The following is a 70,492-nucleotide window of genomic DNA, read 5'->3' as shown; positions in this document are numbered from 1 at the left end:
AAGGATAAGCTTCTGATCAACCTAATGGGTCTCTCAACCATTTATAATACTAGGGATATCCACTTATCCAAAGCACCTACTAATTGAATTGATTAAAAGCTGTTTAACCAATTATAAAATAAAAATGAATTACTACTTTCACAATTTAAATATATAATCTCTCGGTTTTGTCTCTGTTACACTATTTAATCCTTCTGTTAGTTTTTTTTTTTTTTCCCCTCCAAATTCATCTTCCAATTGTATTTAAGTACGCCAGGGACTAAATGGTAATCCACGAGAACCAGTATATTGTATTCATTAGGGGCAATAAAGACATTTTAATAGCAATTAACAGCAAAAGTAATCAAATAATTGGTGTTGCTTTATATGAGAGACCAATACTGTGGATCTCCTCCAAATTATTGATTTCTTTCTTGTCTAGCTTGAAATGTCTATTTCATATTTATTGTTTTTCTTGTCTAACTTGACATTTCACATGTCTATTTCATGTGTTATCACTTCTAAATTGTTCTTATCCATTCTCGGAGGGATTTTTTTTTTTTTTTTTTTTTTTTTTTGTTCTTGTTTTTGTTTTTGTTTTATCAGAGGGACAGAAACTTTTCTGTATACTTGGTAGAGCATATGTGACTAGGAATTTGATGATGAAGCATAATAAATCACTGTTCTCTACCCAATTTGTATATCAATTATCAACATGATTGAAAGTATTGAAGGCTCAGATAGACCTAAAACTTATATACCCTATTTGTGTACGTTCTTGAATCAAATTTTTTTAAATTAGGGCAATGATGTTTTGATTTTTTTTTTTTTTTCACAATTTGTAAATCATTTTGATAAATTATAAAGATATGGTTCGAGAAATTAGCCACCAACCACCATCAGTCTCTTATATCACCTTAACATTGAGTTGTGGCATATCAATTCATTGCCAATCGGAACATAAGAAAAAATGTATGGCAGCAAAAAAATCTTTTTGCAGCTCTTTCATGAATTAATGACAAATTTCAACAAGAAATTGATTCTGTAAATCATTTGCTGACAGAAGAAAAAAAAAATATATATATATTCATCTACAACCTCCATCCAGGAAATAGAGGATAAATACCACTCACTTGTTGCTATCCTGCACTTGTCGCTGATACAATGGAAACCAATATCCAGGTTCTATATAAAAAGAAAAAAAAAAAAAAAAAAAAGCAAAGAAATAGAAATAATGTGAATATCAATCTTTGATGCTTTCAAAGATATCACATCGCTTGCCCTGTGAGAAGAAATGATCAAATTCTCTAAATATGCCCGCGCCCACACATTACAATCTTGATGTAGGTATCATCCCTGGCAAGAGCCAATACACTACAAACCACATTAACTGTTGCGGGGAGTAAAATATAAACGGCTATATAGAAGGTGGTTCGTAGGATTCAGCTGCTCTCTAGAAAGAAAAGACAATTTCCCGGCAGAGGTCCAGCTTTTTCATTTCTCCTGTAATGTATTGAAGTCACAAGGCGGATAGTACTCCCACAAGTGTGCATCAAATGAGAATGATAGGACCCATCTAACTATACCAATCAAGAAATAGGACTGAGAAGGTAAGTACAAACAAAAAAAGCAAGAGAAAGGTCCTGCTACTGCTATTTCGCTGTATAGCTTGAGACAACTCTTTGTTACCAAGCTCAACGTTCTTAGTAGCTTCAACTGCCTGTGGGTATGGAACAAACCGAAATGGAGATATTATAATCAAACGATGAGGCAACATCAATTGTTTAACAACTAGATGCATACTATTGGCTTAGCAATTTGCAAGTTATTGTATGAAATATGTTCAGAGGTTTGGATAATTAGGGACTTCAAACATCAAAAGAATCAGATCTAGAAACCCGATTCATCAAGGAAGTCTGTTAATATTGAAAATCTAGCTATGCTGAAATAAACTGACAAAGTCAACTATAATCTCTGGACAGCAGTAGAATTCAAAAATGTGAAAGTAAACTCAATTTTTAAAGCACTCAGAAACCAGAAAAAAATATGCCAAACCTCCATTGTGTTTTATTTCATTCTACCAAATATGCTCAAAGAGTAAGGCAAGAATTTTCATTTTCAAATTTTTTAGCAGTGAATGAAAAAAAGAAAGAAAGAAAGACAGGCAGAACCTAACTCTCCTTGCACTATATGTGATTATATCATAACAGATAGGTGGGGGATGATCTTGGGGCCATATGTAGCAAGATATGCACACCCTTTTAATCTTTTGGGAAACAGAGTAAATATCAGAGCCAGCCTGATCTGATTCCAATATCTCGCAAAGCACTTTAAGTGGGACTGGGAAAGGGACCCCAATCGGAAACAAAAGTGTTGCCAGATTTGGTGGACGAGAGTCTGACAGTCCCGCATCTGATAGATGTAGGATGATCTTAGGCCATATATACCAGGGGGCTCCACACCATAATGGTTAGCCTTTTGGAAAGAGGGTAATGGCACTGTGATGTATGGATGCTGTAGAAATTGATGAAATCAAACAACAGGCTCCCTCTAGTAATTGAGCCCATAAAAGGGGTTGTAGCAAATTGGTTGACCGTATCCAAACAGCTGGGGGACAATAAGAAGCGAAACAAAAACTAAAACAGCATTGACATTTGAGATCCTTTTGCTTTCCTTTTTGGTCCAAAGTTCACAAGGGAAATGGTTTTATGCACACAAATCAAAATTAATAGATCATAGGAGCTTAATAGCATTGTAAAAATGATAGGACAGATGGCAACAATGTAACCATGACAGAAGAATTCCTAACCTGTTCATACAGATGCTCTATTTGCTGTGCTTGTTGTAGGACGTGAGTGGACATTAGATGATTCAGCGCAGACATTTCAACCATCTTAGTTTCAGTTTGTTGAGCTGCATCAAGAAGACTAGCCAACTCTACCTGCATAAAAATGCAGCAGCAGCACTAAGATTTAGTTTACAAGGGCCTCAAAGGTCAAATCTGAACTATGAAGGGCGAGATGACAGAAAAGTTGAACAAATTTCATCAAACAAGAAGCAGGCATATTACCTGAAGTGCGCGAGTTTCATCATCCAATAATTGCTGCTGAACTCTCAGAGGATCTGTTTGAATTTCATCAGGCTCCCTGGGCTCTGAATTATTCATTTTAGATGAATCTGTGGAACTTGGATTTGCAACCCGATTAGGTTTTCTTCTCGGCATCCTTTTATTAATAGCATCTTGGAAGCGTACGGCTCTTAGTTGATCAAATTGTGCTGATACTGAATGGAGTTTCTCGCTTAGAATCAAAACCTGCAGATACATAAGTAGCATAACAGGTAATTAAATCAGCTAACTAATTCCCATCATTTCATTCCAAAAATGGGCATCATTATGCAGTAATTTTGGAGACATACGGTGAATTGAGTAGCCAGTACTGAATTAGCCATAATAAACTTCACCTTCAGACTGAAACGTAGACAAGATACTAGAATGACAAAGAAGATTGTTCACATCAGACAATTCGAAGGAGTACATGATATTCCATTAGATTACTGGGTAGACAGTGGACCATATGGACAATGATACCAAGGTAACAACCACAGTTGAACCTGGATAAATTAGATACTTGCATATGCCAATTATATTTATGGCAAACCAAGTCCTGATATTTAAGAGTAAATATTCAGTTGAGATTTGAGATATTTGTTTGCAATGTTATCCATGCATGAATGCCCTTCAGGTAGCACAAAGATTACAGGTAATGAATTCTGTTCCACACCCACACCTACCCCTCTATAGATATAAGTTGAAATCTAAATATAGCTTTCATTCAAGTATAATAGCCAACATTATGAAAGTTCACATTTGAAGAACAGTAATCAAGAGTCAAACTATATCATTTCTTATCTCCTAAAGCCCTTACTACTGAAGTCAACATTAAAGATCGTATGTTAATAGCATATATTTATAAATAAACCTTATGATAACACTACTTCCAAGCAATGATTTCATCAATTTATTATGCTATTTACCATCAGAACTCAACAGTGAATAATTGTGTTACTATTCTTAATACAGTTGAGTTATAGAAGCATCATCCAGACAAAATTAACTATCTTCTGTCATGCTTAGTTATAATAATAAATGGAAGAAAAAACAGGTCGGTTTCTTAAGGGCTTAAGGCAGGGAAAATGTTCCAACCCTATGCTCCTTTGACCAATATATTTTCATACATAACCAAAAAGCTTAACTTATATTAAGAAGAGCATGATCATACCACTCCATGTTTGTGAGCTACAGTATCAGTATTGGAGCTGCCCCTAATGCTAAGCCAGCCCTTAGCGCTTGCTTCTTCATTGTTTATGCTATTCTTAAGAACATCAATTTGTTCTTTACATGTTTTGATAAATGCCATAACCTGCAAAAAATTAACATATCAGAAAATGCATAAGAAAAACAGTCTTATTTACTAGAATATTAACAAAAAGGTAAAAAGGCCAAGTCAAAAATCTAAGCTTTGTTTTTACAAACAAAAAGTAAATACAAGATAGCAGTTTGCTAGAAAATTGAGGTGTGATCAATCCCATTCAAGAGAAAGTAGTTAGAAAATGCATCAAATAAACTTTTAAAGGCATGTAGCATGAAAAAGAAGCGGTTAACAAGGGTTTTTTTCTATATTCTGGGAAAAGATTGCACAAAGCAATATGAGTTCATCAAAATGAGACCAAGGGATGTGAAACCCCAATTCCACCTAAGCTTGACCCAATTGCAGGTTAATGTGACAATTGCATGAAATAAATGCTAATAAAAGCTGAAAAACATGTCAAAGAAAAAAATTGTAATGTAACTAAGTTCATTTGCATCCCTTATCAAACTCTGTTGACCATCAAAGATCACTTATTCCCCAGTGTTTCTATAATATCCAGAAACACAAAGGCCCCACAATGGAACATGCTCAAGATCTTACCTCATGTTCAATACTATCCCTCTCCTGTTCAGTTGTTCGATGAAGATCCACATAATCCTTTCGATGCTTTATTATAAACTGTTCCAAAGTGCTGATGCTTTCGAGCTAATAAACCAGATGAAAGAAAAAGATATTCACAACTTATTGATATATAATTTCTTTCCAAAAAAGTATGAAAAAGGTAAAAAATTGCAAAGAAATAAAGTTGACCATGATTTCCACTGATATTTCTGTTAATCAGAATGGTGTTGTACCAACAGCAAACATACCGTTGTTAGTGCAGCCTTGGTAAAAGGTAAGCGCTGTCGAGGCTTATGAATAATGAAAGATGCCAAAATGGCTGCCAATTTGGACTGTTTAAGGAAATAACACCACATAGAGAAACAGAAATCAGAAACAACAGTAAGAAATCACAAAAGATGAAAAGAACTTACAAACATCTGTTTTCACAGGCAAAATTACCAAATAAGAATTCCATAAGAAAATTTATCAAGATATGCAAACAAAAGGATATGTTTCCAATATTCAAACTAAATATTACTAGAATATCATGAACAGAAATATTCAATTATCACTTGAAGAGCAAACATTCATGTTCAAGCCTGAATACAAATTTCCTATCTGAAAAAATAAGTAGATTAGAATCTGCAATTTAACACACAACTAAGTTTTGACACTTGAAAAACTCAAATTCGAGATTAGAGTGAATTAATAGACAAAAAGATTACCTCATCGTACCCCGACGAAACAGCAGTGTGCCTAACTGCATCTTTAAAATCTTCTGTTCTATCCCTAACTCTTGCCATGAATTCTGCATCCAACACTAAATCTCATCACAACTGCTTGTCCACTACAAAAAATTAAACTGAGAAGAAAAAGTAACACCTTAAATAGCCCTCATTCTTAGTATAATAAAGATAAAAATTACAGACGAAAAGCATGGTTTAAAGTATCGGCCGATTTGGTGTATCGATACGAATACGATTCTTCCGACACGGTCGATTCAAGCCGACAATACCCAAAGTAATGGCGTAACCCCCGTCAGGTAAGGGAGATTATCTGGACTTTTGTCTAATCAAACATGAAAAAAGAGAAATTGCAGCAAAAGAAAATCAATTTAGCGAACAAAAATTAAAGACGTCGGGATAAAATAATGAACCTGAATACACAGCATATAATGTAATTGCCTGCTTCTCTCCTCTGAGAACTTTCTTTTGTATTCTAACTCTTCAAAATTTCAGCTCTTTTCATTCTGCATCTTCCATTTTTCTTGTTTTTTCCTTCCAAAACTTCAAACTTTAATTGAATTGAGATTTTATTTCATAAAAAAATGTGATTATATCGAACAGAAATTGGAATTGGGGTTTAGGAAATAACAAGCGTTGAATTGAGATTGTCACTGAAAAGAGAAGAGAAGGCTAGAACGTGGAGACGAGGGAGCTGGGTAATGCGATGTCGTATAGAAAAGAGCAAATTAATACCCGTTACTTTTTTAATAAATTAACAAGCTCTATCCTTTACCGTTTGCCTCGATCTCCAATTTAACCAGTTCAAGGCTGATCTCAGACCCACCCAAGGCCCAATGACCTATCCCTTCGGTTAGATTTTTCCTACCCTCTGTCTTCCTTTAATTTAAGAACCGAATTGATCCAAAATCACTGGTTCAATTAGTGGTTTCAAGCTGATTTCGGTCCCAAAATCTCAAAGGAGTGATTGGAACAAAACTCTCTCTCTTAGTTCTAGTCCAGTTAAGTTTGAACTTTTCCTGGTTTGATTCTATAGAATTTTAATTTGAACCAACCCGATGGTAACGTCTAAAGTGACTTTCTAACTCTTTTCCTCTTGCATGTGTTTATCATGAACCAACCAAACTGTCCAAATTGAATTGAAGCAAATCAAATCGAATAGTAAATAGTGATTTTAATAAATGATGATTGATTCAATTTTAAATGAATAGTTGGTTTGATTTATAATGTTACTTTCAAATTCACTTAAATCAAACCAAATTTGAATCTAACTATTATCATTACATGTAATATTTTGCAAGTATAGGTGACTTTTACATTAAAATTTATAAAAAAAAAAAAAGAAAATTAAAAGACAAAATCCTTAAATTAATCATACTATATGATGATATGATGAAGCTGAGGCTCCACTGATGGCGTCTGAAACAAAAGAGATTAGAAAAGTGTCGAGCCCATTTCAAAAATTAGGTCCATGGGCCTGAGTTTAGTGTTCTAAATGGACTTTATTTGTTGGATGCCCATAAAATTGGAGCTTCATGGAAGTTTCTAATGTAAGCATTGATAAAGAAGGAAGTGAAGGAAAATCAATAAGGAGATACACAAAGTAGAATATGAGGTAGTTATTTCAAAGTTTCACAACACTCCCTGAAATATACCGCTCAATCAATTTTATTTACATAGTTTGACAAAAATATATATATTAAAAATTCAGGTAATTCTAGTAGATGTCATATTTTTTAACCTATGTTTAGATATTGTCAGTTTGACTTTTCAGTTTAAATTATTGTCAGTTTCGGTTTGTTTTTAGTTTTATGTCCTTTTTTATTTTGTTAGGCATTAGTGTTTTAATTCCTTAGTGTTTTTTTTTTTATTAATTTTCCATTTTAATTATCAGTGTTTTAATTGCTTAGTGTTTCATTTTTTATTAATTTCCTATTTTCTTTTTTTGCTACCATCTTTTTGCAGTCTCCATTATTTTCGGTGTCGTTCTTTCTCATTTTGTCGCCGACTATTATTTTCTTATCATTATTTCTCCTTTTACTTTTGTTATTTTCAACCATCAGTTGTTCTTTTCATTATTGGCGTCATTACATGATTCTATTTTTCTTCTGCGATTTCATTTTCGTATGAGCATATCAGTGACTTAATTTTTGCTGGAAAACTGTCACACTGTCACCGCCATGGATGTTATTTATGCTTTGTAGAGACAAAGTAGGACTCTTGATTCTGTTTGGATTGATACTGTACAATATATATATAATTGATTTTACTATATGTACTGATACAGTATATATATACACACCGTTTTTACTTGGTTTAACCTAATGTGTTAATTGGTATATATATATATATATATATATATATATATATATATATATATATATATATATATATATATTATCAATACAGCATATACACCATATATATTGTATATATATATGTAATTGATTTTACTATATCTACTGATACAGTATATATATACACACCGTTTTTACTTGGTTTAACCTAATTTGTTAATTGGTATATATATATATATATATATATATATATATATATATATATATATATATTATCAATACAGCATATACACCATATATATTGTATATATATATGTAATTGATTTTACTATATCTACTGATACAGTATATATATACACACCGTTTTTACTTGGTTTAATATATATATATATATATATATATATATATATATATATTACAATACAGTATATACACCATATATATTGTATATATAGTGTTTTAATTGCTTAGTGTTTCATTTTTTATTAATTTCCTATTTTCTTTTTTTGCTGCCATCTTTTTGCAGTCTCCATTATTTTCGGTGTCGTTCTTTCTCATTTTGTCGCCGACTATTATTTTCTTATCATTATTTCTCCTTTTACTTTTGTTATTTTCAACCATCAGTTGTTCTTTTCATTATTGGCGTCATTACATGATTCTATTTTTCTTCTGCGATTTCATTTTCGTATGAGCATATCAGTGACTTAATTTTTGCTGGAAAACTGTCACACTGTCACCGCCATGGATGTTATTTATGCTTTGTAGAGACAAAGTAGGACTCTTGATTCTGTTTGGATTGATACTGTACAATATATATATAATTGATTTTACTATATGTACTGATACAGTATATATATACACACCGTTTTTACTTGGTTTAACCTAATGTGTTAATTGGTATATATATATATATATATATATATATATATATATATATATATATATATATATATATATATATATATTATCAATACAGCATATACACCATATATATTGTATATATATATGTAATTGATTTTACTATATCTACTGATACAGTATATATATACACACCGTTTTTACTTGGTTTAATATATATATATATATATATATATATATATATATATATATATATATATATATATATATATATTACAATACAGTATATACACCATATATATTGTATATATCGTATTTACCGTTGTTATGGTCGTCGTTACCGGTCGTCATCCTTGTTGTTGAATCATATAAGTTGTATAGGGATTTGCTCTTATAAATTTCGTGTTTTCTTTTTTTTAACGTTTCCTTTTTTTTTCAGCGTTTCATTTTTTTTCAGCGTTTCCTTTTGACAAAATCTGTTAGTTTCACATCGTTTGAGGTTACTTCAAGTATTTTTGTTTTATTTTTGACCAAATGTGTTAGTTTCTTAATATTTGATATTTTATGACATTCATTAAAAAACTGAAACCTTGAATATGACATTTGCCTCATTGCCACTAAAAATTCAGTCTACAAAAATTATTTTATTCCCTTTTGCCCAAAATATAAATCGTTTAAAGTTTTTATACAAAAATTAAGGAAGTAAATAACTCTCCTAGCATATAATATAACTAAGAGAAATTTGATCAAATTATCTTTTATCTCAAAACTAATAGTTATAATTTATTATATCTAATGTAAATAATGGTAATATTGAAAAACATTATTTATTACTCCTTAAAATACTCAAAACGACTTATATGTGACAAAATAATCATCAAAAAATGACTTATATTTTGGAATAAAGGGAGTACTTTTTTTTTTTACCCTTAACTCATTAAGATATTAATAAAATACCTTCATTTAATGGACAAACATAAAAGTTATTACAAAAAAAATAATTATTTAAATATATAAATTTACAAATCTTGTAAACATTTCGGCACATACAAAAGGAATAACAAGCAAACAAAATGGGATAGAAGGCGTATTAAACATTAGTATAAATGTTACAACATTCGACATAAGTAACAGAGATAATATCTTAATTAAATCAAAACATTCGAAAATAGTTGAAAAGTTGTCACCGAATAGTTCCTAAATCAGCAAAGATCTGAGAAAAGAGAGTAAAGCTCTAAGAAAACATCGGTAATCTAAGATACGAGATATCCATATTATTATGCAAAATCCATGATAACAATCCTGATGGAGGGTTGAAGAGGATATAGGTACCCAAAGAATAGTCTCTAGCAATTTTAGAGAGAGTCTGCGTAGAAATTGACCTCCCTATACACATGAATAACCTCACATACAGTGAATTGAAGAAACAAGTATTGAATGGCAATGACTAGTTGTTAAAGAGCGCCAGAAGACTGAACTGTTTCCTTCAAGAACTGGACCCCAACTAGGCTATCACATTCCACCTGAATATCCAAATCCTTGGCCATTTCCAGCCCTTCCATAACAGCCCAAAGCTCAGTATTAGGAACCGAGCAAGTACCAATTTTAGAGACGAAGCCCTTAATCGAAAAACCATTATTAGCTATTTTTGTGACCAATAGGAAGAAATTTTGCAATTTATAGCTTTATATATTTTCACAAGAAGTAACATGTTAGGTTCACATGACACATTGCTACACATACAAAGCCTTCACATTATTAAGAATTATATATAGAAATCTATTTACATACCACATGCCAGGATAATTATATATAAGTCACCTTAGTCATATCACCTGCATTAATTTCATGCATCACCCATGTTACTCCATTAGCCTCACATGACCTATATATACGTATATACTATTAGCTACACTTTGTATATTAGCTGGCTTTGGAAGTTTACAAATTACTAATTTTATTTTTTATTTTTTATTTTTTATTTTTTTGCTATTCAGATGTAGTTTGATCGATCTTTTCACTTATTTGAAGAGTGAAAGGTCTCGAATTCTGTTCACTACAAGTATTTTTACCAATTTAATGAGTCCAGAGAAAGGCTATTCCTATTGTGTAACCCATTGTTTTAAAACTGTATAAAGTATTTTTTTTCAAATTAAAACATTGTAATATTTTTAATTAATTTTTAATATTACAATATAATAAAATAAATAGAATAGGACCTTCTATATAATCAGCAATTGTCTAAATGTGAACGGTGCAACGGATCTCCTGCCTCCAAATATGAAATATATGTGATGTATTTACTAAATCGTGGTGTTGTCCTTTAACCGGTCTTTATCCAAATTAGTTACAAAGAAAAAATAAAAAAAAAAAAACCCTAAATTCAAAATGATGTTGGCTTCATATGTCACTGTGATGCTATGTACCATAAATAATATAGTTTTTTTTTTTAGAAATAAATAATATAATTATTAGAAAATGAAAATACAAGGGAAAGGAGAAAGAGAATTTAATTTTTGTCTACTAAGGAAATGTAATGGGTGTAGGACCAAATAGAGAAAAAGCCACAGCTAAGCAATGGTACACTAAAAACTTCAAAGTCAATTTCAAAAAATAAGGTGGAGCCAACTTCTATTTCAGTGCTCTTAACATAACTGACCATAACAGCAGTTGGAGCCTGAGCTTCCATCTTCCTCCATTCAAAAATAAAAACAAAATCTTACATATCGTTCAATGTTTCCCATCTTCTTTTATTGGATCTGCTTCCAACGATAATTTTGTTTCTTTCACCAAAAAAAAAAAAAAATATATATATATATATCATATATATTTTTCGCAAAAGATATGTACTCACCTAACAAACAGGCTTTTAGTTTAAACGAAAATATTTTTTATCATACATTAAAAAACAGATAAATTAATAATATGTTTTAAAAAATATTTTTTTAATTAGCTTGGTGTATAGAATTTAATTTAGTATTTTACATGATTAATCGGTTTTAGCTTTTGCTAAGTCCAAAAAAAATAAACTTAAAAAATTCATAACTAAGTTTGGTAGGAAATTTTTTTTCTATTTAATTCGATTTTTATTAAGTCTGAAAAATAGGTATGTATCAATATAATAATAACTAATATGGAATTGAATTAGTTTGATTTAATTTTCTAAACTTTTTAATTTAATTTGATTTACATCTTAAAAAAATTTTAATTTATTTAAGAATTAGTTTGATTTATTTTTTATTTTTTGCAAAATAATTTTATTATATCCTTTTTATTATCCATTATTGTGAAAAATGCGGTCTGTATGTCTCTCCTCTTCTTTTTGTTGGTCCACTAATATATTCTCACACTTATAGTTGTCAATGAAAAAGACTATAGTTATTGTCTTTTACAAGCACACACATAAATACATTAAAAATCTTATGAAGACACGTGGAACCAATATTTTAATGTCGGTGGCTTCCCTTCGCTTTTTTTTTTTTTTTTTTTCCTAGAGAACAATTTATGAATGTATTACTCGAGCAAGTTAAGTGCTTATCAGGTAATTGGCTAATTTGAAATATTTTTTTTTAGCCTCATTTGCTAGTTTTCTTTATTTGGAAAAATATTTTGTCAACTAATTTAATTGGACTGAATTCAAAATGTAGTAGTGATATTTAAAATAAACTTTGAAAAGTAAAATATATTTTTTTAAGGAAAAATTTCCTTACACTTACACTTCATAAATTAATAATGACAATTTGGTATAAATATAAATACCAATGACTTTTCAAATATGAAAAGTTTGGCAAAACAAAATTGAATTGCTCCAATATTTATATATTCAATTAATTGAATTGAATTCAGTTAATGGATGTTATAACCCGAATGGGATAACTCAGTTGCAAAGAGTATTTACGGAGTTGATCGTTATAATTTAGATTATGGATTTGATTATCCGCAATAAAAATTCCTCCAGACCAGCCCTTTTGCCTCCAAGAGCGAGTGATGATTGATCAGATTTAATGTAGACCATTAAAATGGACACGAGCTTAAAAACTTTGTGCAAGTATGAAAAAAAAAAGTCAACGGATGTTATTTTCTTACACCACTATTTGTAAAATATGTGGCTTCATAGTTTCAAATATAAACTTTATATGGCAAAATGTGCTTAGATATGGAAAGTTTTGTTGTTTTTACAAAATTATGCTCATATTCAACATATCACTATATTGGTAAATTGAAAATTTTCCATTTACCTTATTTGTGAAGGAAAATATTATTTGATAAAAGACAAAATTGTGGTCTTTTCTTCTATCCTCTATTACCCACTAAGTAAGTTCTATTCAAAAAGAAAATTAAAGTGAAGAATTCCAAGGGGGGAAAAAAAGAAAAAGAGAAAAGTATCAATTGATGCCAAATTGACCTAAAAGAATTTTCACTTTTGTGGACTTATTATGTTTATTAATTGGGTTTAAACTTTAAATATCTATTATTCCTAATAATCAAATAATTTAATTATTGATTCAATGATGTAAATTAATGGTGACTTGATTGCTAGTTTGTGACTTGTGAAAAAGAGTTGGGATTTGCTTTATTATTATTATTATTATTATTATTATTCACAAAAGCTAATTCTTTATAGGACAATAAGATGCTGACATTGTCCCTACAATTTGCCTATTTCCTATTTTTAATCTCATTATGGAGTGTTTATGGTTTGTTTTTTATGCTAACTTTATTGAAATTTAGGATGAAATTGACATTTAAATTTCTAAATTAAGAGATTACTCCAAAATTTTTTAATCATGAATTACCAAATTAAAATCAGTTGTAATAAAATTTAGATTAATCTAGTCAAAGTTTCTTATTCTTATACTACAAGGAGAAATTTAGTCAAAGTGTTGTATTATGATTTTTGTTTGTTTAAGTGAAATTTCTTATAATAAAACAAAATAGTTGATGAGATTTTTCATAGTTGAATAGGTCACATTCTTGAACCCATACATCCCATGGTGATCATGTCTCTTTGAATCAATCTATTCTTAAAACAGGTCTTGGAAAAAAAAAAAAAAAAACACATACCTAACAAAACAGAAGACAGTATACAGTATTTGATATTTCATTAGATGTACATATTTATATCCATTTTAATGGTTTAAGTAAATTTGACTAATCTCCATTCGCTGTGGAAACAAATGAGCTGACTTGATAAGAGTTTGCTCGCAAGTACTCTTTGTCGATCAACTATACTATTCATTTTCAATGAACTACACTGTTCAGGTCAAAGAATGTATATAGTTATCTTATAACAAGACAAAATAATTGTTATTCGTAATGGAAGAGGCAACATTCTTGAAGTGAAATTGCTGGAAATAATAAATACATTCATCTTAAAGAAATACATTGATCTAGCAAACAAAAAATATAATGTGCATGGAATATAGTTATTTCTATAATTTAATAGCTTATTATTTTAATTAATTAATTAATATTTTTCTTAATTCACAATCTTTGTAATTCTAAGTTATTAGTTTATAGAGATTATACTACCTATTGAGAATTTTGATTTAAATTCAAATTAAAGAATTATGCAATTTGTAAATGATTCCTTAGCCATAATGCCCTAGAATTTGAAGGTTTTTGGTATAATTCCCTTTGTTCATGGTTATAATGAAATTTACAATTATAAATTACTCCCTTTGTTTACAAATAGGGATGGCATTGGGTATCCATTTAAAATGCATAATCCGAACTTGAACATGATTATAAATTAGTATTCGAATCTATTATGAACCCATTTAGAAGTCGACATTTAATACCTGAACGCGTTCCAAACTCAATTATAATTAACCATTTAAATACCCTTATCCATTTGAATATCGTTTAATATTTATTTATTTTTATTTTTTAAAAATAAACAATAAAATATAATTATAGATATAAAATATAATTATAGTATTAATTACAATTTAAAAGGTGTATATATGTAATTTTATTTTTAGAAAAATAATAATTTTAAATATTTTTAGAATATTAATTAAGCGGGAAATAGTTACTGGACTAACGAGTATCTGATTCTTTGAACATGAACTGAATACAAATAGTAAAATACTTCTAAACTCATCTTAAACTCGTTTATTCCCTATTTAAATATATCAAAATCAAGTCGAATGGGATCACTTATCCTTAGAGATCGAATAAAATTGTCATCTCTATTCACAAAAATAAGTCATTTAAGGTTTTTCCAATGATTAAAAATGTAATTAATTCACCTAGATTATAACAAAAAAAATATACTACTTCCGTTCCATAATACTTGTCATATTTGAGAAAATAGTTTGTTCCAAAATACTTGTCACATTTGTTTAAGGAGTAATAAATTCATTTTTTCCATGTTTACCCTTTGTATAAGACCAATAATTATTACTTCAAGTAATAGTTTTTATAGAGAAGTAGTATCAAATTAAGGATAATATAGTCAATTTACTCGGTAAGTTATTGTAACTTAGACAAATTTAATGATTTTCTTAACGAATGTGAAATTACAAATGTGATAAATTGTAACACCCCTTCCCGGTCCACCCGTGAACCCGAATGAACCGGACCGAGACGTTACAAACTGGTTGACTGTATGGCCTGACATGCTGAAATCATAATGTATATTGAATATAATAGCATGCTGATGTTGTATACAAAAATAATGTAATTTATATTTACAAAACAAGATACTAGTGTCAAAATGAAATGGGCCCAACTGTGTGCCCTGTACATGCCATAAAAAGGGTAGACAAAAGATACATATCAAAATGAGTAACTACCCTGAAGACTGAGTCTTCTACAGATGAACTGTAGCAGTTGTAAGCCGATTCTCTACGGTCCAAACTCAAAACCTGCGAGTTAAACAGGTAACTCGCTGAGCAAATAAAGCTCAGTGGATATCTCAACAGATAAAGAAACAATTAAACACATACATGTATAGAAAGAACCATGCAAACACATATGGCACATATAAGCACACATATCATGATACTTTGATTATCTTTTGTACTGTTTATAATACTGTAAAATTCATGAAATGTTATGTCAAGATATCTGTATGGCTCCATAAGGTTATAGTGAAACCGAAGTGATAAGAAAAACTGTATGAAACTGGATGAATACTGTATGCTTGGCTGCTATGGCCCATATAATCATATCCACTCAACGGCCTGTAGCTGGAGTATCAAACTGTATGAGGTGCAGATCTGTTATCCTATGTCGCGACATAGCCTTATCTACATGGTTTCTACCTAACCTCAATGGAGCATAATGTTGGTATGTCAATAATATAACACAACATCACATTAATAGTTCATAACTTCATAATTGATAATGTTTATTTGATTTCACATCATTTGCATGCTTGCATGTTGTTTTGATACATGTTCTAATGTTGTATTTGATGTTAAAATGATTGGAGGCATATAAGTGAAGCAAAGGAATACAATTGCATTGAAAATGAAGTCCAAAATGCATGAAAACACAAGTCGCGAGCGCGTACTTCAAAGTCGCGAGCGCGTAGAATGCAAAATGAGAGACAGTGAGTTATCGGGCACAAGTCGCGAGCGCGTACTTGAAAGTCGCGAGCGCGAGAAGTGCCAAATAAGAGACAGTGAGTTCTCAGGCTAAATTCGCGAGCGCGCGATGAAGGTCGCGAGCGCTTACAGGCCAAGGGCCAAGTACGCGAGCGCGTACTTCAAAGTCGCGAGCGTGAGATGTGCCAAATGAAAGTCAGAGAGTTTGCGAGCACAAGTCGCGAGCGCGCACTTGAAAGTCGCGAGCGCGAGATGTGCCAAATGAGAGTCAGAGAGTTTCAGGTGAAAGTCGCGAGCGCGTAGTTCAAATTCGCGAGCGCGAGAAGGCAACGCGAACTCGTCATGCAATTCGCGCGCGCGCTTCCAGCCTGCACAGTCTGTACTCTTTTGGTCATATCTCTCAATATACAACTCCGATTTGGATGATTAAAAAACCCATGTAAAGCTAACATATAGAGGAACAAATAACTCTTCTATGACACTTCCAAATTCCATCATTAAATGGGGTCAAAATCATGATGAAGTTACTGGTAAAATTTCCAGCAAAACCTGTTTCAACATAAACTCAATATTCACTTCATTTATTCAATACTTCCCCTGTTTTCCCCTGTTTCTCACCATTACCAGTCCTCCCACTCAACATGAAGCAATATATTGTCTCACTAGCAACACACCACACAATTCTCATGCAAAGAAAATGGAAAATAACAAGAGATATCAAACCTTTACTCCAAAAGCTTGAGCTCCTCTTTAGCTTCTTTTTTCTACACTCTTTGAACTCCCTTCACCTATAAATAAGAATTCTTATGAATTCTAAACTAATAGCACCAATTGATTCAATTATGAACTTCAAGAAGGTTTACTTACTTGGATAGAAGAAAAATTGAAGTTAAGGCTTAACTACCATTAAAATTGAAAAGAAGGTGGAAGAGGAAAGGAAGAAAATGAAGAAGATGAAGATAAACATGAAAATGGGAAAGTGAAATGGGTATGCACGGGTAGGCTCTAAAAGATCCATGACTTTGTGTGTAAAAGTTCTAAATGGTACCTCAATTATAAACATGCTACAACTTAATACCCAAGCTCAATCTTTTAATGCAAATAAATCCTCACCCATATGCTTTGATATTTTTCTCTTACTCAAGTAACTCCACTTATAAACCCATTCTACCCCAACCGGGTTTGGTTCAACTCAACTCAACTCGACTCCATGAAATGACTCGACTCAGTAGGATGTCACAATAATATTATATAACAAAGATGATATTAATTTAACTAAATTACCTTTTTATATCACATTATTAAAAATGAATGCGTTTAATATATAAGGTTGAAATTGAAAAAAATTCATTAATTATCCCTTAGATTCTCAAAATGAGTTATATCTCTCGATAAAAAAATTATTCTAAAAATCACGTAAATTTATCAACAAATGAAGTATTATAGCACTTTATTTCTCAAAAAAAAAAAAAAAAAAAAAAAAAAAAAAAAAAAAAAAAAAAAAAAACCTGTAAATTTGAAAATAAATAGCAATGAAGTGACATGACTCCCAACAGCAAACCAATATCAATTCAATCCTCTCTCTCTGCAATAGCATTAAACATGTCAGTCTTTGGAATGGGAAAAAAGATCACTCGCTTCTCCATTTCAGGGCTCAGTAAACAATACCTCAATAAATTAGCATCAGAAGAGAAACATGAAATACGGCACCGTTTTAATGTAAATTTGTGTTTGAGTTTTTTGATCCCACGTGAATTGATTTACTAACTTTGGTCAGGCAGACGAGCTGGCGTTAGCAAAAAGTGAAAGAAAAAAATTTTAATGCACTAATTAAATGACACGTTTCAATGCTTTTTGTGCTTCAAAAATCCAAAAGCCGAATGAAAATAATAAATTAATTAAAATAAATTAGTAAAAAACATAACGCGTAGATGAAAAATCTCAACATCACGTGCCTTCCTTTATTCAATGTTCTACGCGTAGGTATTTCACATTCTCTCCATGACTCTCTCTCTCTTTCCCTCTCTTTCTCTTTTAAGTTCTGTTTGGCTTTTTTCTTTCCTTTTCTTTTCTTTTTTAATTTTTTTTTCTCTTATTTTCTTGCACTTTCTTCGCCTAGAAAGATGCAATTTTCTTTCACTAATTTACGCTGGTCTTTTGATGGGAACATTGGCGTGCTTAATTAAAGATTAATACTGCTCAGTAATCAAGTACGTAAAATAAAATATTTGAGTTAAAATTAGAAATGTAATAAAGTTGACCACCAGCAAAAAAAAGTCAAAGATTTAGCTTAATTATTGCCATAAATCCACAATAAATATAGTCTATACCTAATTATTATCAACATTCCTTTTGAAGAACCATTAATTAGCAACTTCTTTTTTATTAAATTATTTTAATATTAAATTATAATACTTAACTTTCTTCGTTATTTAATTATAATTTATATCATTTATGCACGCTCAGATCATGATGACATTCAGGTAAAACCCTTTTAATAAGAAATTTATACAAATGTATAGTTTAATCTAATCATCTACTAATTCTATATTCATTCATTTAATTCAATTAAAAATAAAATAAAAATTTTCATAAATGAAAAACTCAATGGTTTAATTTAAATATTTTCGATTGCATTCAGTTTTGAAATTTATTTAATAAGTTTAATAATTTTTTCAACAAATATACTATTATATTATTATTAATCAAAGATTAGTAAAATAATACTCTCTCCATATTAAAAAAATAGACTTATTTTATCTTTTACATAGATTAAGAAAACATAGTTAAATCATAATATTTGTTTAGTTTTTTTTTTTTTTTTTTGGCATTATACCTTTATAAATACTTTAATGGCATTGAAGATAATATTAGATCAAAAGGAATCAACTACGTGTAGCATTTGATGAATAGCTAATTACTCTTAGATTATAAAAATCCAAAATAATTAATTGCTTTTTGCCATGTCGTTGTCATATGCTCATGTATCATTGCTGATGATATCACTTCTAATGAACCTTTTCCAAAAATTTTAATATGTAATTTTCACAAATAAACATTAGCATTTACATGTAAAAACAAAACTCATTGGAGAAAAATAAAATTAAAAAAAGAAAATAAATACAAAAAGACAACTATAGAATAAACTGTAGAAACAACAAAAAACCCTTATGTCCCTTATTCTGTATTCTTTTACCTAAAATTCTATTCTCCTTCCCTTTCTTATTTGCTTGCTAGCAATCTCTATAAACAGAAGAATCTACTTCACATGAACATACATGCTTCATAATTATTGAATTAAGATCATGATTAGCATTGCCACGTTGGATAATTTTATAATTAACCAACCAAAACGAGTTTGACCCACTCACTGAACTCGGTTCTGAGATTGGCTCACTTGACGTCATCAATTCAATGTTCTTCAATATATGCCCATTACTAACGAGTTGACTCAGTATTGCTGACTCTGTAACTAAATTCTTCCTTGCCTTGTGTTGCATTGCAACTCGAGCAATTTCAGTTAGCATTGCACTCGAAAGCCTTCGAATTCCCCTTGCTCCACCCATCAAAATCGCTGAATTAACTTGTGTATGAGACTGACTCTTGTCCATGTTTCTTTTACTGTGCTTGCTTGAGCTACTTGTTTCTTGTTTTGTTGATATGTACACTAACTCAGGACTCTGATTCCTGACTCGGCCGAGTGGGTCATTCAGTAAAACCAAGGCTTTCACGTCTACTAACATTATGTGCTTAAAATTTCTTCGAACTCGACCAAGCAACATTGGATAACATGCCCATCTTTTTAAACTCATCGGTACATGGTCTAAAAATCCGGCGAGCGAGTTCTCCGGGTCGAGCTCATTTGCTTCAAAACCGACCACCGATCCATAACTCAACCGAGTCAACTGACTGCCACTTTCTTCTGATTCATTGAAGTTATTAACCCGTGTTCTCTTCCCCCATAAAGGCTCTCCCATTTCCTTCTTCCCATGTTTAACAAAATGAGTCACATCGAATCTTAAACTCGCCGAGACCGAGTCACGACTCGTTGAGTTCAATTCTTTGTAGTAATGAACGAGTTTCAAAAACGAGTCTGTCTCTTGTTTAATCAAACCATCGAATCTTGAAGAAGACGACGAAGAACCGAAAATAAAAACGACATCAGCTTTAGCAAAAAGACCTGACCTCAATAATAGTCGCAAGAAAAGCTTGAATTCATCTTCGTTAGTGTCTTCAACTACATGAGCAACCACAAGATCGTTCATGGCCCTGGTTCCACGGCAATAGAGCTTACCCATTCCTTGAAGAGCAGAAGTAGAAACAAACTGAAATTTAGTACCATTTCTGGGACGATTGTTACTCCAAATCTTGAAAAACCAAGATTTTCCAGTGTTGGAGGTGTGGTGGTTATTGAATTTGTTAATCTGAGATTTATTACTATTATTATTGTCGGAAAGAAATCTTCGAGGTGTTTTAATGGCGGTGGTGGGTTCGAAAGTGGAAAGAGTGAAAAGAAGAAGGGTAAGAAACAATAGAAGAGCGCAAATAGAAATGGTGGACTGGGTTTTCGTAAGAATTGGGTTATTAGAATTGGTTCTTTTTATGGTTTTGGAATTAGTATTGAGGTTTGAAGAAGAAAAAGGACTATTGTTAACTTTATCAACAATGGCGGTAGGAGTGGTGGTGGTGGAGGTGACGGCGGCGGCGGAGTTTTCTTCGGGGAAGAAGACTAGAAGCAATCCCATACCCCAATTCTCGTTGCTACTCTTAGCCTTGGACTTTGCTGTGATTCCCATTTCTAGCTCTCTCTGTAGTTTCGGTTTTTTTCTCCTCGGGCTGGAGTATGAGTAAGTTAAAAAAGCCTTTTGTTTTATCTTTTGCTATCTCCACACACGCACGCACGCACGCTCCACTACTCTCCACTACATGTATTTGTATTTGTGCGTATATATATATATACACGTATATATTCATGTAAAGGCAGAGAAATACAAAGACATACAAGTTAGGTAATTAGTTGATTTTCTTTCTATTTTATTGATTTTTTTGAAGGGTCTTTCTATTTATTAATTAGATTTTAATTATTTAAAATCAAATTATAAATATGAATTTTTTTTCCATTTACGAATTTCTTAATCTTAATTGTGAATAGTTTAATTTTGGGTGATGAATAGGTTTATATTTAATATGAAGTGTAAAAATTATCCCATGATATTATATTGTTAGTACATCCAATTGATGAGTTTATTTTCTTGTGAGGTATACAAAATAAGATATTTTTTATGTCTTATAAAATTAGATATAATTTTATTTTTATATTTGATATGATTAGAACATAACTCTTGTTTAATCTTAATATGTCTTTATATTTTTTTTTCTTCCTAAATTAGAACTATGAAATTATATGTTTTAATTAATTAATTAATTTTCTATTTTTCATAATCGACACATACTATAGCTATTGAATTGTCAATTTACAAATTATAATAAAGAAATTTGGATTAAAGAAAACCATTGAGACATTGACAAACGACAATAGCATATTAGGAAACTGAAATATATATAGACACACTAACTACTTTGCATTTAAGGGTGATATTGTGACTACTAAAAATTGATTGTACAATCTCATCTTTTATATATATATATATATATATTTAAGAAAAATATATTTAAATAAAGTACCCAAATTCTAAACATGTTCTATGAAAATTTTTGAATTAATAAAAGTGAAGAAACTCAACTCTATATATATTCCTTTTTTTTTTCTTTTTTTTTTTCTTTTTTTTTTTTGTTTTCATTTTTCTTCTCAATCTTCTATTATGGGATTAAAATTTTACTATTTATATTACCAAAACTGAAATATATATATAATTTTATAGCTTAACAAAACTAACTAAATAATTTTATAATTTTTTTATTAGAAGTATGTTAAATTGGTCATAAACTCAAAGTTAATTTTATATCTTAAACGATCCAAAATTCAACATTTATCCGAAATTGAACGTTGTTTCTTATCTTTTTTTTTTTTTTTTTTTAAAGATGTTTCTTTCTTTTCTTTCTTTCCTTCTTTTAATTACAAAGGAAGTTCAAATTCGAACTTATGAGTAAAAGTCACCCACTAAATCACTTCGAAAACATGAAACAAAATATCAACACAAAACGTGGGTTTACAAGTTGGAAAAAGTGTATGACAATTAATTTTTTTTAAGGAAAAATTATTTTATTTTGTTTTGAGAAGAAAGTAATTTATTATTATTATTTTTAAACTACCGCACCATGTTACTAGAGACCGCCTAATCCGACTCTGTTACTAAAACTGCATAATTCGGCTCAAACTTGATCACAGTCAAGGCTCTTTGCCCCTCTTTGCAGGTGTGTTTAGTGGGAATCAAACTCGAAATTTTTTTCCATATATTCGGCCTACGTTGTTAATTGAGTCACAATATATAAGTAAGGAATTTATTTTTTAAGCATGAGAGAAAACTCCATTTGAACTTTTCTGTGAATCAAGGCTCTATTCAGCAAGAATGTTTGAAGTAGTGTTTCATATTTTGATTGAGTTAAAACATTGTTTTAATTAATTATTGTGTTCGATAATATCACATCTATCATAACGTTTAGAGTTTTAGCATCACTTGTATTTGTTTTGTTCTCTATGACCTTATCTTTTTTTTTTTTTTTTTTTTTTTGTCTTTTTATATTAAAAAGCTAACCAAATACTTATTCATACTGAATATTTTTATTTTAAATCGTTATATATACAACTAACCACTGTAAACTAATATCTAACCGCTAACGGCTAGTAAAATAAATGACAGTTATACAACAATTAACATTTACTAAAATCGCTGAAATTGCTGAATGGACCCCAAATATGAATTCATCATTAGGCTAATTGATTGTAAAAGTGCTTAAAAATGAAACTGTAAGTGATAATAACAATGTGAGAATTCATTCATTTTTAAGTTGTTACTATTTATTTCGTCATATTATTTTTATGACTCATCTTCCCTGAGATGGTATTTTTTCTTGGGATGTTGTAATTATTATTATATTATTATTATTCATATATATATATATATATATATATATATATATATATATATATATATATATTTCCCTTCTTAATTATCGTTATTTATAATAAATAACATGTCAATTAAATTAATGTATATAAAGTCCATGGACCTCCAATTTAATTAGCAATTATTTAAACGTAAAAGGTTGGTGGAGTACACTTTATAAATTAATTCATTTAAAAAATGCTGATTTTAAATTAATTTCTATACTTCCAATGTGAAATAATTATCTATAGTTTCTATATACTCCATATTCTTAATTTTTGTCTTTTGAGGTTTATACCTTCCTTTTTATCCAAAACAAAATTTAATTTTAAATTAGTTATTTACATTTCCTCCCAAAAAAATAAATAGAAAACAATCAACGAATTCGTTACAATTTAATACTTTGCCTTTTAAATTAAATAATCATTCTGTCTTTGCATTTGGAGTAATGAAAATTTTTAATTCAGATATTAAAAAGTTGGTGCATTTTGAAAATTGAAGAACTAAACTGTAACAAATTTAAAAAAATTAAAAGTTACTTACATGTTGCAGCTCGGTTGATAACGTAGACTGGACATGTGGGAAGAACTCTCTAATTTGATCCTCACTAAATATGTTTGTAGGAAAGGACGATAAGCCTTAACTGTGACCATGTAAAGTTGATTTGAATACAACAAATAAGTCTAATATAAGACAAAAAAAAAAAAAATACTCTAAACTTTCCAAAATATTGCAATTATGCTCTATTTTAACTTTTAACGAATATTCTAGAATTAAACTTAAAGATTAATTGCATCCTTGAATTAGATATTTTTATAACTTTAAATAATAATTCAATTTATTATTATTTTTTTCTAATCTATATTTTCTTGTAATGGAATGAAATAATTAACCAATTTATTAATTTTTTTCTAACCTATATTTTTCTTATAATGGAATGAGAATTACCAAATGAATAAATTCATATTATATTTTAAATGTTCTATGTGATATTAATTAAATATTTACTTGCATTAATATTTGAGAAAATAAATTTTCTTTGGTATTAAAAATTGAAATCATTATATTATGTTTGTCCATAATTTTTCCTTATTTATTTGAAAGATTTATTTTGATTTAAATAGCCTCAAAAGAAAAAATATTCCAACATCTAATAAAATAAATATCGGTAGCTTTAAAGTCCCTTAATTAAATATGAATAAAAAATGCAATCGAAATGCAAGTTAATTTCTAAATATTTATAATCTAATAGTTAAAAACAATTATGGTATTTATTATATATTGATTCTAATAAAATAATAGACCAGAAAAAAATTATTACAAATTGATTAATTATTTTAAGTTGTAAAAATACGATGAACTTTGAATGCATATTGTAATAATTACAGTTTATTTAATTCTTTCAACCATATTTAGATTTTATAATTTTAATATTGTACAAAATAATTAATATTGTGAACACGTGTATGTATATTATATTTATGTATACACCTCTGCCGACACTGTTGCATGTGATATGAGTTTATTTGTGTGCATAGGAAGGAAGTGAATTAATAGTAACATAAATAGGAAATTATTTTTTATTTTTTAAATTGAAGAAAAAATATAAAATAATTCAGAGAATTTGCTTCTTGGGACCTATGAAATTGAAAGCTTTGTCCCCAAATTATCTCCCGGTGAGCTTCTTGCGAACCATACATTTACGAACGCAACTCACTATCAAATCTTATATTGGACTACTTGTGTAATAAAAAACTAAAATCTTAAACGAATTGTTCCACTTCTGGTTGGTTTCATAACCAGAATTTTAAAAATAATTTCGTTTTATTCCGTTAATATAGGTGAATTGGGCTATGTCTGAACGCACCTCAAGTGAAAGTGGGTCTAAACATTTTTTGGACCTAACAGAAGAACAAGATCGGACGGAATAGATCAGCACAAATTGCGGAAAATTGACTGATGGGTCCCATGAAACTATAATATTTTTTTTGACGGTGGATCTGTTGTGGAATCGGAAGCTTCTGCGAAACAGAATACAACACGTGGGTGCTTAAGGTTGTGGATACTAATAACGTTTGTACAACTCAAACCAGCCATCTGTGCCGTTATCCGTACATCGGGAAATGTTAAGTTCTTGGCTGGTTTCGGCTGGGCCTACGCTGCATCTCGTGAATCGTTTACTTTACTTCCTTGAAAATAAATAAATAAATAAATAAAATTCTTCACGTGTAAAATAAAGAACAACAAAGATGGGAAATAAGGTTAATGGTAAATAACAAGTATTTAGTCTTTTAAATTTGGTCATAATCGTAATTTGTCCTGTCTTATTTGGTAATATTATACATCATTTGATCTATATTGCTGGCCGTGTACCAGTTTGAATTCATTAAAATTTTGTGTGCTAAATAGTGTACTTTTTTTTTAAATTATAAGTACTGTATTTATATATTTGACATTTTTTTTTATATAACATTTTAAAAATTTTAAGAAATTTTTTATGCGGGCCTAAAAGAAGACCCAAAAAGGCAAGGCCAGGCCCAATGGTGAGATCCATGAGAAAGGCCCTAAGATAGAAAATTAGTAAGGGGCCACTTGAGCCTACAACTAGAAGCCTCATTTGTATATGTTGTAAAAACTGTAAATATGAAAAATGTCAAAAAAAAAAAAAAAAAAAAAAAAAAAACACTGTGAATATTGTTGTAAATGGACATGAATGCCAAGACACGTAAACTTTAATACAAAAACATAACTAAAATAACGATTTAGATAACGTAAATAAAAAATTTATCAAAAAATTGATAAACATGGTTGTATATAATTTTTTTTAAATAGGAATAAGACTAAGCTTATATTATTTCGAAGAACAATAATCAAATAAAAGGTCTCGAATTGAGTCCCAAATATGAAAACGAAAATGATCAATGGAAACTTGAGCAAGTAAATGAGCTTCCTTATTCTCCTATCTTTTAATCCACGCGATTTTAATATCATGCCTAGAAATTAAAATAGATTTATAATCAGCGGCAACTAAACCAAAATCAGAATTATCAACTCTATAAGAATTTAAAGCAAAAAATAGCAATTGGCGGTTTGAAAAAATATAGCCATTAAGTGGAAGATTATCTTGAGCAAAGATCATGCACATGCACTGTCTAAGAGCTAGAGCTTAAATATTAAATATAATAATTTTGTAAATTAAAGAATTGATAACTACATTAAAGATTAAGTACAATACAACTTTTATAATGAAGTTATAAGAAATATTTTTTTTATAACGTGGAACTCGATTATTATGAGGTGTTATTTAATTAACATAATTTTTTTAAGAAATATAGTTCATCAATAATAAAATTTTACTTTTTTCAAATATTCATATAGATCGGACATAAATTAGACAATTATGTATATTTTTTAAATAAAAAATAAAATAAAAAAATAATATTAAATCTTTCTATTTGAAAATTATTTCAAACAATCACAAAAATATATAAATTTTCATAATAATAACGAATCCGTTATTTAATGAGAATTACGGGATAATATATCTAAAAAAATTACTAATTAAGTAGAAAGATACAAGGACAATATAAAAATATGCTAAAAAAGATTTCAAATTGTAATTGAAAATCAAATTTTTACTCAAAATTAGACTCAAGGTTAACAAGGGCCTTTTCTTTGTTAGACTTCGCATTTCTTAAACCCTACCAGTATTGCCATCGTCATTCTTAAACCCAAGGCGCCCAAAGAAAACCCCGAACACCGCCATGGAGCCAAACATTGGCACCCAGACAATAGAAGAATCGGAGACTGGATTCAAAGACGACTCTGATATCTGCCAACAACTCTTGTCTCGCTACTCCACTTCTAAAGCCCAGCACCACCGCCACCTCCTGGCCACAGCCGCGGCCATTCGTTCTATACTCTCCGCTGAGTCACTCCCTCTTAGTCCGCCCGCTTACTTCGCTGCCGCAATCGATAATCTCTCCGATTCTGAAACCCTTGATTCCACAGCGGTTGCGGCGCTCTTGTCGTTTGTTTCAATTATAGTGCCATTGATTCCACCAAAAGGGATTAACGGTGATAAGGCGAGCGAGGCGGTGACGGTTTTGGTGGCAGTGGTGGAGAGAGACGGGTTAGGGGCGGCAAGCGTGAGTTGTGTGATCAAGTGTTTGGGGGTTTTGATTTTGGGATTTTGTGATTTGGAGGATTGGGGCTCTGTTAACTTAGGCTTCGAGACCGTACTTAAGTCGTCCATTGATAAGCGGCCAAAGGTACATGCTTTTACACTGCATTCATCTAGTCAACTGGTAGCAGTGTTTGATTTGTTGGCATTATTGGAAAAATAAAATTTAGTTTCCTGGTTCTTTTCCTTTTAGGTTCGGAGAACTGCCCAAGATTGTCTTGAGAAGGTTTTGAAGTCCCTTAAATCTCCTTCTGTTATCAAAGAGTCTAGCAAATTGGTTCTTTCATCATTCAAAAGATACATGCCCATGGCACTTACTTTAAGCGAGCTGAAGATTGAAGATGGGTCTAAAGATGAAACGTTGTCAAAATCTGGAAATCTAGAGATTCTTCATATGCTAAACTTGCTGAAGCTTACTATTCCATACCTCTCTGTTAAACTATGCTCGAAAATACTCTTGGAACTACGTAAGCTTTTGAATTCCCGGTTCACAGCACTTACAAGACATATTTTTAAATGTATTGAAGCATTTTTCGAGACTTCAAAAGAGGAAGTTATTGGCATGCATATGGAGGATTTTATAAATTCTCTCTCTTTTTATGTATCTTTTGGTGAGAAGAATCCAATGGACACTGTCATTTATGCAGCAACTTTGTTAAAAATTGCTTTTGGTAAAGATTGCTATGGATCAACTAGTGGGATGAAGAATGTTCCTAAAGTTTGTGGTTCTATAGCAGGTATTCCTCTTGTAACGTTTATTGAATCTAGTTGTTCGTTAATTTTCTTGCATAATATTTGTGTTTCATGATTGTGTGCTAATAATCTGTTTAGATATTATGTTGTTTTCCATGAAGTTTAATCCTTCTGTTTGGCTTTTGATTTCTTGGGTCTTGACAGTTTTTGATGCATTATTTAGGTCATCACATTCCACGATACATGCAATTCATGTCATGTAATGAATCGATAAACATTGTGTTCCTTTTGTTAGACTTAAAATCGAATTTCCATAATATGTTGCCTCTATATGTTAATATGTGTCAAAATCAAGTTTATATCCAGGCTTTGTGTTGGAGTTCTGCTTAATTAATACGAACAACATTGTCAGCACTCACTCACAAGTTGCGATAATTTCAAGATGTTCTGAAATATTTTGATTATAAACTAAAATTAGTGATGTTTATGGTAGAACACAAAACTCATCACACTGCAATCACATGCAGGTTCTGTAAAATTTCCAAGATATTGCGCTTTTCTGGTTTTATTGTCAGGTGTAGACATTTGATCAATGCATTTTTATGGTCTTCTGATACGTGGCATCTTAATCATGTTGTTCTAGGTCTTTTAAATTGTGAGACTACCACTGCAAGACAGGCTTCAGATATTTTGAAGGAGATCATCAAACATTGCATAGATCCAAAAAAGCTGTCAACTGAGGGAAGCCAATCATTTGAAGATGTAAGTCAAGAAAGTGAGGAAGCAGATATGATAAAATTGACTTGTGATACCTTTGAGAGTACTTTGAGCTCATATAATGGAATTCCAAATGAGCACCTTTTGGAAGTCATATCCACTTTATTCCTGAAACTCAGTACGTGGAATTTGTTTCTTTGCAGCTATTTATATCTAAGTTATCTAGCTTATTTTTATTTTCTATTTCTACAACATAATTATGCTTGCTTCAAACTGCTTGATGATGTCTGGAGAATTGTTAGTAGTTTATGTTGAGCTTAACTAATTTTAATTGAAATGCTTGTATGAATTTTACTTTGTTTAAGTCAGCAGAATTTGATACACCATTAACTGCACTATATCCATTTGTGTTTGGAATTAGTCAAATGATTTCAAAGTTCTCTCTTATATAGCCAGGAGATTTGTGGTTAAAATGAAATTGATCTATAAACCATATAATTTAGCCTATTTTTGACTGCTATTAGGTAAGAGATAAATCAACTGAGATGTCCTCTCTTTTTTACATTCTTAAAATCAGATTTCTTGAAAGAGCTTTGACACTTTTCAGGTTTTCCCAGTTCACACATTTGATGTGATGTTCTGATGGGTATTGTTAATGTGTAACAATCATAAGAAAAGTGCTTTTTATCATGTATATCAGAATCATGTCATGTTATTCTCCAAAAGAAACAGAATCCTGCATTTAATGTCATTTGCTAAAACTTATTTGCATGAGTATGTTAAAATTGGTTGATACATCTTTTCGTCATGATGTTGTGCCTTTTGTTGTAGGAAGCGCCTCATTTATCTTCATGAAGAATTTTGTTCTCAAGCTTGCTGACTTGATGAATTGTGTTAGTCAGGATAAGCCCGATACATATCATGTAAGTTTTATGAAAATTGTGGTAATTGTACCAGTGTTTATAGGAGCTGTCGTGCAAATTTGCTTGCAAATTCGCATCTAGAAGCAATCTGTCTAGCAAATTCATTGTATTTACTTCACGCTGCTCTCAACCAGTCATACTAGCAATGATTTATTCCCCCCTCCATTTCCATAAAAGTTTCTAGTATAACTAGTCATTTGGGGCCTAGATTAATGGTGTTTAGTGAGGTGAAGCTATGGGGTTTTGACTCTTTTGAGACTTCAACAATGTCAAACTGAGATTTCTGGTTCGTAAGCCAACGCTAAATGGAAATGATACCAGATGATAAACTTAAGATGATCATATCACATCCAAGAAGGTTCTCAGACTAAGGTTTCTGGTACATAAGCCAAAGCTTAATGGAAATGGTATCAGATGGTAATGATACACATGATTGACTTAACATGATCATATCACGTCCAAAAAGGTTCTTGTTAGAGGAATCATAGTTGATATTTGAAGGTTTATCATGTGTTCTTTTTCAATGTAGAGCTACTTCATGTAGATATATATTTCTTTTGTGTCGAACATTAAATACTACTCTAAAAATCATGTCTACTGACATTTGTTTTGCCCTTTTCAATGACCTTGCAGCTTCGAGATTGCATTGGATCCGCTGTGGTTGCCATGGGGCCAGAGAGGATACTCACACTCATACCAATCTCTGTTCATGCTGATAATTTTACTTGTTCCAATGTCTGGTTGGTACCCATATTGAAGAGACATATTGCTGGGTCTTCACTAAGGTATTACATGGAGCATATTGTGCCTCTTGCGAAATCCTTCATGCGAGCCAGTCATAAAGGTATGTCCTGACATGAAAATAATTTTCTACTTCAATTATATACAACCTTGCCTTTTTCTGAAATACTGAGCATTGTTTTTGTTAGAAATCAAATGTAGGAACTAATATGCTGAGAATCAAAGATATAAATATATACGTAAGTGATTAACTTGCTTGCATATCTGTGTATGAATTGAAGCTTGGATATGTAAAGGTACCACCCATTTGCCATCGGCAGATGCAGACAAGGCCACCTTTCTTGTGTTCTCATTTTGTTGTAGAAAGAGAATATTTATTGTGGATTCTGTAGGTCCAGACCTTCCTGTGAAGGTTGTATTTTGGAAGAAAAATTCTCATAGAGCCTGAACTGTATTTGTAACAAAATGTGGCATACAATTATCTAATCTTCTCTACCATGATGTAGGTTTCTTAATTAGCGTGTAGCAAGCTTTTGTCGTTGACTGATAAAACTTTCTGTTGATTTTCCATGTTTTGATCTACAACTATATGCAGTAACATAGAGTTCACCAATCTTTTATTTACTTTTAGTTCTTACATTTTTTACTTTTTCCTCTCTGGTCCAGTTAAAAAATCAGTAATAGGTCAAGATCTGCTGGCTTGTGCTCATGGCCTCTGGGAGCTGCTTCCTTCCTTTTGTAACTATCCTGTTGATACTCAAAAAAAGTTTGGGTCTTTGGCTGAACTTCTAATCACCTTACTGAAGGAAGATTCTTCCATGCATCAAAATGTGGCTGTTGCCTTGCAAGTAATTTTTTCTTTCCCATTTTTGTTAGCATATACCGGGCCTTTCATTTTTCGCTCTCCTGATCTTGGCTGGTTTCTTAATTGTTATTATGTAATTTTCTTCAGCATTTACTTATTATGATGTGTTCCTTTATTTTTTCGCAGCTTCTTGTGAGTCAAAATAGAAGTGCTCTTATCTCTGAAGATAATGCTGGCAAGTCGGGTAGCAATGCAGCGACAGATACTCTTTTGGAGTTCAGAAGTGTAACCTCTTATTCAAAGAAAACTGCAACCAGAAACATTGGGGCTTTGGCATCATGGTCTACTGAGTTGCTTCAAGCTCTGGTGGACTTGTTTGTTGATTCTCCAGCAGAGAAGCGCTTATATATAAAGGTTTCTCCTGTATAACACTTTTTTTAAATGCTTTGCACTTCCAATTTTTCCTTTTTAGATGATTTTGTATTCTCTTTCCTGTGCATACAGGAATCGTCTGACAAGGATCTCTTTCTCCTTTCTTCTGCATACCGTAATTTATAATTATTTAAGCCTTCTGCATTTTATAGGATATGGTCTTTTCTGAACTGAAAATCTCTCAACCTAATCTTGCACAACCTAATCTTACACTGTTGTTTTGGATAACATTTGGTTACTTAGCTTTTTTAGGTTGATAAGATGTGATCTTGAAACATTTATTGCAAGTGGGATTTGGTTTGGGTTGCACCTTAGCCTTAAGGCACAGGGTGGGTTGGTTTAATTTTGGTTAATGCCAAGTGAGATGAGGTTGACCCATTTACTGACTGGGATTTTATTGGGCTATGCCAAGTTGTTGTCTGGTATGGACAGGGTCACCCCTCCTTTTTAGATGAATTTTATTGTTTGTTTTGCTCAAAAAGTTAGTAACTTTTACCTTCTCTTACAAGAAATTGTGTTACGGTGCAGATTTCTTGTGTCCATTTTATATTATTGAGTAATCAAACATTCTTGAAAACTTCAAAGTTTTTGAGGAGACAATATGTGTTTAAACAAATGTTTTATATCTCCTCACTGATTGCAATTTTTATTCTCAAATCTCTTGGTTTTGCAAGGGTTCATTCCTTGGGGGTAATTTCTTTGTAGATAATGTTTCCTTCAACTGTCTCAAATGTGTGTATTTGCATTCTCAAGTTGTGAGATTGGTTTCATTCAACCATGTCAAATGTTTGATTTTTTTGAAGTCTTAAGTTATGAGATTGGCTTCATTCAAAACTCTCAATTATAATTCTCTTGCAGACTGCTAAGTTGTGAGATCGGTTATAATGATGCTCATGTGTATTCATATAATTACCTTTTTGATCAAACAAAATATCGGTTAACGGTAAGATTTTTTTTAATCCCATTTTCTCAGGATGCAGTGGGATGCTTGGCTTCTATTACAGATTCTTCAATCACCAAGAGAATTTTAATGTCACTGCTTGAGAGGTTGCAGCTTGTGAATGGCAGGGGTGAATTTGAACATCTGATGAGCCATGGAGATGAGTTGATTGGTACAGAAGAAGGCAATATCAGTGCAAAGGAGAAAGATGTAAACAGGTAAATGGGAAAGTTCTATTCTGTCATTATGAAGCAATCCGATACAGGAAATTGTTTGACACCTAGGGTAAAATCTTGGTGTTTGAGGCATATATGATTCTGTTTTACAGTTGCAAATTGAGCAAACATGATAGAGCTACTACTGCACTTTTCTAGGATCTGGGAATCATGCGTCCAGTAGGCCTTGCATTACAATTGCATAACATAGCTCAAGAAGCTTAAATGATCAATTTATTCATTCACAAGTTAATCATAAAGCTTTACAACTTAAAAGCGCAGGGATTATAAACTTGGATAACTCTACACCTGTCATTGCTTGGACTATTCCATTGGAGATTTTGGTTTCCAAACCAAAAACAAAAATTTCCTCGAAGTCCTTTTTGAATACTCCTGAACGAAGTTGGATTTCTCATAAAATTCTAATATGAGTGAGCCCAATATGTTGCAGCCTGTTCATTCTGCAAAGCTGGAAAATTTTCGGTTTCTCTCAATTGAAAGATAAATGTTTAGCTTGCAGTTAATTGACTTGTATAAACATACCCATGAAAGTGAGCGGTGACTAGAAATAATGTTGTGAGGTTCTAAATAGACTCTCGCCAAATATATATATATATTTTTATCTTTCGTATTACATTTCCTACAACTTCTTAGTTGGCTGGATATAGGGGAATATGAAATGCAGTAAGTAAAAATATTGGTAAGTCCCTCTTGACATTAATATTTGGCCTGATTCCGTAATCGTCCCTCGATCCCTCCCCCTCTCCCTGTCCCTATGTCTAATTAGTATTTTGATTCCCAATGTTGGGGATTTGAAGTTGTAAACCCCTATAGATTGATAATGTTATGTAGCCAAACAATGGATGTCTGTAGAATCAAACTAGGTAGTGGGTACCATGTAGTTATAGAATGATAAGAGTTGTAAAATACAAAGAACTATAGAATGGACAATAAAAGAGCGAAAGTAGAAGCTGTGGAGCAGAAAGGTAGAATCATGAATTGTAAAAGTGTGAAATAAACAGCTAAATATGGTAGAATCCAATTTTGGTGAGATTAATAGGGAAGCACCAAATATTCCTACATTTTTATTGAAATCCGAGTAATAAAAAAAAAAGGGAACTAAGCTTCGTTACAGTTATAATCACTCTTGTGGTCTGAGACAGTCCCATGTCCTAGATAAGAGGTGCTTTTACCATGTAGGCTTTGTATTGTCCTTTTTTTTTTTTTTTTTAAATTTCTTGCTACTATTTAGGCGAGTTGTTGATTATTAAGATGCAGTCCAAAATTTATATTCCAATTGTGACTTGCTTATTAGTAGTATGTTTTGGTTTCTATCGCTTCTAGCTCTTCAATGAGTGTCCTGATTTACAATCCTTTGACTAGGAGTTGCATCATTATCTGCTATTTTTGTCCTTTCTTCCTCATGAAGTAAGAAACATTGAAGCAATCTGGTTTTTAGCTGTGGCAAAAATATGTAAGGACTTGGGAGCCCCTTGAATCTAACTTATTGATAAGCTTGGTAAATGTACAGGTGTGTGATAATGGAATTAGCATCTTCTCTCATTGAAGGAGCCAAAGAAGATCTCATCAATCTGATATATAACTATGTTGTTCACATAGTGAAGGTAGAAGTAACCTGCCCAAGACGACATATGTGTGTGTGTGTGTGTGTGTGTGTGTGTGTGTATTTATATATATTTTTTAAATTTTTGGTGGTGAATTGATACATCTAAACAATCATTTATGGATGTTCTGTATTCAGGAAACTGATGTGCTTTGTCATTGCGAAGCATACAATGCACTAAGCAGAATTTTGAAGGTTTGTACTGGCATCTTGTTACACTCAAATTGTTATTCATAAAAGCTCATACTTTTAGAAATTTCAGCTTTTTTATGGTCTCCTGCAGGAACATGCCTGGCTTTGTTCTTCTAGATATGGGGAGGTGATAGACTTGCTACTTAGCCAGAAGCCTCCTACTGATGTTGCATCTCTAAGGAATCGATTTGCTTGCTTCCACATTCTTATGGTTCACATGTTAGAGGTGAAGGTCTTCTCTTTTTCCACACTCTCTCTACTTCTTTTTCATCTTCTTTTTCTTTGAATTACTCTCTACTCAAATACCCATGTTTTTTACATACTGTGTGCAGATAAGCTTGGAGGAGGAAAATGCAAAGGCCTTTCTTATGCTCAATGAGATCATACTCACTTTAAAGGATGTAAGTGCTCCAAATAAAAAAATAATTCTATGAGTACAGTTGGTTTTGTTTATATTTTCCAGTTACAGATAATGAGTCAGTGCACTCTTCGGCTCTGCATGCAAGCTCTTCATGCTTTCTGTCTTTATGCTTTGTGTTCCCATGTTAAAATTATGGCATGTTAAGATAAACGATGACACATGCCAATATAGATTGCTTTCTCATTCTCTTGCTTTCTCTTTTCTTTCTTTTTGTTTAACTTGATTCCAATATTAAGATTCTTAAGACAAGCTTGTTAAAAACTTCAAATATAAAATGCAAATAACTACATATCAGAATGGTTATAGCTCTACTTATTTGGTTTTTTTCTTTCACAAAATGAAATTTCTGGTTGATGCATGTCTAAATTGATGTTAAAGATTATCTTGTTAGTTATTCTACTACCTACGATTTTGGATAAACAAATTTAGGTCTTCTCTTAGTGAACTAAGAACTGTAATAGAGTCCCCAACGATTTTGTTGCTATTTTTTGCTTTATGTATTGTTGTAGTGTGTGACTGTTTCAACTTTTATTGTTTTAACAATGTTGTTGACACGATTTATGAGACAATGATATGCATCGATTCATTGATATGTAGGCAAAGGATGAAGCTAGGAAGGTGGCATATGACACACTTCTTGTGATAAGTTCTGCTTTCAGAAACTCATCATCTGCTGGTTCTGAAGAATCTTATCACAAACTTATCAGTATGGTTAGTGTCTTACTTGTTTTGCTTTGTTAATGTTGCTAAATGAAGTTTCATTTTGTTTTATCCCTGTTAACCACATAAGGTTCATCCATATTGCTGGAAAAGCACCCTGCTGGCTTGCTTATTGCTATACTATTGTGCATCTTTTAATGGAGTATGATTACCTTGTGTGGCATTGACTGTTGGAATAATCATTTTGGAGAACTAAGAAGACTATCTGGAATTCCTACCTTAATGAAAATCATAATTGGGGTTTTATCCTCTGAAACAATTGGGAGGAAAATATCTGAAAAAGACTCATAAAAAACTACTTGCATTTTAAGCCAAAAAAACTGAACTTCCGTTGATGCAAGTATAGACACAGTTCATCATGGTCTTTTCTGGTCATATATTAAGTTTATATGTTCAATTGCTAAAGTGACTGATCTATAGGTAATTGGCTTTTCTTAATTAAGGTCGCAAGGGAATCTTTTCTCTAGCTAGTTTTTTTATGTTACCTCTGATGAAGGAGCCTTTAAATTCAGGCTTTTTAATTTGAGGCATGCATGTTTGCTTTCTTATCTCTTTAACCAATGTTTTACTAAAAGAAATTCTGCTAGGTTGTGTGTTCCAAGTTGTTTTTCTGTGTCAGAAAGTCCCACTTCTTACTGGACTGGTTTAATGCATTCATGATCTATGGAAAGGGACGTGCAGCAATGTATCACACCTTGGTGTCCTCTTTATATTGTACATATAATGGTACTTAAGAACTAAATGTACAATGTCTTAAATTAGTAAAATATTTTGGGCCGTCTAATCAAGGGGAAAAAAATGTTCTAATAATTGAGGATGGATTTTTAGAACGAAAATAAATTCTGGTTGCACCTTATGATGACAATGATCTGTTGATTTCTTCATTATGGGTTTCTGTAGTTGCTCCAATTTTAGTGATGACTTGAACTTCTACTTTTGTTGCTTTGCTACAGAATACTACCATAATGGTTTCTAAATTCTTGCTCGATTTACAGATAATGGGTTATCTTTCGGGCCCATCTCCTCACATAAAGAGTGGAGCAGTTTCTGCACTGTCTGCACTCGTGTACGAAGATGCAGACGTATGTTTAAAGATGCCTGATCTTGTTCCCTCTCTCTTGTCTTTGCTGCAAAACAAAGCTGTAGAAGTCATAAAAGTAAGTGTTTACTTCTTGTGTGATAATTTTTTATTCTTTTGCTCTTGATGCTAATGAACTGGTTACTGTGACATTAAACAGGCTGCTTTGGGTTTTGTGAAAGTGATAGTATCATCCCTGCAAGCTAATGACCTGCAGAATCTTTTATCTGATATCACCAGCGGAATTCTCCTGTGGTCAACTGTTTCCAGATTTCATTTTAGATCCAAGGCATGTCAAACCTTGGCTTGGTGCTTTTACTTGTGAAAGGAAAAAAAAAAAAATGAGAACTTCTCTAGTTGTGTATATATACATAACATATATTGTTATATCTGTCTATTTGTGAGGTCATGTTAATGTTTTTTTATCTTCAGGTGACGGTAATACTGGAAATCATGATACGGAAATGTGGTTCTGCTGCAGTTGAGTTTGTTACACCTGAAAAGTACAAAAATTTTGTCAAGACTGTTTTGCAGGTATTTTTCCTTCTATTTCATTCTTTCAATTGTACATGTTGCCTAATCAATTTTGCTTGTGTTTTGATTTCTGGCACATTCATTTGATCTCAATACAACTTGCTTTATACATATCGGCCCTAGGATTTTGTCACCTGAAATAGTCAGATCTGATAGTTCAGCAGTGGGATTTTATGGGTTTGCGTGATCCCAGAGTTGCTGGGGCTTGTTTCTGTAGGCAACTGATTAATTAGTAGCTCAATCTGTCAAGCATGCACTAGTTATTACCCAAAGTTAGCACATGAGCTTCCCATAATTGATTGACGCCCTTTCTTTCTTTCTTTCTTTCTTTTCTATGATATTTGTATTTTTCTATGTTCGTGATTTCTTTAACTCCACTTGCCTCTTTCGTTTCTTTTTGGTGTTCCTCAGTGTTGCCCATTAATTCATTAAACAAGGAAAGCTTAATCATCTCATAATCCTAAAGATAATTATATCCTGTTATTTCAATTTTATGAAAGATGTTCTCATGCAATGTAGCACTGAAACTTAAGGCAAATATCAACATAACTTTCTATTGTAGAAGGAATTGGCCCTCCTGAGCTCTAAAAGTAACCAAATTGTGGTATTTTCTCAAAATATGGACATTTTTATGTAGGTTCAAGAGAACACTGCTGTTTGTGGTTCTTCGGGCTCAGAGGGAAAGGGGGGGGGGGGGTCTATGTATTTTAAGTTAGTGAATTATGTTCACATTTCCTTTTCAATTTGAGCTATATATTCAATGTGGCCACATGTTGCGTGCCACATGCATACAATTTAAACCAATTCGCCGCCTCATTTGTTAACCTGAGAGAACTTAAGGTATACGACAGAATTGGAAAAATGTGTGAAGTTCAGGAATTATGAAATCATTAGCCCAATATGAAAGAAACACTGAGGGCGCGTTCATTTATAGAGAACAGAATAATTCTCTAAGAAAATTTTAGAAAATGGAAAACCCATTCATTTTTAATAGTAAAAAAATATTTCAATTCAAAAAATTGTTCACAATTTTCATAACTAAAAGAAATAAACAAATTAGAATTTTTTTATTTTACAACTTTTTAAATATGTATTAATAATTTTTTAGTAGTTATAATATCACTTCTTGATTAGTTTATTAATAATAATAATCTCACTTATTCATCATTTGTAAAATTTTTTGAAAATAAATGTTATCATTAGAAATATATTTTTATGTGATAATAAGAATAATTACATTTTGAAGTATAGGATAAAATTTAAAAAAGACATTTAATTTAAGTTATTCAAATATTTTTCTAAAAATTTTTTTATATATTTGTGTTAATATTTTTATAATGAAAAAGTTGTTTTTCTTATATGGAAAACAGTTGTAGAACATGACTTTTGTTATAAAGGCAAAACTGTGTACAACAACTTAAATGTTTTTCCAAATCTTAGTTAATTTTGAAAGAGTAGAAAACTAAAAGATTTGACATGAAACTTTGTTTTCCGGTTTTCTTGGAAAAAAAACTATATTTTTTCTATATGTATGCAGCCCATATGATTTTTTTTCTTACATTAGCCCACAAACATGCATTCCAGCAATGTCCTCAACGATAACAACTATGTAGTTGAGCAAGGACCCAATATTCCTGCTGGTAAAATTTTTAGTCTAACTTCATTATATTTTATGATGCCCATGGTGCTGACTTCAATAGCTAACCTGTGCAGAATCGTCATCACAAGTCAACTTCCAAGGAAGCCGTCTCAAATGATGTGGAAACAGTGGTTGCAGGTTCTTCTGGCAAGAGGTCCGACAAATATCGCAGTTCTTTTGAATGTTGTTTCTGATATTTCTCTTCATATTTCCCATGGTTGTGGGCATTTGTTCTTTCAATGCAACTTTTACTTGAAAACCTCTCCTCTTTCATTTCCCTATTCAAAGAAAAGACTACAGACTGAGAATTTCATATAATTTCTGTTGACTGTTGAACCTTCACTTTTCTAGGGTGGATAAGAAGCACAAAGAATTGAGTTCAGCCTTCGAGGAAAATGGTTCTGCACCTCATAGGAAGAGAAAGAGGAAAAATAAGGAAAATGAGACTCCTACCTCAAGGAAGCTTCATAAATCAAGTGGCAATGATCGTGGACCTAAAGGAGCTAAGAGAGCTAGACCCTCTAAATATGAAGAATCAACTACAGGTCAACCAGCAGATATTAGAAAAAAGAGGAATTTTATTGATGAACAAACTAACAGTGGGAAAAAGAGGAAGGAGCGGAGTAATCTGAACAAGGAAGGCAACACGGCCAAATTTCGTAGACACGATAAATTTGGGGGGAAAAAACGAAAGTCGTGACTAGTGTGGCACTTGATAGTTCATTGACCTGGATCTGCCTCCAAATTGCACAAACACAGAAGAGAGTTGGAAAGGAACAGAAAATGAGGACTGATTTGCACAAGCTCAAAGTCATTTGACATGGATGATGTGAGCTCAACAAAGATATAGATTCTGATCAGAGATTGTCATTCAACGCAGACTGAGCACTTGAAGTTTGTCATTTAAGACTAAGCTCTGCTTTTGTCCAAGAGGTGTCTAGTTGTAGAACATTGACACTGAAGGTCGGTGGCATTGCAAGTTTCCATGGGAACGAGACGAGCAGGACTACGCGATCGATTCTTGAATTTTGTCGAAGAAGCTAGTGGCTATATGCGTTTTGGTGTTTCTTGTACAATTGAAACTATGTAGTCTAATGTTTGAAACTTATTGAAATCTTGATTATTTTGAATTTTATCAAGTGTTCTGAAATTCACGAGTCTGCCATTGTTTCTTCAATGAATATATGAATTGAATTGGATATAAGTTTGAGCAGGCCTTCGCTGATTGTATAGTCATTGGATATAATTGATTTTTTGTTGAAGCAAGATATGGCTAAAGTTGAGGGTCCTCAGGTTTTTAAACAATAAGTTGAGGGATGCATTTTATAATTTTATAACGTAAAAGACTTAATAAGCCTCCTTAAAGTTTAATTTGCTGCAGATTGACACGGTTAAATGTGTAAAGACGAGGGGTATTTTTATGTATTTGCCTTTATATAAGATTCTTTAACAGTTTATAAGGCTATAACTGTAATTTAGACAAGTTAGAAATAGAAAAGTTCTTATCATCCTGGTATCTCATCCATTCACACTGGTTTCACGCTCACTTCCCTCTCGACCAGAAATGGCGGTAACACACTACCTCCGCCCGTTGCCGCTGCTCAACTCCTCTCCAATATACGTCACACCTAAAATTTTCTGTAAGAAGGCGAAAAATGAAGCAGCATTTGAAGAGAAGAAATCGGTATCCGTAGACTACGACACTGGCCAACATCATGTATCCACTGAAGTGTCTGGAATCAGGAAATCCGACCTTCAAAAACGGTACCGTTTAAAAGTCGAAGGCGACAGGTTCCAGAAGGATTGGAGTCTGTCCCAGGTCGTCGACAAAATTCTCGAGCTCGATCCAAAGAACGATGACGTTGAATATCTTCTTAATCATTGGGTCGGCCGTTTCGCGCGAAAGAATTTCCCTCGTCTTATCAGAGTAAACATCTCTTCAGTCAAGCCTCAGGGTTTGATTTTGACAGGAATAATGCAAAATTCAATTGGGTTTCAATTAATTTATTCAATTGTTATGGGTCATGTAGGAGTTAACGCAAAGGGGCTCATTGGAGCACAGCATTCTAGTATTTTATTGGATGAAAAAACAAAAGAATTACTGTGCTCGCGTTGATATGTACAATATGATGATCAGGCTGCTTGTTAGACATAATCGCATTGATCAGGCACGTGGTTTGTTCTTTGAGATGCAAGAATGGAGGTATGCTTATTATTTTCATGTGCTGTATTTGCAGGTTTCAGCGTATTCAAAGTTCAAAGTAATAATATTCTCTACAATAGATTCATCTATTGCTAGGACTGCTATTCGTACCTATGATATCTTTGAACTCTGGTTTTATTGAACTGTTGGGAGAGAATTTAAACTTCCTTTACATTTGGAAGGAAGGAGACAAATTATATCTGTAAATGGGAAGTTTTAACTTGTGCTTGAGTCTTACTAGAAACAGTAATACGGTGAGCCAGTGTTCCTCATGGAATCATTGTTGCTTCCGAGAAGTAAGGGATTGCCACAAGTTTAATATAGTACAAGGATTTAGGTCCAGTTGGTTATTGAGGATGAAAGGTCAGGTTCCGGAATAAACTTGGAGCTGCTGCGTTATATAGTTTTGAGTTAAAAATGCTGGCTTTGCTTTTCTTAGCCCATAGAGTTCTAGTTTATGTTTTTTGCCATTAAAAATATTATTTAAGGGTCATAGATAAATTTATATCTGAAGGAGCGGAGGTTGTGATATATAACTAATTTTGGCCATCTATTGAACATTCCTTTATAGTGACATCATGATTCCATATTATTTATTTTCGTTGCCAGGTGTAAACCAGATGCTGAAACTTACAATGCTCTTATCAATGGACATGGAAGAGCAGGTCAATGGCGTTGGGCTATGAATATAATGGAAGACATGTTACGCGAAGCTGTGTGTATTTGATCTTTTCTTCCCTAGTCAATCATAGTGCTTTAACTTAATGTGAGCTTCCTTCTTTTTCTTTTCATGTTAAAATGGCATATGCAGAGATGCGTTTGCAACACCTTGGCACACTTAACATTGGGGATTAGTTACTGACTTACAGTAACATCAACAGTGTTGAAATTTTTTGGTTTCCACATGCCTATTTTATAGCATTTTTTCCCTAGATTTTTGGGGTAAGGGATTTGACTGACACATGAAAGTGTGAATTTCTACTAATTTTAAGCATTTGAAAATTTTTGACCGACAGATATTGCACGGCTGGAATATGCATTGTTAATTGATATTCGAATTTTCTTGTGAATGGTTTTTGCATTATATATGTTGTCTTCCTTATTCCATATGTTTTCTGGATTGGTGCTTCCTGAAAAAATGTTATCCAATGCCAGTACCATTCTTGATATCTTCTGCATATTCATGCACATGAATGTCGCATGACAGAGAGAGGGAGACCATTGTCTTGTTCTTATATTTTCTAAATGTTGTGTATGTATGATTTACATTTTAAAACTTTTCTGGAGGTCCATATCATATGGGAAAAGATGTCTATGACCTTAATAGTCCTATTCCTGCAGATTCCCCCTTGTCGGTCAACATATAATAACTTGATCAATGCTTGTGGCTCTAGTGGAAATTGGAGAGAGGCTCTGAAAGTCTGCAAGAAAATGACTGAAAATGGAGTTGGTCCTGATATGGTGACTCATAATATTGTTTTATCTGCATACAAAACTGGTGGTCAGCATTCAAAAGCTTTGTCTTATTTTGAATTAATGAAAGGAACAAATATTCGTCCTGATACGACAACCCTTAACATTGTGATTTATTGCTTAGTAAAGCTTGGTCAATATGAGAAAGCCATTGATATTTTTAATTCCATGAGGGAGAAGAGATCAGAGTGTCGCCCAGATATTGTAACATTTACAAGCATCATCCACTTATATTCTGTGAGTGGGCAGATTGGAAATTGTAAGGCTTTGTTTGATAGTATGCTTGCAGAAGGTCTGAAGCCCAACATCATTTCCTATAATGCTTTGGTGGGAGCATATGCTTCCCATGGAATGAGTGAGGAGGCATTGTCAACTTTTAACGAAATAAAAGCAAGTGGATTTCAACCAGATATCGTTTCTTATACTTCATTGCTTAGTTCTTACGGGAAATCAAAACAACCTAAAAAGGCAAGGGGAGTATTTGACATGATGAGGAGAGACAAGCTAAAGCCAAATGTTGTTAGCTACAATGCACTGATTGATACTTATGGGTCTAATGGTTTGTTAGCTGAAGCTGTGGGAGTGTTACGAGAAATGGAGCAGTATGGTGTTCACCCAAACATTGTTTCCATTTCTACTCTTTTGGCAGCATGTGGCCGCTGTGGCCAGAAGGTGAATATTGATGCTGTGCTTTCAGCAGCTAAAATGAGAGGCATCAAATTGAACAGAGTTGCATATAATTCAGCTATTGGAAGCTATATGAATGTGGGGGAATATGAAAAGGCTATAGCTTTGTACGAATCCATGAGAAAAAAAAAGGTGATGCCAGATTCTGTTACTTACACTGTCTTGATAAGTGGTTGCTGCAAGATGTCAAAATATGGCGAGGCACTTGAGTTTTTTGAAGACATGAAAGATCTGAAAATTCCTTTGACCAAGCAGGTTTACTCAACTGTTATATGTGCCTACAGTAAGCAGGCAAGTGCTTTAGCAAGAGATGTGTCTTACTATATTTATAACATGACAGAAAACTTATCTCTCGCTCTCTCTCTCTCTCTCTCTCTCTCTCTCTCTCTCTCTCTCTCTCGCTGTTGATATACTTTAGGGCCAAGTCACAGAAGCTGAATCTATTTTCAGCATGATGAAGATGGCTGGTTGTCCTCCTGACATAATTACATATACCACAATATTACATGCTTACAATGCTGCAGGTAAGTTTGAGTGTCGGACTACTGATGAGTGCGTGCATTTCATTTTATTTAAGTAAAATAAGCCAAAAAAGATATTGTTGATTAAAAATGGTACCTTGCTTGGGTTTCTGATGAAGTAGCAAAACAAATATAAGAAATAAAAAATTTGTCTTTAACATTATTAAAAGTACTATGAGCATATCAATCATATCCATTCAATTTTCAGGCACTTGTCACCCTCATGTTTTTCTAGGTGCCTGCTTCTGAAACTTTTTTTCTTTCATTTTATATGATTTCAGAATGCTGGGAAAAAGCTTGTACTCTACTTCAAGAAATGGAAGAATATGATATCCAGCTAGATACAGTTGCATGCTCTGCTCTGATGAGAGCATTCAATAAAGGAGGCAAGCCAATGCAGGTTCTTGTTCTGGCGGATTTCATGAAAGAGAAAGAAATTCCCTTCAGTGATGCTATATTCTTTGAAATGGTTTCAGCCTGTAGCCTGTAAGTTGTCATTCTTATTTTGTTCTATTCCAAATGAAGAACTAGAAAATTAGAGGTGCCTGTAGCTGTCTTTTGCTGTTGTTTTCTTTTTCATCGCTTTGATAGGCCTGGCTATTGCATGATTCAACCTTATTCATGAAAGTATTTGCATGGCTGATTTGCACACTGTGAATGGAAATGAATACTGATCTGTATATTTCTTTTCTCTTATATTACTTATTCAACCTGTGGAATTTATTTTTAGCAAATATCTACTCATCATAGAGAAAAATAGTTGGAAAAAAAAAGTAACACCCATGGTTAATTAATAATTAAGCTTGAAGCTCCCTACTCTTTCTTGCAGTTTAGTATTTTATGCAACCAAGTATGGAGGTTTCTAACGCTTGACAGGAACTCATTTCACTATTAATACTTGCCTTATACGTGGCTTTCTTCCCCCTCCTTTTTTTTTTTTTTTCCTTTTGCTTTTAGTTTACTCTTTCTCTTTCATGTGGCGATGTACTATAATTCAAAAATTTATAATTGGAGACATTTACATAGACATTGATATACGTCCTTCATGGTATTTCTTTCTGTCGTGTGGGATAACTCTCGGATTGTTGCTGTAATAAGATTATGCCATTATGTTTGTCATTTTTTTGGCACAGTGGAATAATTTCTTTTGGCATTGCTTGCATGTCCTTGTAATGACTGAATTTTGGCAGTGTTAGGCATCATCACTGCATCAAGGTTTGTATTCAAAAGTTAAGTTCCATATTCTATTGTACATACAGTTAACAAAAGAACATTAAACTAATAAACAAAAGCAGTAGATATAAAATCATAAAACCAATCTACTCAAGCTTCTAGCACGAGAATTCCTACGACGCATGCCCCTTTCTTCTTCGATAATTTGCTTTTTTGTCGTTGGCCTTGATAATTTGCTTTTTTGTCGTTGGCCTTCTTCTACTTGTAGCAACTGCATTCCTTTTTGCCTACCAAAAGTAATAGTGAGGTTTACATGCTAACTTTTACATTTTATAAGCAACACCTCTTGTTTTGGCACACTTTTGCTGTTGAGCACCAATGACAAGTAAATTTAACAAGTGACAAGAAAGTAATAAACAAATAGGCAATGAGGGTATGAGGTCAGCATCTCAAGTTTGCCTAGTTGCTTGTCTAAACCTATATGAGGCTCTTTGGCTGCTTTGACAACACATGTTATTTATGGAAGGTTCAAAGGAGATACAATCCTGCATTGACCTGCCCTGCGCTTTGTGCTTTCCTACTCTATCATGGTGATGTTGATTGTGCTGTGGGTTACTACCCGTGTTGCTTCTTTTAGCTTTGTTTCACGTGTATTACCCTGTAGAGGTTTAGAATCTTCTTTATAGCAGCCTTTTTTTCCTGACTTGCCTAGGTGGACATCATATGTTTCTTGCTCTTTGAGTGCATCATGATCCTTAGTTCACTGTATGACTAACATTTGAATTTGGTTGCAGATTACGAGATTGGAGGAAAACGATTGAGTTGATGAAATTGATGGAGCCTTCATTCTCTGTAATTTCTATTGGAATTTTGAATCAACTTCTTCATCTTCTTGGAAAGAGTGGAAAGGTTGAGTCTATGATGAAGGTAAATGAATGTTTTTAAATGTTTGTATCATAATTATGCTTCTGAAACAGCATATTGCAATCTAGCTAAAGTATGGCTCATTTATTCTTTCATTTGGTTTTCATATTCAATTAATTTTGGATTTTGAAATTATATGTGATCCTAAGCTATGTTGGAAGGATGCTGGGCAGCCAATGTACTAGGAATATTCTTTGTTTTTTGTTTATCTAATCTTGCACTACTGATGTCTTGTTGTCAATGCAGTTGTTTTACAAGATTACAGTGTCAAGTGCTGCAATCAACTTGAACACTTATTCAATCTTGTTGAAGAATCTTTTGGCTGTTGGAAATTGGAGAAAATATTTTGAGGTAATTTTTTTTTTTTCATATTTTTGTTTCATTTGCATCATCTAATTTCATACTTTTTTTATGAGAAAGAGAAAAGCATGCGTAGGATTTATATTCTCATTTTCAGTTCTGAACTCTTGCTTAAATGTTTTAATGTATTTCTTAAATTTATAGGACACATGCTCTAGACATTGTTAAATGCTAGTACAACAGAATTGAGTAATTAAAACATGTCATATAACTATGCAATTGTTAATGGTCCTTTGTTGAGTTTGGATGTGCCTTTTGAGAACGGTCTTTATGTCTTAATAGAATGAAGAGCAAACAGCATCCAATAGATGTGATAATAGCAAGCAAATGTCTAGGTTTGGAACTGCTTCATTTGAGTTAGCAGATAAAGTTTGCTGCTCCTTATATCTTTCTGTAGATATAAATTATAGCTTTCGTTTTTATACAATCTGCTTGTCTTTTTGTTGCAAATGTCACAGACATGCAATTTTTAGCGGTTGCTTTTTCCCCTCATTGTTTTCCCAAAAAGGCACGAAAACATACTCTTCTGCCTTGGTTTAATGTGTGATTTGATAAACAGAAAAGAAAAGCTCATCAATTTTTAATGCAGGTATTGGAATGGATGGAGGATGCAGGAATGCAACCTTCAAGTGAAATGCATGAAGATATATTATCTTATGTGCAAAAAAGTGGTGGAGCTGAATACGCCGCTACCATGCAGGAAAAAATTGGTATGCAGATGCTTATCTCTCTTGCTGGGAAATTATCTGTTCTGAATTACATGGTTTTATTTATTATACATGAAAGATTTTTCTTCTCAGCTAGCCACCTCATCCTCCATTAGTTTTCCTTAGTCCCAAAAATGTGGCCTCTATTGAGTTTATGAATTTCTGTTTCAGATTTAGCATTTTGGATTTGTTGTTGGCAATGTGTTGCTTCCAAGTTCCAACCCTATATATGATGAAAGATTTGTGTTTTGAATTGGGCTAGAATGCATAAAATGGTAGAAATTGAATATTTGAACTTTGTACATTAACGATCACTAAGCAGGTCTACAAAAACCAAATTTGTGTCGGCAGTTGTACGTGGAAAAAATTGAAAAGCTTATGTGTTTTATGGACAACAGATTTGGTGTATATGTGGCATCTCAAGCCAGATCTTCCACCCAATGAAAGTATCTTTGCAGTAGCTGTGTGATTATCCCATTCTATAAAATATTTACTGTCACATATCCAATGAATAGGTTTTCTTTTCCAGCAGAACAGAGTGCATACCAAGTAGAAGAGGAAATACTGAGGAAGGGGAACAAAGGATTTTATGATTTGTTCTTTTCAAAGATTAGGTAGATTAGAAGCTTAGGATAGGAATTGTAGGCAGTATTCATTAAACACACAAGATTCATAGTGCCCTAAGCATGATCTAAATTCTGAGCAACCACTAAAAGTTGGGAACTAAGGATTCTATGAGGTGCTATTTTGTTCAATTACTACATATATTTTAGTTGCATTAGTGTATTTATATAAACATACATCATGATACTATTGCTACATGGATAGCCCAATCTGTGAGTTTTTTCAATTGTCCTTAACTGTTGGGCATACACGTAGATCTCTGTAACCGATATGTTTAATAATAAAGTACAAGAATCAGCAATTGCAGTCTTTTATTTTTATTTTTATTTTTATTTTTTGCATAAATAGTTTATTGGGCTGGAGGAAAATATTAGGCTTATAGCATTTGCAGCAAGGTTTTCAGGAATAATGTTGGTAATGGCAGAGAATTTGGTATATGTATTAACATTTTCTTTTCCACCGGGGATGAAAAAACGAGCTGTTGGCCTCTCAATGGTTCTTGCTTTTGCAATGTGGTTGTCTGTTAGGTATAAATGCAGGAATTTCGATTTAATTGGAGATCGGAGCACTGGCATAACAATAGGAAATGACTCTATTATGGGACTCTAATGCTGGTCTAATTGCAAAGTAACTTTTTTTTTTTTTTTTTTTTTTTTTTCTGGGTGGTGTTTTGCAATGAGATCAGCATAAATGCTATGCAATTTTCTGCTTCATAAGCTTCCATCTTGTATCTTCATGTTATTGTCTATATATTCAGGCTCCTGTAATGACACTATGCATCTTTCCAGAATCATTGAGAAGAAAATATGGGAATCAAATTTTATCTACCCAAGTGTGAAGATTCTTGCTTTTCTAGCTTCATACCGGTCAAGTGGGACGGCATTACAGAAGCAACAACTTGCATGAGTTGCTCGTGCCACTCAATTTGAGGCAATATCACGATTGCCTTTCTTTAATACGGGCAATATTAGAGCTCAGGTATGCCACATTTCATATATGTAAATCAGCTACCGCCGTAGATTTTCCTGTTGAAAGTTGATGCTGCTGGGGGAAGATATCAGGCATAATGGAGATATGCAGAGAGTTTGTTTGACTTGGCAGGCAGAGATAAATAGGCTCTAGGAACGCTTCATGGTTGGAAAAACAGTGTCATGGAAGTGAGTGTTTTTTTTTTTTTTTTTTGGGATAGAAGAATCACCTTTTGCATTTTGTAATAGAATAATCAAATACCATCTTTTTGGCCCCTTGTGTTCAAATAACAAAAGGGTAAAAATAATTTAAATAAAGTTGGTAAAATGGAGTTGTTTTGTTTATGAAATTAATATCAAGTTAAATAATATGGATGAAATGCAGGCTATTTTCTTTCCATGTGTGTGCCTGGACTGGAGTGATTCTCCATCCTGAGATGTAAGAATTTCGAATTTACTGGATTAAGGTTAGATTCATTATAATTTAAAAGGTTGATGAGGTTTCTTTCTTTATTTTTTAAAAATAAAAAATAGGGATAAAGAAATTGTCAACTGAAAATACAAGTGGATATTTCTTACAGGCTCTTTCAACAAATTATACTTTTTTTTTCGAATAAAATTTTTCATATTATTATAAAATTTAGTAAAAACTTCATGTATCAAATTTAACTGGTCTCTTCTTACAATCCATTTTGGCATTTTTTTTTTCAATAACCGAACAATGAATTTTAATTAAAAATATATATTGTATTAAATCCTTTCAATTAGCTTTGATGCAAAAATAGCCATAGCTCTTTCCTATTTACTGTGTTAAATCCTTTTTTTTTTTTTTTTACTAACCAAATTAGCTTTAATAGTTAATCAATTTTAACGGAGATAAAATGACATGATAAAATAATTTTTTAAAATTATTGATTTTTTATAAATAATTTTTATTCTAATTATGTCAAATCATTAGTTGCTTGGTGCAAGGAGACAGAAAGAAAACATAAAAAGGATGGGCCCTATTTATCATGCTACTTCCTACTTCCTGCCTTTGTCTATGTCCCACCCACCATGTGAGACCCTACATTTGTGGAGCCCAATGAATGGCTACCATGTCGTTTTGTGCTCATACTTACGAGTCATAAACCTTCTAACAGCAGACAAGTGGCATTGCTCTACACATGCCAACAGTCTGATGCAAACACAATCTTTCAAAACACATTAAATTACCAAAACACCCATGTCCCCATCCTAGCCGTTACAAACCCTTTTCACCCTTAACGACCCCACACGCCCACACTGTCATTCCAAAACCCATTGAGGGCTTGTACGTCATTTCATCTTAACCCCCCATAACTACTCTCACTCACTCTCTCTTTCTCAGCTCAATAGTTGAAAACCGAAAGCATTTGATTTCACTTGTCTAATCCTAATATTCTAATTTTCTATTCTCAACTCTTCAATCTCTTTCTCAGGGTTAGGGTTTTGTTTTTCCTTATGGCTTCCTCTTCTTCGGATCCTTGCTTGAAACCAGAACTGGGCGGCGGCGGTGGCAGTAGTGGTGGTAGCGCCGGTGGAGGTGGAGAGAGTTCAGAGGCAGTAATAGCTAATGATCAGCTGTTACTGTATAGAGGGCTAAAGAAACCTAAGAAAGAGAGAGGCTGCACTGCTAAAGAACGTATAAGCAAGATGCCTCCTTGCACAGCCGGTAAACGCAGCTCTATTTACCGTGGTGTCACTAGGTACATATACATGTATTTTTGGCGAATAGAAAAAATATAGTTTTTTGGTTGAATTTAATTAAATTTAACTCTTAATTAGTTGTAGTTTGTTTCATTGTTCTAAAAGCATCTGAGAGAGAAGCAAACAATGAATTTTATTCAAGATTCCAAAATTGACAGTGCAAACACAAATATTGGAGGGTAATGATTTTGGTTTTGTGGTTCATGGAATTTTAGACATAGATGGACTGGTCGATATGAAGCTCACCTCTGGGACAAAAGTACATGGAACCAGAATCAGAACAAGAAGGGAAAGCAAGGTCTCTCTCTTGCTTTGTCTCTTTTCTCTCTCTTTTGTATGATTCTGTCGACTGACACTAATTACTGACTATTATTGTGCATGGAATGATTGCTGTGATGCATTATTCCAGTATACTTGGGTAAGTTGCTTGCTTGGCACTATTTCTTTAGATATATGCTTTTGGCTTTGTTAGTTCATACTTGATGCATTTATTGAGAAATATCAACTTGCAGGGGCATATGATGATGAGGAGGCTGCAGCCAGAGCATATGATCTTGCTGCCTTAAAATATTGGGGCCCCGGAACACTCATTAATTTTCCAGTGAGATTCCCAAGTTGAACCTTTTTCCCTTTGTCATAAACGATCACCCATATTTTAGTCAGAAGCCATGTTCTATATGTGTCAGTTTAATGCAAATATGGATTTATTTCATTATTTATGAATGAGCTCCTTTTCAAAAATTTTTTGCTTTCCTTCTCGCTTCAATGAGGTACTAAGTATGAAATATTCACATTCTTGTTCAACTATCTACTTGGTACAAAATGAATTTTCTGTTATTAGTGATTTTCTGCATGTGGGTTTTTGTGTCCTTTTCCCCTATATTTTGAGCTTTTATTTATATTGTATAGTAATTGTGTGGTGCAGGTTACTGATTATACAAGAGACCTTGAAGAAATGCAGAATGTGTCAAGGGAGGAATACCTGGCATCTCTTCGGAGGTATTTGTCTACTCATCTACTCTGAACAGAATACTTTAAACTGTGTCTGGTGCTGATATTAATGTATACATTTCCTGCAGAAAGAGTAGTGGCTTTTCAAGAGGAATCTCTAAATACCGTGGACTTTCCAGGTATGCTTTGTCTGTAATGCTAATTATTTGCACAAACTTATGTTCAAATTCGAGAGGATTAGATGGTACATCTTTTATTTCTGTTTTCTGGGACTTGCTAGTTCTTGAGGCAGACATGGTAGTTACTGTATTATTGCCTTTAAGGCTTCAAGTCATGCTGGACGTCATTATGGCTTTCTTCTATGCTTGTTCAAACCTTTGAGAAACTACTTGATGTTTCTTATTTACCAATTGTTGCAAGTTGACAAAGTTTGAGTCATTGATATTTAATGATTAGCTGACCCACCTCAAAGCTGAACCTTTTTCTGACAGATTTTGATGGAATGTCCTTTATGGCTTCCTGTTTGACAACACGTGTTTTATGCTTTTGTTCTTGCCTTCAAGCTCTCGTGAGGGACTACAGTTGTTTTCTTTCTAACTAGATATGTATAAATTATTAATGATATTTTGTTTCTGTATTTTGCTCCATACTTCTGGCTATCACAAAGCAGTCGGTGGGACTCATCATTTAGTCGTATGCCCGGATCTGAATATTTCAGTAGCATAAATTATGGTAAGGCCCAAGGTTCTGTTTTCAAAGTATATTTTTTTCCAATGTCCAAGAAAATCGAGTTTTGAGAGAATCTTGTCGAGTTGTATCATTTTAGAGAACAAACTTTTGCCAAGAAATTGGCAATTGAGGGCTTCTATATATGTCTTATTTTTCCCAACTATTTTCCTCCAGAACCAGTGCCATCTATCTAATGGTGATATCTCATTATAAGGTGCAGCCGATGACCCAGCATCAGAGAGTGATTATGTTGGGAGTCTTTGTTTCGAGAGAAAAATTGATCTAACAAGTTATATCAAATGGTGGGGGTCGAACAAAACTCGTCAAGCAGAATCCATCTCAAAGTCATCTGAAGAGGCCAAGCATGGTTATGCCGAAGATGTTGGTGGTGAACTTAAAACATCAGAATGGGCAGTCCAGCCTACTGAGCCATACCAGATGCCCTGTTTAGGCATGCCGATTGATGGAAAAAAGCACAAAGGCTCTTCATTCTCTGCCTTGAGCATTTTGTCAAAATCAGCAGCATACAAGAGCTTGCAAGAGAGAGCTTCAAAAAAGCAAGAAAACCGTACTGATAATGACGAGAATAAAAACAAAAATACCAACAAGATGGATTATGGCAAAGCAGTTGAGAAGTCTACAAGCCATGATAATAGTAATGAGAGACTTGGAGCTGCATTAGGAATGACTGGTGGATTGTCTCTTCAGAGAAATGTGTATCAATTGACTCCTTTCTTGCCTGCTCCACTTCTATCCAACTACAATACCATTGATCCCTTAGTAGACCCCATCCATTGGACGTCTCTTGTTCCTGTTCTCCCTACTGGACTTGCTCGTAATTCTGAGGTAGATTAAATTTTCAATCACTTTGTTTTAGCTGCTTTTCTCCTATGTCTTTGCTTTTCTTTCATTTGATTTATGTATGAAAAACAGAATGAGGATGGAATGCATCAAAATTTTCTTTAGTTTGAAAAGGACATCATCATGAGCCAATTATGACTTAAGCTATCCATAAACTATCTTCAAGCAAAGAACATTAGCTATGAAATTTTAGAACTATGATAAAAGCTCTTTGTGGACCAAGTACTGGCAGTTGTTTATGTATAATTGCAAAATTAGCTAACACCATTTTTGGTGAAATTTTAACACAGATTTGTGAGTTGACCTTATCTGTGTAAGTTTCCATAACTGCTAATATTTGTTTTCCTGCCTTGGGGCTTCTTACTGTTATCCATTACCCATGTTTATGGAGAGTTTCGTCAATATTAGATAATAGGGAAACTAATTAACTCAAAATAGGACTCTGCCATGGTAATGCATAAAATAACTTGCTTCTCTGATGTATCTCTTGATTTATGTTCACCTCATAGAGACATTATATGATGTGATGCAGGTCACGAAGACGGAAACCAGTTCAACTTATACTTTCTTTAGGCCAGAGGAGTGATTGCATTTCTAGGTTGATTCCGCAATTTATGGGAAGGCAGGTACTTGAGAGGTTTCCCAGCATGAAAAATGTAGGAGAAGTCTTTTCTTATAATTTAATTCCTTTTGCCTTTTGGAATCCATTTTCTTTTGCAGCTTAATATTACATGTGTTTTAGCTAGTATACAAGTGGAAATATTTAATGTATATGCATATTGGTCACATATAGAGTTTTCAGCATATCCTGATGTATTATTTTATGTAAAATTTTTATATGAGGTTGGATGAACAGAGGCTTGTGTTAGAACAGAACAGGGATTATTACATGACTTTCTTTGCAGTTGATAGTTGTATTGTACAGAAATAAATATCCTCAGATATCACATTCAACATTTCTGTAGTCTGCAGAGATATTTAATCCTTCCTTGCTGATGCATATCAGATTTCCTCTTTGTTGTCTGTATAAAATAGCAACATAACATATATCCTAACCTATCAGTCATTACTGGAGGTGATGTGTCTTAGATGAACAGAGGCCTGTGTATATATATATATATATATATATATATATAAATATGGGAATAGGAAGAAATGATACTAGAGAAATCCTAGTATGGCCAATTAAAGATATTCATTGAAAGTTCTGAAATATTCTTAGCTATAGAAATTAAAATGAAAAATTTTAGTTGAAATATTCTTAGCTATAGAAGTTCATTTGCTTTCCAGTTTAGATGAATAAAGCTTCTGTCTTCTTTCCCAAAAAAAAAAAAAAGGCGATCAGTGCTTATGCCAAGCAAAGTGAACTGAATAAAATTTATGCTATTCAAGTGAACTGAATAAAATTTATGTTTAGTTCTCATACTAATCATTTAATTTCTATTTTATTAATCTATGAAATTCTTATGACATAAATAGTATGGTTCTTCTTTTATTAATACTAATAATAATTATGATCATTAAATTATATGGTTATTTTGAAAAATTACTTTATGTTAAAACCTAAAACCTAATTGGAAGTGTTTTAGTGAAATTTTTAAAAAATAATAAATTAATTGTCTTTACTCATATATGATTGATTATTTAAAATTTTAAAATAAATATAATCATATATATTTAAAAAAATGTATTAATATAATTGAAAAATTCAAACGATAAAGCAGTTCGCCATTAATATGTATAGGCTGAAAAAAAAAAAAAAAAAATAGAACAATAGAAAACAACGAAGGATTTATCAAGTGATAATGGTAGACTTTATGCTATGTGTATAGACACTCCTTCAAACCAGTTGTAAGCATCCAGAGTTCTGAAAGTCACCATAACAACATTGTCAACTTTTAAAGAAACAAAATCAAAAAAATTTGCTTAACATTGAAATTTTGCTTGTTGATGTTTCTGAAAAATGAGCATCTCTGAATGGTCCTCTCATCGAAGTTGAGGTCAGATGGGTCCTCACTTATTTCCCTGAACAAAAAATATTGATTCCTGTGTTAAAAGCAATTTATCGCGACTGAAGTTAATAAAAAATATAAAATTAAATAAAACCTGCTAATATGAAACAATAACCTAGAAATTACAGTAGAACTCAATTAAAAAAATTACATTTAATGCTCATAATTTGAGCTTACCGATATTTAATTTAATAGTCTAATAAATTAAAAATAATACTTTTTTAACTAATAACACTATATATTATTTTCAAAACTAAAGAGCTTGCATACTTCCAAATAATAAATGAAAGATAAGGTCATGAACGATATTAGAAACTCACAGACAGTCTCTCTCGCTCTCCCAAAGTTTTTCGTCCAGCTTTTCAAATGTAACTAAACAAAGGAAATACATTTTATGTATGCGGTTGTTTAGCAACACAAGATTCTATCTTTGTCTGGACCATGATGTTCGAGGAGGGTCCAAGTGCAAGCATGTAGTAATTAGTAATTTAGTTGATAGTTGAGTTCATTCTCCTCTCTGTTATAATATTCTGTAGTCATAATCTTCAGTCAATTAATGCATTATAGATTTCTGATTTTACATTTGTTATAACTATCAAGAAGCATTAATATTAGTAAAAATGTGATTTTCATAATTGGAATGCTCAAAGCAGTGTTGTGTTTTTGCATAATTTGGCAAGTGCAGGACATGCTATTCCTGCATCCACTTTACAATGATAAATGAGTCCTAAGACAAGATAGATTTTAAGAATGCAGCCACAAGCGATCATGCAGCTTCTCTTCTCCAGCACCAAACATTTCATCAACCCTTTCACCGTCGCGAAAAAAATGAAATGTTGGTGTATAACGAATTTGCAGATTTGTTTCCAGACATTCATCAATATCTGCATATATGAAAGAAAGCTTAGGGAAATTGTTGCTCAGCTTGCAAAATGCAGGGAGGATCTGGCTACACACCCTACACCTGAAAAATACACAAAAAATTTCAATTAACAAGAGAATTGAACAAACCAAGAAACGTGACAGGAGAGAAGAAAAATAACGCTCTGCAGTTTCGTTATTTGTAAAAGTAAAATACATGAATGTATCGCAGCTATTAAAACAGTTCTATTACACTTTTACATAAATAACCTTTTAACTAATGACTATTTACATATATTTTTCATCCCCCCTCAAGTTGGAGGGTGCAGATGCTGTTGCCCCAACTTGCATAGAAGACTTCGATAATGGGCAGAACTTAAAGGCTTAGTAAAGGTATCTCCAAGCTGAGAATGAGAAGCAACATGAAGTGGCTTGATGAAACCATGCTTCAAGCGATCACGAACCAAATGACAGTCTATATCCAAGTGTTTAATGCGTTCATGAAACACTGGATTCGCAGCAATATGTAAGACAGCTTGATTGTCACAAATGAGTCCTAAGACAAGATAGATGTTAAGAATGCAGCCACAAGCGATCATGCAGCCTCTCTTCTCCAGCACCAAACATTTCATCAACCCTTTCACCGTCGCGATAAAAATGAAATGTTGGTGTATAACGAATTTGCAGATTTGTTTCCAGACATTCATCAATATCTGCATATATGAAAGAAAGCTTAGGAAAATTGTTGCTCAGCTTGCAAAATGCAGGGAGGATCTGGCTACACACCCTACACCTGAAAAATACACAAAAAATTTCAATTAACAAGAGAATTGAACAAACCAAGAAACGTGACAGGAGAGAAGAAAAATAACGCTCTGCAGTTTCGTTATTTGTAAAAGTAAAATACATGAATGTATCGCAGCTATTAAAACAGTTCTATTACACTTTTACATAAATAACCTTTTAACTAATGACTATTTACATATATTTTTCATCCCCCCTCAAGTTGGAGGGTGCAGATGCTGTTGCCCCAACTTGCATAGAAGACTTCGATAATGGGCAGAACTTAAAGGCTTAGTAAAGGTATCTCCAAGCTGAGAATGAGAAGCAACATGAAGTGGCTTGATGAAACCATGCTTTAAGCGATCACGAACCAAATGACAGTCTATATCCAAGTGTTTAATGCGTTCATGAAACACTGGATTCGCAGCAATATGTAAGACAGCTTGATTGTCACAAAACAAAGATATTGGAAGAGAAATAGAAACATGAAGATCTTTCAAAATGTAAGATAACCATTGTAATTCACATACAGTAGTAGCCATAGACCTATATTCTGCTTCAGCTGATGATCGAGAAACGGTATTCTATTTCTTTTTTTTCCAAGAAATCAAAGAATCACCAAGGAAAATACAATATCCAGTGAGAGACTTGCGAGAAAAGGGACGTGAAGACCAATCTGCATCACAAAAAGCCCTAAGTTTCAAGTCATTAGAGGCAGAATAAAAAAGCCCTTTGGAAGAGGTGCCATGCAAGTATCTAACAACTTATAAAGCTGCTGCCATATGAGGTTCTCTTGGAGAAAACATAAACTTACTTAAATGCTGAACACAGTAACTGATGTTAGGCCTTGTCAAAGTAAGATATAGAAGCTTACCAATAAGCCTTCTATATTGATTAGGATTATCCAAAATAAGAGCTTCATCTAAAGACAGTATAGCACTTTTAGATAGAGGAACAGCAGCAGGTTTTGCATGTTCAAGACCAACCTCTTTAACCAAATCCAAGATAAACTTTCATTGAGAGAGAATGGTGCCAATAGAAGACCTAGCTATCTCAATGCCCAAAAAATATTTGGCAAAACCCAAACCTTTGATAGTAAATTGAGCATCTAAAGCTTTTTTACCAGCAGTGATAGCAGTCATATGAGTACCAGTTATAATAACATCATCCACATAAACAAGATCGATTAGAAATTCATTATCAACAGTTCTAGTAAACAAGCAATGATCATGACTAGACTGAATAAAACCCAATTTGAGAATGAAATTTGTGAATTCAACATTCCATTGTATTGATGCTTGTTTAAGACCGTAAAATGACTTTCTAAGTAAACAAACTTGATTGGGTTGAGCAAGAGAATAATCTGCAGGAGGCTGCATATACACCTCTTCATCGAAAAACCCATGCAAAAATGCATTATTGATATCCAATTGACAAAGGGGCCATTTAAATGAAGTAGCTACAGCAAAAACAAGTCTAACAGTAGCTACTTTAGCCACAGGAGAAAACCTCTCCTTAAAATCAATACCTTCAATTATGCTTGTAGCCTTTAGCCACCAACCTTACCTTACATCTATCAATCTCCCCATTAGGTTTACACTTAACCCTATAAACCCACTTAGAACTGATGACTTTCTTCCCTTTAGGTAAAGAAGTGAGCTGCCATGTGTCATTAGATTCTAAGGTTTGTAATTCATCAGACATAGCCTTGACCCAATGAGGTTCTTTGGAGGCTAGCAAATAAGTGGTGGGTTTAGGGACTTTAGAAATATTGGACAAAAAGGCTAAATGAGGAGATGAAAAAGTTTAAGAAGAAGGAGAAATACCTGTCTTAACTGGAACAGCAGAAGAGGATGAAGAAATTACATTGCAAACAAAATCTTGAAGCCAAGTTGGTTTAAAATCACTCTAGTACTTCTTCTAGGAGGATTAGAAGGAATAGAAGAGGAAATAGTGTCATTATTAACAAATTCAGCATTATTTGGGGAATGAGTTGGTGATAAAGAAACAGGAACATCAGTGTTACTATTTTGCAAAGGAAAAGAAGAGAAATGGGAATGTGAAGGAGTAATAGAAGATGGAGTGGGAGAGCAAAATGAAGGATTAACAATAATTAAAGGTATCACAGATGAAGTAAAATCAGAATTAAAATGAGACAGAGTACGAAAAGGAAATGAATTTTCAAAAAACTTAACATCTATGCTAGCAAAGATCTTTTTAGTTTGTAAGTCATAAAGTTTGTATCCTTTTTGAGAAGGACAGTAACCAATGAAAACTAATTTTAAAGCTCTAGGGGCAAACTTATCTTTGTGAGGGAGAATGTTTGTGAGAAAGCAAAGACACCCAAAGACTCTCAAAAAATCATAAGGGGTATCCCATTGTAAAGTAGATAAAGGCATTCTATTAATCAAATAAGTAGCAATAAGAATACATTCAGACCAAAAGGATTTGGGAAGATTTGATTGGAATTATAAAGCTCTAGCAACTTCTAAAAGATGCCTATGTTTCCTTTCTACTACTCCATTTTGTTGGGGAGTATAAACACAAGACTTATGGTGAATGATGCCCTTAGAATGAAATAAGTTTTGGCAAGAAGAGCTCAAAGACCCATTATCAGTTCTAACTATCTTAACTTTGGTACTAAACTGAGTATCAACTTGATTAAGGAACAAAGAGAGCATAGAAGTGGTTTGACTCTTATGAGGCATCATGTAAGTCCATGTTGTCCTAGTGTAATCATCAACTATGGTTAAGAAAAATCTAGCTCCAGTTAGGGAAATGATAGGATAAGGTCCCCAAATATCTATGTGAACTAGTGTAAAAGGACGTGAACTATGAATAGAACTACTACGAAATGGTAGCCCAGTTTGCTTAGCCAAAGGACAAACAGAACACAAATGATTTTTGTTAGCAACAGATTTAAGAGAGTCAATGTGGATGAGTTTGTCATGAGAAATATGGCCTAATCTAGCATGCTAAATAGGAAAAGAATCAAAAGAAGAAAGAAAAGCAATATGGTTTCTTTATTCAATTTCCAACTAGAGAACATGTTATTTACAAAGGACATAGAATCAAGTTTTTGAAGGGTGGAATTAATGCAAGAAGTAAAACCATACTTATGCAATTTGTAGAGTCCTCCATCCATCTGTCCCGCTGCAACTACTGCATCAGTCAAGAGGTCCTGAAATAGGCAGCAAAAAGGATAGAAAATGATTAGTAAATTATGCTCACATAGTAATTTGCTCACAGAAAGCAAATTAAATTTAAAGGTAGGAATATAAAGAACATTGGCAATGGTGAATTTTGGACTAAGAGTTAATGAACCTGATTGTGTTACATGGCATATTGATTCATCAGGTAAACAAATTGGAATAGGGCATTCAAGTGTATGTAACGAATGAATTAAGGCACAATTAGGGGACAAATGATCTATAGCACCTGAATCAATAATCCAAACATCTAAAGAGATAACAAAATTATGACAATACTTGGTAAGGTTATTGTCAATACCAGAAAAATTGGCTGCAAGATGAGCGGCAGCAGATGGCTCAGCGATCACAGATTTGCCTTTCATAAAATGCATTAACTCTTCATGTAAAGATGAAGCTAGAGTGCTTGCCAATGTAGAACTCCAATCACTGAGACGCAAATCAGTAGACGCAGAAGAGTCCAAAGGTGTAAGAGGTAAAGACTTATCCTCTTAATGTACCATAGAAGCGTCGGCAGCAAATCTGGAAGGACTAGAAGAATATCCATAACTAGAAGATTTACCTTTGAAGGACTTAAAATTCTCAGGGAAACCATGAAGTTGAAAGCATTTTTCTCTGGTATGACCATCCTTATTACAATAATCACAATGCCTTTTATCCAAAGGTTTAGTCCATTTAGAATTAACTCCCTTATATCGCCTATTTTCAGACTGAGAAAAACCATTAGCAGTAGCTTGACTCCCTCCCTTGATGGACTCAGCCCCATCAATCAATCCTCTTCTTCCATTTCTCCATCGGTATTTGCTAAAGTATTTCCCATTTCTCCATTGGCGTTTGCCAAAATATTTCCCATTTCTCCATCTGCATTTGCCAATCCCATTTCTCCATCGGTGTTTGCCATAGTATTTCCAGCCATTTTCAATTTGCACTCCATCAACTTCACCTTGTAAATGAAGCTTTGTAGTTCGGTGAAGATAAGCATTCAAATCATATCCCAGTGACTTCATTCTGCTAAGAAGATCAAGTGCACGGTACCTTTTATCTTCAGAGCAAAGAAGACACTTAAGTAGTCGGTTGCAAATTCGTGGCATCAACATGTAACCTTCCTCAATTGTGTAAAGAAAGATTTCTGCTGCAAAGTCTAGGTTCCCTTCTTTGCATAATCCATTTATTAACTTCACACAGCTTGGAGGAGAGATCATAATTTTGTGCTCCTTAAGAATGAAAAATATATTTAAAGCTTCTTCTAGTCTTTCCGCCTGACACAACCCAATTAGCCAAATGGTATAAGGTGCTAACTGAAAATCATTTAACTTCAGGTCCATTTCAAGTAACTGACGAACTGCCTTTTCCACTTCCCCTTTGTCAAAATATTCTCCTAGTGTTTTAATCACTTCCTTGTCTCGTCCAGAAACATTCTGAAGATATTGCAACCAAAGACCAAAAGCTAAAGACACGTTCTTTCTCCTACATGACCAGGTCATAAGTGATTTATAAACAGCTGAAGTTGGCGCACATCCATTCTTTAACATCTCATCGAACATTCTAAATGCATCTTCATTTCTTTTAGCAAGAAAAAACCCATTAATAAGAGTACCATATGTTACAGAATCTAGTGAGAGCCCCTTGAGTTGAAGCTCCCTGAAGAGCTTAAAAGCACCATTAATGTTGCCTGCCCTGCAAAAACCATTAATCAGAATGTTATAAGTGAGGATGTCAGGTGCAAACCCACTATCAGCAATTTGTGTGAGAATATTGTATGCCTTGACAATCAATCCTGAGCCACACAATTGCTCCACCATATTTTGTAAACTTGCAACATCAAGAACCCGATTAGCACCCTGAGAAAGACGAAGAAACAATGAAGGATTTCTCCCTATTTCCATCTTGCAAAATAAAAGCTGAGCTGTCTTAAGCTTTCCAGCCTTACAAAGTCCATCAATTAAAGCATTAAATGTAAACACAGAAGGATAACATCCAAGTTTCTCCATTTCATCAAATATTTTTTGTGCCTCCCAAACCAGCCCGTTCCTGCACATACCACAAATGAGAATGGTGTAAGTGCAAGTGCTGGGGAAGCAATCATTCTTTGAAATCTCAAGATGAAGTGATTTTGCCATATCTAAAAGACCCATGTCACAAAAACCTTTGATCAAAACATTATAACATTGGGTATCAGGAACGATACCTCTCTCAGTCATCTCACTCAATAACATTAATGCGTCGTTAACTTTTCCTGCTTCTGATAAACCCTTCATCATTATGGTGTACACCACAACATCAGTCTCAACATTATCCTCATTCATTTTCCGATACCACATTTGTGCATCTTCAAACCTCCTAGCTCTAAACAACCCATCAATCAAACTACTATATCCCTCCTTATCCAGCACATAACCATCCTTTTTAAAAGAATTCAAAAGCATCAAAGCGTCATCAACTCTGCCCAACTTACAAAACCCATCAAGCAAAGCATTATAAGTAACAAAATCAGGCCTGCACCCAGTATCTTTCATTAAATTAAACAACCTGTAAGCATCATCAGCTCTTTGAGCTTGACACAACCCCGAAATGACAATGGTATACGTAATCTTACTTGGTGAAATTCCTCTTTGTGTCATTTCATCAAACATTTGAAGTGCATTCTGGCTTTTTCCACTCTTACACAACCCATCCATCAGAATACTAAATGTAACTATATTTGGCAACGAATTGACCTTCAACATTTTATTATAAACTCCTAAAGCTAACAGAATAACCCCATTACGCACCATAACATGCAAAATTGTATTAAAAGTAAAAACATCAGGCTTACAGTCAAAATCTCTCATCCTTTCGAAAGCTTCCACAGCTTTCTCAACCATACCAATCTTTGCATACGCTTGAATCAACACTGTAAATGCATCGGCTGATATAAACCCATTACATTTCTTTACTTCCTTTAGAACTTCCCAATACAATTCAAGCCCATTTGTGTTCTCCTTAATCAGCATGTCAATGATTATGCTGTGAGATACCCATGAGCGGAAACGCCTGTATTTAGATGCCCAGATAAAGAATCGAAAACCCAATTGAGGATTCTGTGGATTTTCAAGTATAGAAGTCACGACACCGGGAGACAGAAATGGAACAATAGGTTCTAGAGCTGGTTCCATCGGATTAACGGAGCCGATGATTGCTAAGACTTCACTGGACATAGTGAGTTTTTTGGTTGAACTTGTGTGGACATGTTGAATCCATGGAGGTTTGGGATGACAGACTTGCCGAAAAAATGACTGGAATTTCATAATCGTGGCAATGATTTTTGGATTGAGGATTTATGAGATTTTGACGTTAGTTGAAAATTTAGGGGTTTTGATGTGTTTTTGCAGTCAACGCTCTTGATTGAGTTCGTTTGAGGTGCGTTTCGTTTGGTCGGAGGTGCGTTTTCGTTTGCTCGGCGAGTCAGGTGCGTTTTCGCTTGGTCGTTTTCTGTTTGGTTGGCGATAAGACTTTTCTGTTTATCAGTTTTATATGTTGCAATTTTATAGAATTTTTATATTAATTATATCAACCTTTTTTTCTGAAAAATATTAATTATATCAACCTTAAATTCAATTAGTAATAATAAATAATACGATTCACAAGGATTTTTTTTAATTAACAGCAATTGTGTTATGTAATTAAAATTAGCGAAATACATAAATTTGCTCTTACAATTTACGTGATCGTTTTGCCTTGTAAAATTTTTACGTTTGCGAAGAACATATCACAACCTATATTTTTCATATTTTAATAATAATTATATCCCTCGTCATAATAAAATAACTTTATAAAAGTTCAATTCAATTATTACTATAATGTAAAAGTGTGGAATTATAATAGGTTTAATGTAAAATTCAGAAGTAAATTTATGTATTAGATGAAATAAAATTTATATTCTAACATTAGAAATGTAATGTTGTTAATATTTTTATGACCTATTTAACTCAATCGTTAGAATATTTTTATTCTTTTTATATAGTTTTCATTAAATTTAATTGATACTTTTAAGTTATTAATTTTGAATTATTTTGATTAATATACTATTAATAAATTAAATTATTTGAATTTATTTTTTGTATTTAATTTTTCATCAACTTAAGGCTCATTCATTTCCATAAAATAACTTGCAGGAAAATATTTTTCACAATTTTCTATTATTTGGGCACTCAAAAAAATAAGTCAATAGAAAATATTTTTATTGATCAAAGGAAAATTAAGTCATTTTTAAGGAACATGACTTTTCATTTTCGAGGGAGTAAAACATTTTTGATATAGGCAAATTGAAATACCCCGAATTTTTATTTTCGAAACTTTCGAATTTTTATTAAATCAAAAATCCCGATTTTCAACTATATGGGCTATAAATACCAAACAATCTCAATTCGAGCCCAAGTTTGCGAGTTGGGCTTAAGCCCAAATATATCATCAGAATTGTCGATTTGAGAACAATTAAAATTTTCAAGAAATAATATGAAACTCTAGCAATTTAATCCATTGTAACTATATATAAATTAATTATCCTAAAATCAAATATCATTACTATTAATATTTTTATTATTATTGAGTAAATAGAGAAAAAGTTACGAAACTTAACTAAAACAATCGAAATAAATAGAACCGGACCCGGAAATCAAAATGATTTTGGAAAACCACAAGAATAACCTGAAAACCAAGTGAAAAACCTGCAAAGCGAGCAAAATTGAGCCAAATTGTTGAATCAGACCAAACCGGTTCGAATCGAACCGAAATGATCTAGAAACCGACTTAGTTTCTTCTTTTCTTCCTCTCTTCTTCTTCTTCTGCGTGCGCGACAGTCTCCTCCTCCTCCCTTTCCTTCTCATTTCCGACCACCGCTCGACGAGAGCGAGGTGGCGATCGCCTTCCCTGGAGTCTCTGGTCCATTTTCTGGCCTCCTTCCCCGCTAGCAGAGCCTCTAGTGGCGCGAACGAGACTGTCCCCATCGACAGTTCTCGATCTTCGATCTCCGGCGATACCAGGTGATTCTGGCAACGTGAAGCTTGAAGGTGAGCTCCAATTGATTCCTCCGTCTTGTGTGAACAATTTCCATCCAAGAAACGACGGTTTTGGTGGAAGGAACTGGAACCACCATGAACGGCGGTAAGGGGCGACTGTCAAGTTCGTTTCGACCAGCTAAAGGGTTGATCTCACTAAACTAACGACGGAAATGGAATCCTTGGTGAATTTCGAGTCAAATGGTATGATCGTGACGAATTTCTAGGCATTATTGATCTTCCGGCCATCGTAGACGGCGGCGGCGGCGGCGTTCTGGTGACCGGCCTGTGAGCCTCCGGCGAGGCATCAAGGGACAGAATTTTCCTCTCTTCACGAGGATCGTGGAATCCTCGCCCAAATTTCAATTGGTACGTTCTAAGACCAATTTCCTATTTTCGGTATAAATTCTAAACTTAGTAATCATTAGTTAATTAAATTGAATTTGAATTAATTAATTCATATATTATATATGAGCTTGGTTGAGAAGGACCTATTTATTTTGACGAACAGCAACTATTTTGAATAATTGAGGACATTGAGATAAACTAATCATAGGAATTGATATATATATATATAAGGGCGAGTTGGATTACTTAGTAGATGTATTCATTAAATTTTAGTTTAATTGAAGCATTTGTTCTTAATGGTTGAATTTAACTTAATTGATACAAGTTTTGTTTATAAATTGTACATTTATTTGATAATTAGTTAGAGAACAATTAATAATATCGTTGAAACATGCTTGGAGGTTATTATAATTCGTAAATTAATTGGTGCATGTGGACATGGTTGTTTTGAAAGGAGAATAGGAATAAAGCCGATTGATTGCCCGACGGATGGGCTGTGTGCATTGATTGATAAATATATAATAATATTGTGATATTTAAGCAGGTAGATAGTCCTACTGTTAGGGGAGGTGCTGTCGAAATTTCGATAGAATCTAGACTAGTTTTAATTAATAACATAATAAATAAGCTTATTTAGATAAATTCTATAATTTGATACATAATAAATAAAGTGCTTTAATTACGTTATCATTATCTGTAACATCTCTTCCCGGTCCACCCGTTAACCCGAATGAACCGAACCGAGACGCTACAAACTGGTTGACTTTATGTCTTGTCATGCTGATATCATAATGTATATTGAATATAATATCATGCTGATGTTGTTTACAATAATAATGTAATTTATATTTACAAGACATGATACTAGTGTCAAAATGAAATGGGCCCAACTGTGTGCCCTGTACATGCCATAAAAAGGGGTAGACAAAAGATACACATCCAAATGAGTAGCTACCCTGAAGACTGAGTCTTCTACAGACGAACTGCAGCAGTTGCAAGCTGACTCTCTACGGTCCAAACTCAAAACCTGCGAATTAAACAGGTAACTCGCTGAGCAAATAAAACTCAGTGGATATCTCAACATATAAAGAAACAATTAAGCACATACATAGATAGAAATAAGCATGTAAATGCATATGGATAATTAAACATATAAGCACATATAGCATGATCCTTTCCTTATACCTTGATTATCTTTCGTACTGTTTATAATACTGTATGATTCATGAAATGTTATGTCAAGATATCTGTATGGCTCCATAAGGTTATAGTGAAACCGAAGTGATAAGAAAAACTGTATGAAACTGGATGAATACTGTATGCTTGGCTGCTATGGCCCATATATAATCATATCCACTCAACGGCCTGTAGCCGGAGTATCAAACTGTATGGGGTGCAGATCTGCTATCCTATGTCGCGACATAGCCTTATCTAAGTGGTTTCTACCTAACCTCAATGGAGCCTAATGTTGGTATGTCAATAATATAACACAACATCATATTCATAGTTCATAACTTCATAAATCATAATGTTTATTTGATTTCACATCATTTGTATGCTTGCATGTTGTTTTGATACATGATTTAATGTTGTATTCTTGTAGTAAAATGATTGGAGGCATACAAGTTGAGCAAAGGAATCCAATTGCATAGAAAATAAAGTCCAAAAGTGCATGAAAACACAAGTCGCGAGCGCGCCTTGCAAAGTCGCGAGCGCGTAATGCACACCTGAAGGTCAGTGAGTTTCCAGGTGAAAGTCGCGAGCGCGCAGTGCAAAGTCTCGAGCGCGAGAAGTGCAAAATGAGAGTCAGTGAGTTATCGGGCACAAGTCGCGAGCGCGCAGTGCAAAGTCGCGAGCGCGTAAAGCACCAAATGAGAGTCAGAGAGTTTCAGGTGAAAGTCGCGAGAGCGCAAATGAAAGTCGCGATCGCGTAATGTGCAAAATGAGAGTCAGTGAGTTTCAGGCACAAGTCGCGAGCTCTTCATGCAATTCGCGCGCGCGCATTGCGTTTTCCAGCCTACACAGTCTGTACTCTTTTGGTCATATCTCTCAATATACAACTCCGATTTGGATGATTCAAAAACCCATGTAAAGTTAACACATAGAGGAACAAATAACTCTTCTATAACACTTCCTAATTCCATCATTAAATGGGGTCAAAATCAAGATGAAGTTACTGGTAAAATTTCCAGCAAAACCTGTTTCAGCATAAACTCACTATTTACTTCCTTTATTCAATACCTCCCCTGTTTTCTCACCATTACCAGTCCTTCCAATCAACATGAAGCAATATTGTCTCATTAGCAACACACCACACAAATTCTCATGCAAAGAAAATGGTAAATGAAAAGAGATATCAAACCTTTACTCCAAAAAGCTTGAGCTCTTCTTTAACTTCTTTTTTTCTACTACCTTTGAACTCCCTTCTCCTATACACATCAGAATTCTTATAACTTATCTACAATATAGCTCAATTAGAGGTTGAATAATATAAAGCTTCAAGAAATTCTACTTACTTGGAGAAAATTGAGGTTGCCTTAAACTACCATGAAAATGGATGGAGAAAGGAAGGAGATGAAGAAGATGAAGATAAGGATGAAAATGGGAAAGTGAAAATGATTATCACGGATAGGCCATCAAGATATCAAGAAAAATGATGTGAAACTTACTAAATGGTACCTCAAGTGGCAAAAGGCTATAACTTAATACCCAAGCTTGATCTTTTAATGCAAATAAATCCTAACCCTTATACTTTGATCTTTTTCTCTCAATCAAGTAAGTCCACTTATAACCCCATTCTACCCCAACCGGGTTTGGTTTGGCCCGACTCAACTCGACTCTATGAAATGACTTGACTCAGTGCTAAGACTCGACTCGGTAGGATGTCACACTATCATTATTATTCATTTAATTATTCAAATATTTATTTATTTTCATTATCATTGTTTATTATTATTATTATTATTATTGTTATTATTATTATTATTATTATTATTATTATTATTATTATTATTTATTTTATCCTTGTTGTTTATTGTTAATGTTATTTATTTAATTATTTATTTGCATTTGAGAATGGATGTCTAATTATGCATTGCATTACGATGTTCAACTGATCAATATGTCTGCATTTAATTGCAATGTTTGATAATTGTGTTGTGATAATGCTATGCTTTGTTTGTGTGGAATTGGGATGAAGTGGGTCACCATGGGTTTGTGAGACCGTTACTGTTATATAGATCCTGATTATGATTACAGTTAGCCGGGTAAATGAGAGATCGGCGCCCCCGTGTGCACCTACCATTACCGTTACCGTTAACCACAGGATGGCCGCTTGTTGTTGCGCACCTGAAAATCTAGATTTGATCGCAGCCCGCAGGGTGGCCTCCTGTTGTGTGCGCCTGATGATCTAGATTGGATGGAGACCACCGAGTAGCCTCTTGTTGGTATATATATATATATATATATATATATATATATATATATATATATATATATATATATATATATAAAGAGGGAATGGGAAAAATAATGAGAGGGCTGGTCAAGTGAGGATTAGACCGGTCAGCCAGTATGGGGGATCGGCTCCCTAGTGCACACATGAGTGGATGAGACATGTGGGAGGACGGCTCATCGGGGTTTCGGTGATGCCACTGACCAATTTCCACGTGATGTGATTATTTGAAGGTGATATTAATTGTGATTGCTGGTGATATGCCATTTGTGTGACTGACTGTATAAGCATATAACTAGTCAGATGACTAGATTGATATATTTACACATTTGTGTGAATGTGTGTGTTGTGCAATAATAGTTACTCCTTAGAAAAGCTCACATATCTTGTTTAATTTTTTAGGAAGTAAATTTCTCTTTAATTCGGTTAAGCTATGTTCCTTCGCCGCAGGGCTAGAAAGAAAATTTTCCTAGTTCAATAATTATTTTGATATGTATCTATATGTATAAAAATCTATGTATGTATATCAGTTAGTGACTCCGCAGTTGTAGAATTTACTTACATATAATCATGTATTATATAGACGAAATTATTCTTTGAGCCCATATTAAAAATGTGATGTATTGTTAATTGGGACCGAACTATGGAATGTGGTAGCTGATAAATTTGGGCCGAGATTTAATAAAATCTTGAGGTTTATTTTTCTATAAATATGGGCTAAATGTTTAAAATTATATTGAGATAGTAAATTTTTAGTGTTTCAGGCTTACTACGGGCCTCGGGGGCCTTAAGCTTATCTGGGCCCTAGTGCCGGTCCAGCCCATGGAATCGGGTCATGACACAAACTTTATAAATTCATATTTTTTTAATTTATTAATCATCATAGTCACTACCACCAATCACCATTTACCACCGATTACCACCACCGGCTACCACCATCGGCCACCACCATTGGTCACCACCACCAGCCACTGGCGGCTTTTATAATTTTTATATATATATATATATATATATATATATATATATATATATATATGAAATACCTCAAATTTTTATTTTCAAAACTTTGGAATTTTTATTAAATCAAAAATTCGAATTTTTGATAGTATGGGTTGTTACGATCGAGCAATTCTAACTTGAGCCCAAATTTGAATTGGGCCCAAGCCTAAAAACGGATTATTCGGAATTTTCGATTGGACAATGCTTAAAATTTTGATGAAGTAAAATGGGATACAAATTATTAATTGATTTTAAATATATGTTTTTGTATGTAATTGGTATATAAACTAAAATCAAATATCATTACTGTTACTATTTTTATTAATATTGAGTAAATGGGAAAAATGTTACGGAACCTAATTAAAATAATCAAATAAATTGAACCGGATCCAAAAAATCAAATAAATTTTTCGAAAACCAGATGAAAAATCCATAAATCAATTGAAAAACCAAGCTAAAACCATGATTTAAACCAAACCAGACTCGAATCGACCCAAACCCCATCCACCAATTAGAAAATTCTAAAAAAAAAAAAGAAAAAGAAAAAGAAA

General features: G+C 33.1%; 7 protein-coding genes across 18 annotated transcripts; 3 read left to right on the top strand and 4 right to left on the bottom strand.

Moving 5' to 3' along the window:
* Window positions 1–940: 940 nt before the first annotated feature.
* Window positions 941–6,426, bottom strand: SYP81 (syntaxin of plants 81). Of its 5 annotated transcripts, none has more exons than XM_020683744.3 (9): window positions 6,109–6,426; window positions 5,835–6,020; window positions 5,678–5,760; window positions 5,219–5,302; window positions 4,950–5,054; window positions 4,260–4,400; window positions 3,050–3,292; window positions 2,789–2,920; window positions 941–1,699 (listed from the first exon to the last, which is right to left on the bottom strand). In XM_020683744.3, exons 3-9 carry the CDS (start codon window positions 5,753–5,755, stop codon window positions 1,556–1,558), a joined length of 927 nt encoding a protein of 308 aa, XP_020539403.1. In that variant the 5' UTR covers window positions 5,756–5,760; window positions 5,835–6,020; window positions 6,109–6,426; the 3' UTR covers window positions 941–1,555. The 5 variants fall into 5 exon arrangements, with proteins under 5 accessions (XP_020539403.1, XP_012086176.1, XP_012086174.1 ...); XM_012230786.4 differs by having other exon boundaries at window positions 5,878–6,020; XM_012230784.4 differs by having other exon boundaries at window positions 5,882–6,020.
* A 13,052-nt stretch (window positions 6,427–19,478) lies between these two features.
* On the bottom strand, window positions 19,479–21,260 carry LOC105645238 (uncharacterized). The gene has a single exon (XM_012230787.4). It carries the CDS (start codon window positions 21,200–21,202, stop codon window positions 19,640–19,642), a length of 1,563 nt encoding a protein of 520 aa, XP_012086177.1. The 5' UTR covers window positions 21,203–21,260; the 3' UTR covers window positions 19,479–19,639.
* Window positions 21,261–27,156: 5,896 nt separating this feature from the next.
* LOC105645239 (ARM repeat superfamily protein) lies at window positions 27,157–40,534 on the top strand. 3 transcript variants are annotated; one of them, XM_012230790.4, is made up of 19 exons: window positions 27,157–27,744; window positions 27,850–28,123; window positions 28,304–28,393; window positions 28,993–29,244; window positions 29,898–29,989; window positions 30,623–30,833; window positions 31,397–31,578; window positions 31,722–31,949; window positions 32,941–33,125; window positions 34,654–34,747; window positions 34,885–34,941; window positions 35,030–35,164; window positions 35,271–35,339; window positions 35,957–36,070; window positions 37,075–37,236; window positions 37,318–37,446; window positions 37,590–37,691; window positions 39,405–39,484; window positions 39,682–40,534. In XM_012230790.4, the coding sequence occupies exons 1-19, from the start codon at window positions 27,238–27,240 to the stop codon at window positions 40,028–40,030; spliced, it is 3,312 nt and encodes a 1,103-aa protein (XP_012086180.1). In that variant the 5' UTR covers window positions 27,157–27,237; the 3' UTR covers window positions 40,031–40,534. The 3 variants fall into 3 exon arrangements, with proteins under 3 accessions (XP_012086180.1, XP_012086179.1, XP_089574150.1); XM_012230789.4 differs by having other exon boundaries at window positions 27,850–28,393; XM_089718024.1 differs by having other exon boundaries at window positions 27,607–27,744; window positions 27,827–28,393.
* Window positions 40,535–40,810: 276 nt separating this feature from the next.
* On the top strand, window positions 40,811–49,320 carry EMB2654 (Tetratricopeptide repeat (TPR)-like superfamily protein). Of its 2 annotated transcripts, none has more exons than XM_012230791.4 (10): window positions 40,811–41,257; window positions 41,361–41,533; window positions 42,143–42,248; window positions 42,875–43,984; window positions 44,112–44,217; window positions 44,496–44,700; window positions 46,182–46,314; window positions 46,558–46,662; window positions 47,261–47,381; window positions 48,760–49,320. In XM_012230791.4, the coding sequence occupies exons 1-10, from the start codon at window positions 40,895–40,897 to the stop codon at window positions 48,906–48,908; spliced, it is 2,571 nt and encodes an 856-aa protein (XP_012086181.1). In that variant the 5' UTR covers window positions 40,811–40,894; the 3' UTR covers window positions 48,909–49,320. The 2 variants fall into 2 exon arrangements, with proteins under 2 accessions (XP_012086181.1, XP_020539396.2); XM_020683737.3 differs by having other exon boundaries at window positions 40,812–41,257; window positions 48,791–49,320.
* A 996-nt stretch (window positions 49,321–50,316) lies between these two features.
* LOC105645242 (Integrase-type DNA-binding superfamily protein) lies at window positions 50,317–54,197 on the top strand. 3 transcript variants are annotated; one of them, XM_012230793.4, is made up of 9 exons: window positions 50,317–50,697; window positions 50,914–50,996; window positions 51,108–51,116; window positions 51,211–51,299; window positions 51,624–51,697; window positions 51,778–51,828; window positions 52,320–52,381; window positions 52,593–53,224; window positions 53,772–54,197. In XM_012230793.4, exons 1-9 carry the CDS (start codon window positions 50,453–50,455, stop codon window positions 53,823–53,825), a joined length of 1,299 nt encoding a protein of 432 aa, XP_012086183.1. In that variant the 5' UTR covers window positions 50,317–50,452; the 3' UTR covers window positions 53,826–54,197. The 3 variants fall into 3 exon arrangements, with proteins under 3 accessions (XP_012086183.1, XP_089573717.1, XP_012086184.1); XM_012230794.4 differs by having other exon boundaries at window positions 50,318–50,697; window positions 52,599–53,224; XM_089717591.1 differs by lacking the exon at window positions 51,108–51,116.
* A 1,665-nt stretch (window positions 54,198–55,862) lies between these two features.
* LOC149498050 (thioredoxin-like 3-3) lies at window positions 55,863–60,480 on the bottom strand. 2 transcript variants are annotated; one of them, XM_089717592.1, is made up of 3 exons: window positions 60,406–60,480; window positions 60,012–60,076; window positions 55,863–56,905 (listed from the first exon to the last, which is right to left on the bottom strand). In XM_089717592.1, exons 2-3 carry the CDS (start codon window positions 60,038–60,040, stop codon window positions 56,686–56,688), a joined length of 249 nt encoding a protein of 82 aa, XP_089573718.1. In that variant the 5' UTR covers window positions 60,041–60,076; window positions 60,406–60,480; the 3' UTR covers window positions 55,863–56,685. The 2 variants fall into 2 exon arrangements, 1 of the variants encoding a protein (XP_089573718.1); XR_016319484.1 differs by lacking the exons at window positions 60,012–60,076; window positions 60,406–60,480 and having other exon boundaries at window positions 55,863–56,215; window positions 56,383–57,021.
* LOC149498049 (uncharacterized) lies at window positions 56,975–63,600 on the bottom strand. Of its 2 annotated transcripts, XM_089717590.1 has the most exons (3): window positions 60,406–63,600; window positions 60,012–60,076; window positions 56,975–57,571 (listed from the first exon to the last, which is right to left on the bottom strand). In XM_089717590.1, the coding sequence occupies exon 1, from the start codon at window positions 63,389–63,391 to the stop codon at window positions 60,596–60,598; it is 2,796 nt and encodes a 931-aa protein (XP_089573716.1). In that variant the 5' UTR covers window positions 63,392–63,600; the 3' UTR covers window positions 56,975–57,571; window positions 60,012–60,076; window positions 60,406–60,595. The 2 variants fall into 2 exon arrangements, with proteins under 2 accessions (XP_089573716.1, XP_089573715.1); XM_089717589.1 differs by having other exon boundaries at window positions 56,975–60,076.
* Window positions 63,601–70,492: the final 6,892 nt, after the last annotated feature.

Source organism: Jatropha curcas, chromosome 2 (assembly GCF_041381405.1).
Source record: "Jatropha curcas cultivar XTBG-Jc1 chromosome 2, XTBG_Jcur_1.0, whole genome shotgun sequence".
NCBI classification, from domain to species: domain Eukaryota; kingdom Viridiplantae; phylum Streptophyta; class Magnoliopsida; order Malpighiales; family Euphorbiaceae; genus Jatropha; species Jatropha curcas.
This window is presented reverse-complemented; position numbering and strand designations above follow the sequence as displayed.

Excerpts from the sequence above, each read along its gene's own strand:
- SYP81 (XM_020683744.3), bottom strand. The coding sequence starts at position 5,755 with ATGGCAAGAGTTAGGGATAGAACAGAAGATTTTAAAGATGCAGTTAGG. Across the intron at positions 4,401-4,949 it reads GGGATAGTATTGAACATGAG|GTTATGGCATTTATCAAAAC; the intron begins GTAAGATCTTGA and ends AATTTTTTGCAG. Across the intron at positions 1,700-2,788 it reads TAGAGCATCTGTATGAACAG|GCAGTTGAAGCTACTAAGAA; the intron begins GTTAGGAATTCT and ends CCATACCCACAG.
- LOC105645238 (XM_012230787.4), bottom strand. The coding sequence starts at position 21,202 with ATGGGAATCACAGCAAAGTCCAAGGCTAAGAGTAGCAACGAGAATTGG.
- LOC105645239 (XM_012230789.4), top strand. The coding sequence starts at position 27,238 with ATGGAGCCAAACATTGGCACCCAGACAATAGAAGAATCGGAGACTGGA. Across the intron at positions 29,245-29,897 it reads CACTTTATTCCTGAAACTCA|GAAGCGCCTCATTTATCTTC; the intron begins GTACGTGGAATT and ends CTTTTGTTGTAG. Across the intron at positions 33,126-34,653 it reads AAGGAGAAAGATGTAAACAG|GTGTGTGATAATGGAATTAG; the intron begins GTAAATGGGAAA and ends GTAAATGTACAG.
- EMB2654 (XM_012230791.4), top strand. The coding sequence starts at position 40,895 with ATGGCGGTAACACACTACCTCCGCCCGTTGCCGCTGCTCAACTCCTCT. Across the intron at positions 41,534-42,142 it reads TTTGAGATGCAAGAATGGAG|GTGTAAACCAGATGCTGAAA; the intron begins GTATGCTTATTA and ends TTTCGTTGCCAG. Across the intron at positions 43,985-44,111 it reads TATGTGCCTACAGTAAGCAG|GGCCAAGTCACAGAAGCTGA; the intron begins GCAAGTGCTTTA and ends GATATACTTTAG.
- LOC105645242 (XM_012230793.4), top strand. The coding sequence starts at position 50,453 with ATGGCTTCCTCTTCTTCGGATCCTTGCTTGAAACCAGAACTGGGCGGC. Across the intron at positions 52,382-52,592 it reads TTTCAGTAGCATAAATTATG|GTGCAGCCGATGACCCAGCA; the intron begins GTAAGGCCCAAG and ends TCTCATTATAAG. Across the intron at positions 53,225-53,771 it reads GACTTGCTCGTAATTCTGAG|GTCACGAAGACGGAAACCAG; the intron begins GTAGATTAAATT and ends GATGTGATGCAG.
- LOC149498050 (XM_089717592.1), bottom strand. The coding sequence starts at position 60,040 with ATGGATGGAGGACTCTACAAATTGCATAA. Across the intron at positions 56,906-60,011 it reads GGACTCTACAAATTGCATAA|GTGTAGGGTGTGTAGCCAGA; the intron begins GTATGGTTTTAC and ends TGTATTTTTCAG.
- LOC149498049 (XM_089717589.1), bottom strand. The coding sequence starts at position 63,391 with ATGAAATTCCAGTCATTTTTTCGGCAAGTCTGTCATCCCAAACCTCCA.